This window comes from Watersipora subatra, chromosome 1, assembly GCF_963576615.1.
Source record: "Watersipora subatra chromosome 1, tzWatSuba1.1, whole genome shotgun sequence".
In the NCBI taxonomy this organism is placed as follows: Eukaryota; Metazoa; Bryozoa; class Gymnolaemata; order Cheilostomatida; family Watersiporidae; genus Watersipora; species Watersipora subatra.
The window spans coordinates 44,952,020-45,024,108 of NC_088708.1; the positions used below are offsets into that span (position 1 = coordinate 44,952,020).

Consider the following 72,089-nt stretch of genomic DNA (forward strand, 5'->3'; position numbering starts at 1 on the left):
CAACAATTACTAAGTTATACATAGTTTTAAAATGGCTTCAAGTTCGAGCGACCGCTACTCAGAGTTATCTGAGCAACGTTTAGTAAAAGATTAGAGTAGACAGCCTATGGCCAAAGCTGACAGGCGTCAGCAGCGTTTTGCTGCAGAAGAAGACAGAATGGAGGTAAATTAACTTAGAGTCTTCTATACTTTAGTAAATGTAATATTTTTTATAGTCATAAATACATATACTAATTAATAAAATGATAATTCTTTGCTATCTCCAATCATCGTTTCATAGCTTATCTGCCGTTTTACCTAGCTATAATATTTGTTTCGAATTTTCTTTGGTAAATTAGAGTCATGATTACAAATTATTTTCACACGTAGTAAGTGGGTAAAATCGATTGATCATTGCAAATCTTTAATTTCCAGAACCAAAGCTTCGAATCGTTGGCTTGGCGTACTTGTGCCTTTATTAAATGTTTATTCGTTTTTAAAATTACACTCGCAATCTATTTAACTCCCAATTTGGAAGCTGTCAATAGATACGCTTTAGAATGACATATCTATGAATGACATATTTATTGCATCTACTTTGTTTAAATTTACTTGTTTTACTGATTACAGAATGTTTATGTCGTCCCACCAGCCGAAGAAGCTTTGTCAGTGTGGAAACTGCTATAAAGGAGAAAGCAAGACTTGAATGCGTGCTGGATGATGTTTTGTTTGAGTTTGTTGCAGTAGATGAATTTGTCTTATTGTATCAGCTAATACTATGTGAGTGGCCACGACTTGATGAATATTTTTAATAAAAGCTTTATGCCGAGATGAAAATATTTTTGCTTGTAAAAATTATATAATAAAATAATATTGTTGAAGATAATGCAAAACATGATTTGCAGAATATTGTAGTGAATCGGATATGGTATATGGGTGTCCGCAGAACTGGAGAATGTGAGTTCAAATCCAGTTTGCAGCAGACTTCTCATCCTTAAAACTCTATCCCTGTCTATATTCTTTTCAAAGAGGTGGCTTGCTAGTAGTAAGAAACTAGTACGTAGGCAATAGGTAATAGGCGACATAATGTGGGCGGGGCTTATGGGAGGCTGTATATCGTTTATATGGGTAGCTGCAGAACTGTGCTGATACAAAGACCGCGTTCTACATAAAGTGACTAGACAGAATTACCGTAGACCGGTAGAACTGGTAGTCGGTACCCAAATGTTTACACAACATTTGGAGAAAGTGAGTAGAACAAACTTTCAATTTTCGTTATTTGAGGCCTTTTAAACATTCATAATAATGCATCTGTAGCAGGATTTAAAATTTTATTCTAGCCAACACGAGCAAATACAAAATAAGATATATGCCAATAGAGCCGCGTAAGACTAGACTTTTATCGCAAATAGCCGATGTGAATACGAGAGATAGAGAGAGGTTGACAAACGCGTGACATCATTTTTGGCGAGGCTGGGCACGTTTTTGTGGCCTGAGCGTTTTTACGGTGATCAGATTTTTTCGGTTTTAATCTTCAAATATCTTGGCAATGCGATCGCGTAACACAACAAACAACATATCAACTGATAGAGAAAAAAAAATGCTTTCTTTTAAGATCAACTTAAATTTTGACGCAACTACATCTTTAACACTTACTAAATTTGTACAAAATCTTCGTAAATCATTTTATGATTCCCACCATTAGATCACTTATAGACCCATTTTTGTCAAAGGAGACTACATTAAAAAGCTTTGGCAAAGTCTAATACAACCATATCAGTTGGAATCTTATCAAAATTATTAATATACCTGATGATCCTAAGTAACAGCTGCGACTAACTCCTCTTTTAAGCCCTAAATTCATACTGACAGTCATTAAGCAGTTGCTCTGTGTCAAGGTGCTTGTGAATATCACGCGCAAGCACACACTCAGTGATACTCTGATGTGGTGATGCGACACTAGTCTCCGCAGTAGATTGATTGACATCATGCGTGTTGTGTGTCTGAGAGCATTGCTAGATATGATACCTACATCCCAGCTAAGACAGTACAGTGTGGCGACAGTTCCTACAGTCTGGCTCAAACATATAACTTACATATTACTTACAGCATTGTTCTAGATTATGCAACCGTCCCTTTTTTTAGGATTATATGACATTTTTTTATAGTTTTGACCAGATAAATAATTAGAGTTGAACTCAACCTAGTGTCATCCAAGTCAACAGAGGGTAAACTTTGTAGAAATTTATTTCTGTTGTTAGGTAACAAGATTATACATCATATAGACTAAATACAGAGTTAGATCTCCTAATTTATGTGGTTAATTTACGACACGTGTATGGCTGGTCTGGAAGTGTCGACCAAACTGGATGAGATTGGAACGTTTACTATGACATCTGAGTGACTTGTAGAGGGTCTGATCTAAATGTCAAGACTTGTCGATGAGTGCCTGTATGGTTTGAGCAAAACATTTACAACGGTTCTAATTTCAATGGGGAAGGCTCAGACAGCTTCATTATTTCCAGTTTCTCGCTGGTGTTTTAGCTGCTCAATTCAGGCTGGCTGAAGGCATACCCAAACATTTGTGGCGAGTTTAACAACTCATACAGAGCACCATGTATGATATTCGGTGGACATCTAACTCTTCGATGCGGAGATATTACCCACTTTATGATATTGTATTGTAAGGAGAAGCAGAACACTGTTATATTCACTGGTCAGCAGTTGATCTCGTTCTAAAGCCATTTGAAGGGGTTGCAGGAAATAGAGGTAGATGTGGGTTTAGAGGTGAGAGTTGGCACTAGGTTGAGACACGATATTAAAGGAGAATTGGGAAAATTAGACCACATGATGAAATTAGAAAATAGTAAAGTAAATCATGTGTATTGAAAGAAAAAGCTCTTTTTTCATATTGCTGTTCTAGAATATAAATTGGCAGTGTAGGAATTTTTTAAGGAGGTGAGATTTAATGTATAATCAGACAGATTGGATGTACGATTTGGGTATTTTAGAGATTTGTGTACATCTCTTTTGAGAAACGTAGTGTAATGAGCTGCTTCCACAAAACTAAAATACGTTGTCTGTATAGTAGGACAGTATGGAAACTCAAAATCTATTTGATTCGATCTAAATTATTGACCGCTCATCCGATTCATCTCTGGTTTTATTTATTTCTCATACTACACACATGTCTCTGATTGGACAACGGAATTGTTGCTTTTCAAAATGGAAGGTTTATAGTCTAAATTCAAACATTGTTTCAAAAGCTTCCTGGCATCACCTCCTATTCAGAAGAAAATTTGCAGGAGTTGATGGTCGTTGGATGGAATGAAGTTAAAAAAGAGGCTCGTAAACTGTTTTGTAGATGCTGATGTGAACTACATAGATGCATTGGCACCTTACCAGCCTGTGTACATGAAGGCCATTCATTGTCCCATTGACACAAGGGTGAGCTTTGCACAGGCTAACAAACTCATCAGAGATCTGAAGCTTAAACATCTGGTAGTTCCTGAAGAGTACATTTTCCCTTCAACACTTCAACCTGGTATAGTACACCTTCCCTTCAACACTTCAATCTGGTATATTGCACCTTCCCTCCAACTCTTCAACCTGGTATAGTACACCTTCTCTCCAACACTTCAATCTGGTAAATTACACATTCCCTCCAACACATCAACCTGATATAGTACACCCTCCCTCCAACACTTCAACCTGGTATAGGACACCTTCCCTCCAACACTTCAACCTGGTATAGTACACCTTCCCTCCAACACTTCAATCTAGTATAGTACGCCTTCCCTCCAACTCTTCAACCTGGTATAGTACACCTTCCCTCTAACTCTTCAACCTGGTATGGTACACCTTCCCTCCAACACTGTAATCTGGTAAATTACACCTTCCCTCCAACACTTCAACCTGGTATAGTACACCTTCCCTTCAACACTTCAACCTGGTATAGTACACCTTCCCTCCAACACTTCAACCTGGTATAGTACACCTTCATTTCAACACTTCAACCTGGTATATTACACCTTCCCTCCAACACTTCAGCCTGGTATAGTACACCTTCCCTCCAACACTTCAATCTGGTCTAGTCCGCCTTCCCTCCAACACTTCAACCTGGTATAGTACACCTTCCCTCCAACAATTCAACCTGGTATAGTACACCTTCATTTCAACACTTCAACCTGGTATAGTACACCTTCCCTCCAACACTTCAACCTAGTATATTACACCTTCCCTCCAACACTTCAATCTGGTATATTACACCTTCTCTCTAACACTTCAAACTGACCTAACTAATCCATCTTACCTCTAACTTATCAACCTAATATAGTGCACTGCACTTCCAACCTTCAAGCTCACATGGAAACACTGATTCTCTTCCAATGTATTACATATACAGCAACAGCTTCTACTAGCAAACCAAGCTCAGTTAGCTGTCACTACATATGTTACTGTCACTTTATACCTATGCATATTTTATTATATTATTATAATAATATAATAAAGTATGAGTAGCTTGGGTAAAGGTAGGAAAGAGGAAGTTTTCACTTTGTATATTTACCCAACCTCCCTGAAGAGTGATTGACTCACATACTGCTGCTTATTTTAAAGTCGTGTTAAGTAAACAAGAGGTATTCTATATATTTAAGTCTCATAGTTTTTAGTTGTCGGACATCTGTAAGGATGTTAGTCCGGCTATAGCTATTACAATCTCGGAATTAAAAGCTTGCTGCTTGCTGGATATGAACTCATGGTGATTGCTACCACAAGTTTCCAAACCATGTGCTTAACCTCTGAGCTAGACAGTCCTTAGCATTCCATTGCTGTTATCATATACCATATGCGCATGCATACAGTGCGAAAGTGCATGCTAAATGTGCACTTTTAATTATTAATTATTATCACCTTTTGCATTTGTAATTTTTTGGAAAGTGTTTAAAAAGAACTTTTTTGTTACCGTTACTTACTTTTTATGTAATTGTCAAGTGTGGCGTTTCAGTTTCAAGTGTGCACTTATACATGCATTTCCGGTTTTTCATAAAGTCAAACAGCTAAATCAGTAAATGTTAATATTGTTCGCATGGACATTTGTATTATCTCGAGTAGGAATAGCCTCTACATTCTCTCTTTGTTCGGTCAGTCAAAGTACCAGACAAAGACACTATGATAACTCATTTTTACATTTGCACCAGCATCAAGAGGTACCAGTATCATCATATTCAAAGTTTTGATGGATATCTTATGGTGGAGCAGTAATCTCTTTTATACACACATACTTCTATGCACAAATTGTTATTATTAATTCAACATATTCAAGATTTTTATTTATTTTTTCATAATAATGTTATCATTACCAAGTTAGCTTTTATTGTAATCGTAATCGTATTATTGTAATTTAGCTATTACTTGCTAATTATTTCATATTTACATTTACACACGTTTATAGTTGTTTTACTTGGTTTCCTAATTTATGTGACCTGCACAAACAATTTTATTCATGATTTGAAGTTTGAAAGTTACAGTTGTTTGAAAACCTTCACAGTTTTTTTATTTTGTTCACTTCTTTTAAAATGCACAAAAAACTTTTCTCGTGATAAGAAGTTTGTAAGTTAGAATGGTAGCTGTTGTTATATGTCAAATAAAATAATTGTTATGTGCAAAGACTTATTACCCAGGCAACGCTGGGCAATCCAAAGATAGTTAGTAACTTGAGCAACGTATATCCTCCCATACAAGTCGACCATAGAAAAGCAGCCCTAAAACGATGAATTTTATAGCAAAAGGTTGGCGTATAAACCGTATAAGGCCGTACAAATAGGATTTTATTGTTAGCAGTAATAATGATGTCATAAGCTATAGCAGTAGTGACAACCTGTTTGACTCGGAACTTGCTCGACTTGTTATCCACTCTAGTAGTAGATAGTCTAAAAAGTAACAGTCAACCAGCTCCATGTTCAGCATGGTTCGAGTTGTAGTTGTTGGAATTACGCTAGCATAATGTCATTTCATTTGATTGCGATCTTAGTTATGAGCGTATAAGCTGTTTCCCTTAGTTTGGTAACTTTTTTACATTCTAAACTCGGCTTATTTGTGAGAATCTGCAGTACATTTTGGGGAAGTGTTTTGCATTTTCTCAGCAGCATATTTGAAATCTTTAGTATCACTTCCGAAACACAAAAACAAATAAGTTTTTGCGTTTTTCGTATTAATCCGTAATTTTCTATCATTTGCAATTGTTTTTGATGCTTGAGGTGATCTGAATGCTGGTTAGTTTCAAGATTAAAACCAACAAAACTTGATCGCAGTTAAAACGCACAGATTAAGCGAGAATGTGATTAAGACATGTGTAGTTGCAAAAAGACTGACAGAATAGAGACTCTTCATGCTGCAACTTGAATACAATAGCCAATATTAACTATACTGATGACAGCAACTAGTGATGTCTTCTCGACATGTATTTTTGTTGTGAGCGTTTCAACCGCCATCAAATTTTGTCAATTTCCTCCTTGGAATATCCTAACAATCAGATCACCGCAAACATCAACAACAGTTGATGTTTGCGGTGATCTGATTGATCGCAAATGGTAGAAAAACACGAATGCTTTCTGATAAAATCTAGAGGTGGAACGAGACACGAGACATCTCGAGTATTGACCTGTCTCGTATCGGTCTCGTCTCGACTTAACTATTGCCAAACTTGAGACAGGAAATAGAACTAAAGCGCCTGCGCACGGTTGTTAAAACATGGCTTCTTGCGGTAGCAACAACTCCATATATTGTAATGGATCGCGGGCAACTGCCTTTAAAGTTATACCCAGTCCGTTACTACCTGTTGCTATTGATTATGTTGGCCACTGAGTCTAATCATGTAGTCCGGACAGCGGCCCTGTTAATATATTTTAGTTCGGTTCTGTGTCCTTAAAACAGATACCGGGTCGTATCTAATTACTCTTCAGATAATCCAATTTAATAAATAAGACTTTTGCGGGTAAAATATCTGTATTTTATCGTATCGTTTCTAAACACCAACTGCCCTTCATAAAATTCGGGCCTCTTTACGTATATACTACCAATCGCGGGTAAAACTTGCCCGGACACGGAGAAACGAACGAAAGGCCGTGTCGACCATAGTCCGTGTTCGGTTAACAATGACGTTTTGTTCGCTCAATATAAGAATATACATGTGCATGTATACAGTAATTAATATAATTTCATGAGTACAATTTAAATATAATTCACATACTACAGTTAATACACAAACAAAATTTAACATTAATGAAACGATAAGAATGAAAGTGTTATCGTGTGTTATTTTAGTTGCGGTTATTCTTTGTAGAGCGACGGCTATCGGTTTCATTACACATTAATTTTATATATACCAAATAGCTAGTACTTGTGTAGTGAAATCATCACCAAATGCTCATTATTTTACTGTCTTGTGTCTCGAGTCTCGTCTCGAACTTAAAAAACCTGTCTCGTTCCACCTCTAATAAAATCTACTAAAATTTTGCGTAATCTTATTTTTGTCAGTACAAGTCAGCAGAAGCAGTGCACACTGACCTTAACCTTCCATTACTCATTGCACCTCGACCTGTGATGACTCATCGCACGCCGACCTTGAACTGTAGTGACTCATTGCGCACTGATTTTGAACTGTGATGACTCATTCCTCTCTGATTTTGAACTGTGATGACTCATCGCTCACTGACTTTGAACTGTGATGACTCATCGCACACCGACCTGTGAGGCATTAACTATTCTACACCATTCTGATTAAAAAGCATCGAATATATGATACATTTGGCAAAGCATCCTTGGTTTATATTGATTCATTTATGATCTTGCTAATATATCGCAGCTAGCATCGGAAATGAGACCTTTTGAGATAAAGCCAGGGATTGCTGTCGTCCAGATGGCCACTCAGCTAAAGGACTATAACAACAGCTACTCTATGGAGGTTGGTAGCTCAACTTCTCATTGGCTAATTGTTCATCCACTCGCTTTATCATTGGTTAATTAACTCTTAAAGGCTGACTTGCAACAAAATTCACATTACAGTAATTTGGTATCATAAGATTCACCATGTCTTACTCTGTTGTATTGTAGGTGCAAAATATGTGGAAATGTGATTACAAGCTTTTAAAAGCTAAAAAAGAACAGTTAATTGCAGCCATCACGAAAACGCTGTAGGTTGGAATCTTTTTATTTTGATGACTTACTCAACCATTGTGGTTATTGTTTTGATACGTGATGTTGAAAGGGCAATAAAAGGTTCAATATAAAATGTGTCGTAGCACTAGTTTATGACAAGCACTTCGGGTTTTACCGGAAAGCCCTTTTCAACTATAGATGCTCGCTACTCTACAGTTTCATTTCAGCTTGGTCTAATCACCTAGTCTTCATCTCTGATAGAGTTTTCTATCTTCTTTACTGTAATGTAATGTCAGCTTTGCTCCGAGATCTTGCCTTCTTCAATGACTTAACTTCTTCTTCTAAGCCAGGCTCCATGTCTGCCAAACTTTATTAGTACTGTACTGGATTGGAGCTGATATGTTTAGGTTAGCAACAGTCTTTACACTTGTGACACTGTACTCTGTAAGCAATAAAGCAAGAAGAGTAATAAAAGTTAGTTATAACAATCTATAAATGAAAACATACAAACATTCATGCTAAAACTGGCAATAACTTATCATCTCGATTATCAAAAGAAACTAAACTGTCATGATTACACCACAATCAGGAGAAAAAATAAACTGTTTTACAGTATGTGTTTACTTACAATAAAGTTCCCAATTGCTCTCGCATCGGTATATTAGAAGAGTTGAAGTTTATAAGACAGTCATACTGGTTAAAAGTAAAATATAACGCTGTGCAGCACAACTTGCTTGCTGTATGTCTTACATTCAACTGCCATACCGTAATTAACGGAAAGCTTGCTATGGCTAACACCCAAAAGCTAAAATATTATAAGATATTGCTATATTCTTGGTAACAAGTGAAATAAAGATAAACCCGTAATAGAAATGCCTATTATATACTAATACAATGTGGTTAATTTAGATATGAACAGGAAAGCAATGCGTGTATGGCTGGTCTGGAAGTGTCGACCAAACTGGATGAGATTGGAGTGATTACTATAACATCTGAGTGACCCTTAGAGGGTCTGATCTATATGTCGACTTGTCGATGAGTGCTTGTATGGTTTGAGCAAAACATTTACAACGATTATAATTTCAATGCGGAAGGCTCAGACTGCCTCATAATTTCCAGTTTCTCTTCGGTGTTTTAGCTGCTCAAGTCAGGCTGGCTGAAGGCATACCCAAACATTGGTGGCGAGTTTAACAACTCCTACAGAACACCATGGGTGATATTCGGTGGACATCCAACTCTTTGATGCGGAGATATTACTCATTTTATGATATTGTATTGCAAGGAGAAGCAGAACACTGTTATATTCACTGGTCAGCAGTTGAACTCATTCTAAAGCCATCTGAAGGGGTTGCAGGAAATAGAGGTAGATGTGAGTCTAGAGGTGAAAGTTGGCACCAGAGTGAGACATGATATTAAAGGAGAATTGGGAAAATTAGACCATATGATAAAAATAGAAAATAGCAAAGTAAATTATGTTTATTGAAAATTATTAGAGATAATCTGGGTCTAAATGGCCTACTTGGCATGGTTGAATCATTTTCAGCCAACCATTACTGCAGGTTCTGCATGATGGCAAGGCCTTCATGCCAACACAACATGCTTTGAAGCTAATCAGCAACTCAGAACGTATGACCTCCATAAAGATCATTTAATGATAGCAGACCCTAGTAGGACAGGAGTTGTTTCAGCCGCAAACCTAGATGGCTTGCAGTACTTCAAAGGAATAGAGAGCTTTACGCCTGATATAATGCATGATCTTCTTGAGGGTGTAGCCAAGTCAGGGATTACGTGTTTGTCACAATTTCCATTTCCATAATTCATTTCCATATTATTTCCATTTCCATAACATTTCCATAATTCATTTCCATATTATTTCCATTTCCATAACATTTCCATAATTCATTTCCATATTATTTCCATTTCCATAACATTTCCATAATTTATTTCCATATTATTTCCATTTCCATAATTCATTTCCATAATTCATTTCCATATTATTCCCATTTCCATAATATTTCCATAATTTATTTCCATATTATTTCCATTTCCATAATTCATTTCCATAATTCATTTCCATATTATTTCCATTTCCATATTTTTTCCATTTCCATAACATTTCCATAATTCATTTCCATATTATTTCCATTTCCATAACATTTCCATATTTCTAAAATAAAATTTCCATATCCATTTCCATAAAATTATGGAAATATTTATGTTTATGGAAATGGAAAAGTAAACATTTCCATAATATGTTTAGCGATCCCTGCTTGATAGTCAACGTAATGGGTACGCTATATCAATATAGCTTCTTGATAGTCAACAGAATGGGTACATTATATCAATATAGCTTCTTGATAGTCAACAGAATGGGTGCATTATATCAATATAGCTTCTTGCTAGTCAACAGAATGTGTGCATTATATCAAGTAGATGGGCAATAAGGTTGGTATTTATTTCAAGGCTATCATATTTAATAACAAAGCTTCTCTCCGTAGGAGCAGCAAACACACCCATTTGCTTTCATAAATATATAAATCTAACAAAGTTCTCAATGGCTGGTATGAATCCACCCACATATGTATGAGCACGAGCTAAAACAGGCCACGCTGTCAGCCTTATATGATGACAGATCAGATCGATTCTGATGACATAATGAGTCATAACTTGGCTTACAGCAGCCCCGCCTAGATGTTGATTATATGATTTGTGACAGTGTTGTGTAATGTAAGACCTTTGCTCAAAGCTCTGCAGATTTACCTTTCGGCTAGCTAATCTGCTGTCTGTATTAAAAAAATGTAAAAGTGTAGTTTTGACGCTGCTCTTGCATAAATGCTGACTTTATTACCTCTCACACGACCTGCTCTAATCTGCCGTTCATGCAGTCAGCCTAGTGCGCTCACTTTGCCCACTTGCTTGCAATAAATTGCGCAGTTTTGGTCATAAAGCAACAAATCTCGCGGAATTTTAGCCTGCTAATTGCTTTATTACATAAAAATTGCTGTTAATTTTGTATTATGTTTATGAACTCGTTGATTGCGGTCTAGTGCTGTCGAGAGCTGATGCTGCCAGCTTTAATGAGCTTTAGATGGCGGTGGAATTCAATTCTAGCAAAGTTGTTTAGCTGGTAGCTGAGCATGAGGAGGAATGGTAGCTCATCCGCGTTACTGGGCCGCGCTATCGTTTATTGTGTCACCTGTTGAGTGACTTCAATAGATGATGACTCACACATTGATACCGTCATGTCTGGTCTAAAGTAGTTGTCGATATTATAGTAAGCATGAAAGCTTATTGCATTAGCCACTCTTTTAAGTGACCATTGTTTCTAATAAAATCTTTATACTTTTCATTAAGATGCAATTATTTATCTATATATTAGTTCATTTATGCTTATGCCTACCAAAGATTTCTCAATAATTTTATTTATTAAATAAGTCAAATTTTATGAACATCAAACCTTCAGAGGTATTCAGACGCAACGCTAAATGAATATTTCACAGAGTCTTGGTGCATACAAGGAGCGCTTAGTATCTTTTATTTGGAACAGATAAATTCCCGACAGTATTTCAGCAAGTATTTATAGTAACTTTATTGGGATAAATGTCATTCAGGAATAATTTTTTAAGATAAATACATAACTAAGTAATTACCTAATTACAAATAATAATATATATTTTATTCAGTTGTTGCTTTCAGCCAGTAAAATGCTGAACTCAAACATCTCACAGCATTGTATAGGACTATAGGGGAATGTATAATATATGTATCACTAGGCTAAGAAATGTACAATAGATGTATCATTATGCTGGGAAGTGTTTAATAGATGTATCACTAGGCAAAGGGAGTGTACAATAGATGTATCACTGTGTACATATGTCTGCGCGCTTGCGTGTCACATGAGCGTGTGTGTGTGTGTGTGCAATCGTCAACTCTTCCCGAACATGTGATTAATTTATACATAATATGAATATGATATTTGCTTGCTAATATACTTTATTTAGGGTCCAGGCAACATCAAAGCTGTATGCTACCATTGCCTATAACTAAGCCAGAGACGATTTGAGATAGTTTCTTTCAGACTCCCTTAATAGTTTCTGTAATATCACTGATGTTAGCTGGGTTTGTGTGTTACCATTGTCTTTACATGTAGCCAAGTCCAGAGACAATTTGAGTTAATTTCTTCCAGACCCCTTTAATAGTTTCTGTAATACCACTGATGTTAGCTGGGTTTGTGTGTTACCATTGTCTGTACATGTAGCCAAGTCCAGAGACAATTTGAGTTAATTTCTTCCAGATCCCTTTAATAGTTTCTGTAATACCACTGATCTTAGCTGTTTGTGTATTACCATTGTCTATTCATGTAGCCTAGTCTATGCAATATAACTCCCCTCTGTTTATATCTTGGATTACGTGTATGTTACAATTTCCATAATTCATTTCTATATTATTTCCATTTCCATAATTCATTTCCATAACATTTCCATAGTTTTTTCCATTTCCATAACATTTCCGTAATTCATTTCCATATTATTTCCATTTCCATAACATTTCCATAATTTATTTCCATATTATTTCCATTTCCATAATATTTCCATAAGTCATTTCCATATTATTTCCATTTTCATAACATTTCCATAATTCATTTCCATATTATTTCCATTTCCATAACATTTCCATATTTTTAAAATAAAATTTCCATATCCATTTCCATAAAATTATGGAAATATTTATGTTTATGGAAATGGATATGGAAAAGTAAACATTTCCATAATATGTTTAGCGATCCCTGAGCCAAGTTGGAGTTGGGACTAATTCTAGAGCAAATGATAATTCGCCATAAGTACCTGTCATTATCTGAGCTGAACAACATGATTGATGCATTTTATTATGGGTTAGTTGTTTATAAATTAATAGCAATGCAAACCTGCCAATTAACTTTCTCACCCCACCATCAACCAATTTGTGGTACAGTTTTACTGCTTAGTGTAAACATAGCTGTCAACTACTGTACACATATATCCAAACTTCCATTCTTCCTGAAACTGATAACGACCACTGACAGAGGCCTTGTGTCTCAGATCTAGAATGTAAATAGTTTAAATTTCTGCATACATATAGATCGAAAATATACATGGTCCATTGCTACTCTATAGCTAAATATGTTCAGGATGGACTTGATGGTGTTGCCTCTTCCTGGGACAAGTCTTAAGTATAGCCAGTTAGCCAATCAACCAATCCATCCAAGTCATCAAAACTTTACTAAATCTTTTATCTTTGCATGCTGTTTTTCAGGTATACTGACTCGGCCAACAAACCCAGAGCAATAACAATCAGTAGCAGCAAAGTTGTTATAACACAATCGGCCAGTAGAATGTGGTGCCTCCTCAGAGCTCTACCAGTTATGATAGGTCATCTCATACCTCATGATAGCCAAGAATGGGAGTTGTTCCGACTACTCCGTGAGATAATGAATTATTCATTTCTACCAGCACATAGTCATGGATCGGAATCTTACCTTGAACTAGCCGTAAATGATCACCATGAGCTCTTCATCAAGCTCTTTAAAAATTCTAACGATCTCATCCCAAAGCACCATAATCTTTTTCTTTATGCAGAGGCCATCAGAAGGAATGGTCCTCTAACTCAGTTTAATGCCATGAGTTCTGAGTCGAAACACCAGATGGCAAAGATTACAGCAATTCTAACTTGCAATTTTTCCAATGTCCCGCTGACTGTAGCAAGGCAGTACCAACTGCATAGTTTTGCAAAATGGAAAGAAGGAGATGTCCATCCTTTAACTGATCTTGCTGGAGTTTGTTCTAAGAGAAGAGGAGGCAAGTCAGTCACGATCAGGGGCTCTACTTATAAGGTGGATGCTATCATCAAAGTAAAGCAAGATCGGTGCCAAATTAAAGACTTCGCACTGTTTAATACAGGAGAGGTTCAGATGATTGTATGCAGGCTAAAAACTGAGTGGGCATATGAACAAATGTGCTATGCTGTTGAATCTACTGTGAATGGACTGGTATCAGTATCAATAACGGACATAACTATACCACACCCACTATCCCTTTGGGCAAATGTGAAAGGTGAAAAATTCATTGTAACACGATATGCCACATAAGTAGCCCAACTATAAAAAGATAAACGCAGTACCATGCTGTGGTTACAAATAATTTGCCATTGCGTTTTAAATTATTGGATGTTGTGAGAATAATTAATATTGATTTACTTCAAAACCAATTTTCTTTATAACACAGGTTGTATAACTGGGCTTGTTATGACTTTTCATCTAGTTCAATGAAACTAGTTTTTATTTGGATTTATGTCATTTGTTTAAGGTTTCAGCACACAAGGTTCTAGATACACTATTTTCCTTCAAATTAAATATCACAAGAATTATATAAGCATCAAAATCTGATTCAAGTGGGTAAAGTTTGATCATATATCTCCTAAGCTTGTCTCATCCATAGATATAACATAGTACATCTATGGTCATATCTATGATATATAACAAATAAAGCCTGATAAACTTACATGGATAAAACATTTATTGATGACATGAATAACAGAAAATGTGTTGAACACATCCCATCAATATGCTATCTATGCAGGCCATAATCCAATTATAATATGTTTGCCAATCAGATGGTTATTATAAAGATTAGTCAGTAGAACCAATGAACTAGTTCAGTGATAGGACAGTCATTGCTGAACTTGTAGCAATGTTATTGTACAATATGTCATAGTCGATAATTTATATACCTGGCACCACGAGTATAAGTTATATAAGTTAACAAATTGTTCAAAACACCAAATCTTTTCAGCTCATTGTCATTATTTTGCTAAGGGAACACAACTCTTGCCCTGAGCAAGGCATTGCCGGTTTTATAAGACTAAAAATGAAGCAAATATTGTTTAAACTATGGCAAATTTATTGATTGTGGACTGTTGTTAAAATTTTCTTTTTTAATACAGCTTTGTGGTGATATACAGCAGCTATTGTACCAATTGTCATCATCAGCCGCAAGCCTTTTGAGCAATCATGCTATAACCCAGGGCCATAGGCATCATTAGTACTAAAGTTGCCTGGCCCGACCCAGTTTATTGCGTCTGTTATGACTTCTTATATGTTTCTCAATGTTTGGCCTTACCAAAAATTGGTCTGACCTCATCAACAGCGGGTACCATGCCTACAGCACTGCTATCAACATTTAATTTTGTGGACATGACATTCTGCTTCATAGAATGCATGCAACAACAAAACTAATTGTAAGATTTAATTCGCATTGTGTCCAACAAATTTTCTCATTTTTGTTTGCTCATAAGAGATTTCAGTCCAGTGGCACTTGAAAAGATTCATGACTTGTCCCTCTACATCAACTGAAATCATTTTTGCAAGTGAAGTGCTAAATTTGGGTACTTAGCAATGCTCCAGGTCTCCAAGCAGAATGATTGCCACTCTTGTTTGTCACCATACTATCAGATAGGCCAAAATAAGTTGTCCTCACAATAAAATATCTGTTAATCAGACAATAAGTGAAGGTGTGCTTGAGTGAGTGGAAAATGAAGTGCTGTTATATCAAGTTCGTAACACAAGTTCGTAACTACCGCTCAGCGTATGCCATGGTCAGTCTGATCATAGGTGACATTAGGATTTATTTGCTCACTGATTATTTTTTACTAAGGCAACACAACTCATAATTGACATTGTGTATGACTAACATAAATAAGCCCAATATAAACAAGATATCAACCATTGCATAAATAGTGCAGGTTTCATCAACCTTGTCTGGGTTTTATAGCTGTTGACTATTGATCGTAAGCAAATACCTGGACACTCACCCAGAGCCAGAACGCACTTACTGACTTACTGCAAGTTGTCCAATGCGCTCCTTGCTTGACATTGAACGGATGTTTTGTGCGGCTGTTCACCCTAACTTTAACTTGGCTGAGACTTGGCTATGAGACTATTTGGCATTCAAATCAAAATATTCAGAAGTATAGCTGTGGCTGGGGATCTCTGTGACATGGCCAGGGTCTGGCTCACCCACCCAAAGACCCTGGCTAACTCTGACATGTAACAAAATGAGTACCAACAAGAGGTGGACCAGGGAGTGGTTGATTCATTTATTATTGGGAATAACGTCTCATTGTGTAGTAGCAGTAGTAGTAGTAATAGTAACAGCAATAGTAGTATAGGTAGTGGTAGGGATATGTGTAACCAAATGTAAGTGGGAACAACTATTGGTCTAAACTGCTGTGGATTGTGGAATCAATATTAAATGGCAACTGTCTCAAGTTTGAGTATTTCAACAATGATTTAAAACAGATTCATGAGGAAGTATGTGATTGAATTTTGATTATCACGACTGTCAACAATTAATTAGTGATCATTACCAAATCAATCTTCAGTGTCATATGATTGATTTTTTCATTTTGCTTCACTGATTTAAGAATGATCAGTTGTGATTGAAGTTTGAGTTGTCAGTTGAATGTAGGATAGACTCACTATTTACTCCAGCTCTTGATTAATTTGCCATTAATCATCGTTATCAAATCATTATTCAATCAGTATGGGTATGTGTTATGGGTAACAGTGATTTTTAAATCATTATCAACATATTATTAAATCTTAAGCCTGGGTAAATCAAATTACAATCATTTTTTTCTCTCTCTGTGTAGGTGCAATTTATATGGGAATGTGATTACAAGCTCTTAAAAGCAAAAAAACGCACATTTAATCGCAGCCACACGAGACCGCCGTAGTTAGGATTCGCTTTCCAAAACGGCTCAAATGGGACGTAGCTGTTACAGGATGGTTTCTGTTTACACTTTCATCCAACTTCATTTGTCGAAAAATTTTCACAAATATGCTTCACGCATTCAATAAAACCGTGTTTTTTTTTACGCGTCTATTTCATCATCATTGTAATGCTGTCACTTTTAGCACTGATATCTTATCACTTACCATAAAAAATTGTTAAACTTTTTAACCTAAGCTTGAAGGAGTACCTATCATTGTCCGATAATCATCACGAGCCTGTTGGTCACGTGTGATAATCGAAAAGTGCAGCAGAAATCATTTGCGAAGTATTGAGTGACACGATCAGATTACGACTTGACGATTGAATAATGCCGAAACAAAACTGTAAAGTAGCGAGCATCTATATTTGATACAGGGTCTTCGGGAAAACCCGAAGTGTTTGTCATAAACTAGTGCTACGATAAGTTTTATATTGAACTTTTTATTGGCCTTTCAATTCACGTGAGAACATCACGTGACAAGACGATAACCAAACTGTAATGAATACGTCAGAGAAATAAAGAGATTCCACTATACGACGGCTTGTCGTTTTTGAGCTTTTACGAGCTTGTAATCACTTTTCCACATATTTGGCACCTACAACACCACAGAGTAAGACATGGTGAATCTTTTGATACCAAATAACTGTAATGTGAATTTTGTTGCAAGTCAACCTTTAAGCTCACTTTCACATTGACTAATTACCTGTTTGCTCGCTTTCACTTTAGGCTAGTGTTTATTAACATTTTAAGAATCCAATGATAAACCTTGTTATATAGTTGCTATAGCATTATCCAGCATGGCCATTTGAAAATTAAGGACCCAGTTATTGAACCATTTCTGAATGCTTTTTAGCAAGTTTATTTCAGGTCAGGAATGCGTCACAAAACATAAAAATATTTTCTTTTACTATTAGCTAGGATAATAAAAAGCGATTTTTAGTTTTTCAGAGTTATATTATCCCTGTTCATCAACCTTATGCAAGCAAGTGATTTAAGGAGTATTCTATAAACCTTCAATTGGGTTGGAAGCTTACAAGTTTCCCTTTTGTATATTTCTGAAATTCTAAGTTAGTTGCTAATTATTTCACATTTACATCTAAACCCTTTTATAGTTGGTTTATTTTTTAAATTTATCTGACCTGCACAAAACATTTTCCTCGTGATATGAAGTTTGAAAGTTACAGTTGTTTGACAAAGTTTGAAATCATTTACAGTTGTTTTTATTTTCGCTGAAATTATTTCAATTACACAAAACACTGATTTTCTCATGATATGTAGTTTGAAAGTTTGCATGGCAAATGTTGTTATATGTTAAATACAAATAAATTATTGCCCAGACTTTCTTATTACCCGGGCAATGCCGGGTAGGACAGCCAGTTATTATTATTATTATTTGTTTATTAATATGAGAGGTACTACAGCATTTAGAGTCTAAAAACTTGGATGTATCTTTTACAGCCATTCTTGTCTAGTCAAGTCAGTTTGCAGTGTTTGGTCAATATTTCTGTCATGACTGATTATCACTTGGGATTTATCCCCTCCTTAATGTTTGTTTCTTATTATGAGAGGCACTACAGTGTTTAGGGTCTAAAAACTTTGATGTATCCTTTACAGCCATTTTGGTCTAGTCAAGTCAGTTTGCAGTGTTTGGTCAATATTTCTGTCATGACTGATCAGCACTTGGGATTTATCCCATCCTTAATGTTTGTTTACTATTATGAGAGGCACTACAGTGTTTAGGGTCTAAAAACTTTGATGTATCCTTTACAGCCATTTTGGTCTAGTCAAGTCAGTTTGCAGTGTTTGGTCAATATTTCTGTCATGACTGATCAGCACTTGGGATTTATCCCATCCTTAATGTTTGTTTACTATTATGAGAGGTACTACAGCGTTTAGGGTCTAAAAACTTTGATGTATCTTTTACAGCCATTCTTGTCTAGTCAAGTCAGTTTGCAGTGTTTGGTCAATATTTCTGTCATGACTGATTATCACTTGGGATTTATCCCCTCCTTAATGTTTGTTTCTTATTATGAGAGGCACTACAGTGTTTAGGGTCTAAAAACTTTGATGTATCCTTTACAGCCATTTTGGTCTAGTCAAGTCAGTTTGCAGTGTTTGGTCAATATTTCTGTCATGACTGATCAGCACTTGGGATTTATCCCATCCTTAATGTTTGTTTACTATTATGAGAGGCACTACAGTGTTTAGGGTCTAAAAACTTTGATGTATCCTTTACAGCCATTTTGGTCTAGTCAAGTCAGTTTGCAGTGTTTGGTCAATATTTCTGTCATGACTGATTATCACTTGGGATTTATCCCCTCCTTAATGCTTGTTTCTTATTATGAGAGGCACTACAGTGTTTAGGGTCTAAAAACTTTGATGTATCCTTTACAGCCATTTTGGTCTAGTCAAGTCAGTTTGCAGTGTTTGGTCAATATTTCTGTCATGACTGATCAGCACTTGGGATTTATCCCATCCTTAATGTTTGTTTACTATTATGAGAGGCACTACAGTGTTTAGGGTCTAAAAACTTTGATGTATCCTTTACAGCCATTCTGGTCTAGTCAAGTCAGTTTGCAGTGTTTGGTCAATATTTCTGTCATGACTGATTATCACTTGGGATTTATCCCATCCTTAATGTTTGTTTACTATTATGAGAGGCACTACAGCGTTTAGGGTCTAAAAACTTTCATGCATCCTTTACAGCCATTCTGGTCTAGTCAAGTCAGTTTGCAGTGTTTGGTCAATATTTCTGTCATGACTGATCAGCACTTGGGATTTATCCCCTCCTTAATGTTTGTTTACTATTATGAGAGGCACTACAGTGTTTAGGGTCTAAAAACTTTGATGTATCCTTTACAGCCATTCTGGTCTAGTCAAGTCAGTTTGCAGTGTTTGGTCAATATTTCTGTCATGACTGATTATCACTTGGGATTTATCCCATCCTTAATGTTTGTTTATTAATATGAGAGGCACTACAGCGTTTAGGGTCTAAAAACTTTCATGCAACCTTTACAGCCATTTTGGTCTAGTCAAGTGAGTTTGCAGTGTTTGGACAATATTTCTGTCATGACTGATCAGCACTTGGGATGTATCCCCTCCTTAATGTTTGTTTGTTATTATGAGAGGCACTACAGCGTTTAGAGTCTAAAAACTTTGATGTATCTTTTACAGCCATTCTGGTCTAGTCAAGTGAGTTTGCAGTGTTTGGTCAATATTTCTGTCATGACTGATCAGCCCTTGGGATTTATCCCCTCCTTAATGTTTGTTTGTTATTATGAGAGGTACTACAGCATTTAGGGTCTAAAAACTTTGATGTATCTTTTACAGCCATTCTAGTCTAGTCAAGTCAGTTTGCAGTGTTTGGTCAATATTTCTGTCATGACTGATCAGCACTTGGGATTTATCCCCTCCTTAATGTTTGTTTACTATTATGAGAGGCACTACAGTGTTTAGAGTTTTAACAGTTTCAGTATAAAGGCCTGTAGCTGCATTGTTTGGCTTTCAAACTTGTGCCTAATTCATTGTATAGCAAGCCTGAAATGTGCCTTTGCGGCACCACACCAACATGAGAGCAACTGTACAGTAGTAGTCAGGATATGTATGTATTTGTATATAAAATTTATACAGCGCTGCACATACTCATTCAAAGAAGGCACATAGGTGCTCTGCTCCATTCTCATTTGGCCTCCCATTTTATAGGTACTTTTGCAAATACTTATATAATGAGAAGTACACTTTCGTTCACCTACACTGTACTTCTAGGTCGATATTTATAGGTTTTCGATATTTATAGGTGCTCTGGCAAATACCTTTATAAGGAGAAGTGCACCTAATTTACTTAGTGCTAGGTTGATCCCTTTGTTCTTCGTAGTTTGGTCATACCGGGTCGAGACAAGTCGTCTCAGGGAGCTGGCCTGGACACAGAGCCGGCTGGCTCCCAATACACTAAATATCGAAGCGGCAATGCGCACATAGCCAAACAGCCATTTCTGTTCAGGCTGACATTGCCACAATCTTTACCACCTGTACTTTGCTGAGTAACAGCTGCCTGTGTCAATTCGTACGTGTCCATGATTGCTGATAGTTCCTTTACTGCTCCACAAGAATCAAATTACTTGAGTACAATGGCAAACATATGTTTGATATATCCATCAAATATATATCTTTGCCATTGTACTCAGGTGGCTTGATGTCATACGGCAGAGATCGACTGGCAATCTCTAGTCTGCATTTTCTTGTAAGCATACACATTGAGTTGTAACTACTATTAGTGCTAGGGTAACACTAATCGGGGCTACCCTAGCGGTAGTAAAAGTAAAGCTTCGCGGAAATTGAGTATCACAAAGCGAGACGTCGTCGGACTAGGAAGAACCTAAGCTGCTTTAGGGGCAGCCCGTCTTTATATAGGTATATGTACACTGTATGTATATAATTCTGAAACTTTGTCATCTTTCTTTTGTCCTTTGGTATGTCCAGCTATAGGTATTAAAAGTTAAAACCTTGGAATTTAAATTCCACACTGTCATGGATTTGAACTCAGACATTACAACTGCAAGTTTCAAAACCATATTCTTTACCACTGAGCTGTATACAAGCTTTTTAAAATCATGTCCTTATCATATACCTTATACAATATGCACACGCTAAATGACATATTATATGAATATCGCACCCAGGCGTTAAGATGCCCCTGTTATAAAATAGGAGGTATATGTTATAGGAGCGTCTACTGTTACTATGTATTGGCAATGGGATTTGTCTCCCTTGCCTGCTCTGAGCTGCACTGATGAGGCTTCAATAGCCGAAACAGTTCTGTATGCAGCTTGAGTACTTGCTCCCTTATTTCGGTTTGGTTGAGGGCTCTGTGAGAGGTGCGAAACTATTAGCCTTAGTGCAAAGTTTATCACTTTTGTGATTTGAGCACACTGGTGTTAGCGCATTGACTTTCTTAAAGTATGTTAGGCAACTTGGTTGTCTCATGACAGGAGGTCAATTTTCATTGGCAATGAAATTTTTCTCTTTTGCCTGCTCTGAGCTGCACTGATGAGGCTAAAATAGCTGAAACAGTACTGTCTGTAGCATGAGTATATATATATCCATAGCTATCTTGTTCCCCTGTCCATCACTACTATATCTGGTTATTTTGCTAGGACATGCTTGTCAGTTCGGATGTAGAAGTCCCAGAGGATCTTAGCGCTGTCATTTTCATTGACCTTATTAGGAGCTTCCCACCAGTGTTGTAGTTTATTAAGGCCATCCATACTCATCACATAGACACAACATCATCACCGTACAGAACACTTGCAACATGATTTTGCTGCTCAATGTATGCATTTCTGGCTATCTGCTTGCATCCACTGATGATCTGTCGGATGGTCCCGGGTGCATATTTGCACAGTCTACATCTAGGATCATCTCTCGTGGGATAGATATTTGTTTGGAGTTGCCTAGTTCAACGCACTTGCTCTTGGGCTGCTATGAGTAGCGACTCTGTATTGGTCATTAGGTTCCCTTTGTTCAGCCAGATATATGTCTGGTATAGATCGCCAACCTTAATTCTTATATATATATTTATAATGTATATATTATATATATATATGATAGTGATGTTTTGATAGCAGCCGTCCGCCATCAACGTGCGGCGCGTGATCACTGCGGCCAGAACCACGGCTTTCCTCCGTCATACTTTGCAGTTTGATATTTGCACAGTTTAATATAATGCACACTTTGCACATATGATATTCATACATGAATATTAAACGTTCCATTGCTAATTGCAATGGAACGTTTAATATTATATTCCATGCCGATCACATGAAATTGTTTGTCATGTATAAAAATAAGTATATTTATTACACCCTGTATATTAGGCACTGTTAGAAGACATACTTTCAAGATCTGAAAAAAGTTGAGTAACCTGGGTGCATAAATTGTGTACTACAGATATTTTCAAACTACTGAAACCAGTTGTTACGACATCAATTTAAGCTTATTTTTGGCAGCTGTAGGCATACCTGCCTACATATGTCACTACAACTTCCTAAATTGCAAGCTAAGGACTAACTATTGCAGTTCCATAAAGGTATTTAGATTGAGTAAACAGAGATATCCATAATGTATTTAGAACAGTGAAGATCAGGTGATGAAAAAAAAGATAAACAAGCACAGAACATTCAGAGACAAGACAGTGAAGTCGGCAAGATATCCCTTTGAAGTCGGGGAGAGAAATGGATGAGCGTGTTTCCATTCCTAAAAACAAATACATACGTATAAGTCAAGTCAACTATTTGAGTTGCACAAAAGAAGGATGTTATCGTAACTATATATAAAAGTACAAATGATGACAAATAAATAAATATAAAAAGAGAAGGTATCTATTACAGACATAACTTAACAAAAACAGTGATAGGTGAAGGATAATTTAACGCTGTGAGACTACCAAGCAAAAACATTTTTCATACCAAATAACTTATTTCAACTCTTTTTTTAGAGAAAAACGTTGTTTTTTGATATAAATTAATATTGTTAATTTGCAGAAAACAGCTAGCATCATTTTTCTTGAGAGAATAATTGCTACTAGATAAACCTGTAAAAGGTTTACAGTTGCATATTCTTTGTTGAGAAACCACTTTTCAACACAGGCAACCGACAGCTCATGCTAATATACTACTGAAAAGTTGAAAAAACATGTTGAATATTCTTCTTCAATTTTTACTTTTCTACCATGTTTACTTTGCTGGCATGTTTATTTGTTTAAATAGTTGATTAACTCGGTTTTACTTGTTCTTTCCGTGTGATTTTTTTTGTCAAGTTTACCTTTATATTTTTATTCAGTTTTATTTTTCCAGATGTTTAGACACTTGCAAACTGAATGAGTTATAATTTAAATATGAAGTACATTAGGCAGTTCTATAACAAAAACCTATAATGTAAATTTTACTTAACATAAGAAATCTACACATAGTTATTTTTATGTACTACTTAAAAATTTTAAATAATGTAAATTGTCAAGTCGGTGCAAGTTGTCAAACTTGATTTAAATAACGATAATATTTGAAATAGCCTTGAAAAATCGTTTCTTTTTTTAATTCTTTTCTAATCGTTCTAATTCTAGTTGAAAAAAAAAACAGAAAATAAGTAGATGTAGCTTTGCGATTGTTCACAAATATTTAAAAGTGATCGAGTAGAGCGAGTGTTACAACGTTGTTATACCAATCTGAATGTCACAAGTCGGATTATCTTTGATAGCGATCTTTTATCCTAACACTGATCCTTGGAGACAGATCGACGATGGTAATGTGTACACCACCTTTATTATGTCAAAAAAATGTTTTTGATGTTTTTATTGTGAATGTACAAAATGTTTATTATTTGGTTTTCCTTTGCCGAATAGACCCTCATGCCTTAAAAAATAAACCAATCATTGAAAATGGACATCGGATGTGCTTCCCTTAACTTTATAAAACCATAAAACGACATAAACATAAAGTGGCCATAAAACGAATGGAAGCGATAAGAAAATAAAAAAGTCGTCAATGCAAACCAATAATACGACAGTTAAGATACAAACAACAAGTTAATAAGTTATGTCTAGTTTTTCTTTTTTATACAGCAAAACAAGAGCTTGGAAAATCTTGACACAAACTAAACATGCATTATTATTATGTTATCATTATTATCTTACATGTATTTTACTGTTTGTATAACGTAAAATCCCTAAAAGTTTTTCAGAATATTTTTCATGTTGTAGAAGCGTTTACTGCATTTTGTCCATAAGCTTTACATGTTTGATTTGAGAGTGCTATGACCTAATTATCTATGTTGTTGGTCAGTGATATGACCTAATTATCTGTTGTTGGTCAGTGATATGACCTAATTATCTATATTGTTGGTCAGTGATATGACCTAATTATCTATATTGTTGGTCAGTGATATGACCTAATTATCTGTTGTTGGTCAGTGATATGACCTAATTATATATGTTGTGGCCACTGATATGACCTAGTTATCTATGTTGTTGGCCAGTGATATGACCTAGTTATCTATGTTGTTGGCCAGTGATATGACCTAGTTACTTATGTTGTTGGCCGGTGATATGACCTAGTTATCTATGTTGTTGGCCAGTGATATGACCTACTTATCTATGCTGTTTGCCGGTGATATGACCTAGTTATCTATATTGTTGAATTCTCATGCCATTTATTTGAACTCCCTTCTGAAGTCTGTCGATAGTTGCCTGCCTTTGTATTTTCTCTCCGCTTATTGCGTCTCTCTTCGGTCATGTTAATTCTCTCCCTTGAGCGTTATGAAATTTTATATCTTCTCCATTTATTGATTTATTCTGGCCTTAGTTCTCTGCTATGGCCAATATGTGCAAATATATCCTCTTCGATTATTTGATTTCTCGTTATCGGTTGTTCCATTAATTCTCTGTTTCTGTTACGTTGCGTTTGTCTTTAATCCGCTCCTATGTGTTCGTGTTACCTTCTTTGTATTTATCCAACTGCCTCTCTTTGCTGCATTCTTTATGTATTCACGTTGAGGTCAACCAATTAATAATGTATACTCACAATAATGTAATTTTATTCGCAAGGAATTCGAAGAATTTGCTATGATTATTTTTAATATTTCTTTTCTAGGAAAGCCAAGAATTTGAAGACACTAATTTTCAAAGCCAATTTAAATTTAAATGAAACTACAGAAAGCTTTTTCAGCCATGACCTCATAAATTATTTCTATCTAATAAGCTAAAGAGAATGACTACGACAAACTACCAGAAACTATTATTATGGAACTGATGAGCACCGTGTGCGATCATCATAAGTGCCGACCAACATAGACACTAAGTAACTGAACAGTTATTCCTAAATGTTTGAAAGTGTTTGAATGGTGCTGGTTTACTTAGCTAAATGCTGTGAGTTTGAATTCAGCTTATTGCACTTACTATCTCAACCTGTAAACATGGCTGAAGACCATGACACACAGGTAATCAATGCATACTATTGTATCAATATATAGATAATAATAAGATATGCTTACATTCCACCAGCGTAGCAAACCTAATCCTGTTCTTTCTGTTCAATCATGGAAACCCTTCTTGTTAGGTTTCTTTTTCGACGCGCAGCCCTGCAAAACATGTACAAATAAAATTACATTTATCACAACTTGCAAATCAACGAATACAAAGTTGGTAAGTGAAGTTTATAAGGTTTGAAATAGATACTAAGTCAATAGAACCAATCAGTGTCAAGGTAGAAATTCCTTTGCTAGCTGTTAGATCAGTAAATCAATCTAAACTTTTGGAAAGACGATTAGTAGCTCACGCAATGGCTGTCTTGTGAGTTAAAAAGTCTTTTCAGCAGATTTGTTACAACTTGAAAATAGTCAATCATTTTTAAAAATTTCAATCCACCGATACCAAATATGGTGAGAGTTGGACCAAATGAGTATCCAAAAATAGTGAGGGTTGATTGATGACAATAACTAGACAAGTTTGTGTCTTCTGATCTTTAGCTGAAACTGGTACCTATATGTGTGATGGTTATATATTCACAATGTTCTTGTATAGAAGGGTTATGTTATTTGATTGGCCCACTAATATTATAAGAATGTAAATAAATCTGAATTAAGTTGACTTACAGAGCTTTTTTTCGGTTTCTCTCGTTTTCAATATTTTCTTCTTTGGATAGAAAGTTATCATCTATCTTTTGGGGTGTTTTGTCAATTTCTACAAAAAATAAGGCATAAAGCATCTTTACATAAAAGATAGCATTCAAAAATTGTGCAAAGACCTTATATTAGAAAGAAACCTTTTATCTCCTATGCCTTTTAGCTAGAACACATTCCGATTTTAGTCAATTAGTACAAGAGTTGACAACCCTTTCTAATGAAAAATCGGTTTGAGCCTTCCTTATTAATATATTGTAATGAAAAGCTTGCTGCGTGCCAGATTTGAACTCAGGAGATTGCAATGCCGAGTTTCAAAACACGCCTTTAACCACTGAGCTATACAGTCCTCATCAGGTTTTTATCATATACCGTATGACGTATGCACACGCTAAATGTACACTTTTGATTATTAACTAATAGTATCTTTTGCGTTTGTTAGTTTTGAAATTTGCTTCAAAATAATTTTTTCTACCGCTCCCTAATTTTTAACTTGTAATTTTTAAATGTCATATTTTCATTTCAAATGGGCCGTTACACTTCTATGTCCGGTTTTCGTAAGGTTTTATTGCCAAGTCGATAAAAGCTAATACTTTTCATGCAAACAATTTTAAGATGAACTCATTTTGAAAGCATTAATGAGAATGTGGAAGGCAAATGCTGATCCATAATTATAATACTGTAATTACAGAATATTGGAATATACATAATTACAATGTTTAAAATCTAAAACAAATGCAAGTACATAATATAACACATGCCTAAGGTGCATCCAGGTATATAGTAATTATACCTAAAAGTCTAAGATACTAGTTAAAACATAGTTTAGAAGCCTAAACCTCAGAATTATCAGTTACAATACTGGAAGTTAAATACAGAAGCAGACAAGTTATAGTTGTAAATCCAGTAAAACAGGCCTAATCCAAGTGTTTAGCATGATAAACCTAAAATCATCAGCCATAGTTATTTTGCAGTATAGACACTATACACAGTAACTAACTGTTTAGTGTCAATTGTTATTACTCTTTTGGTAGCTGGTAAAGATAGCTATTCTTATGTTTATTCTAAAAGTTTTGAACTTGGTATACCAACCTTCTTCCGAGCATCTGTCAGTCTGACAGCCAACAGACTGCCGGGCTGTCATGGTTTGACAACCGGCTGCCTTACTCTCATGAGCAGTTTGAGAGCTTGCGCTCGTTTGCTCAATGTCTCTGAAACCCAAACTTTTGTTTAGTTCACTTGAAAAGAAACTTTAATTTGAATCTAGATCAAGATACAGTATATAACTTCAATTTTCTTAAACTTCACTGCTGATTTTAATGCAACTCTCCGACCTAGTCACACAGACATTATATTCCTTAGCATAGAATTCTATAATCTGCCTCCAAAGCCACTCATAACAATCCTGTCATGACAAAGTGTGATTTTTAGGTGATACAAATAAATGGAAATCAGTCTGTGCTAGGCTTGGGCCATATGGTTGTTGTCTGTATAATTCGTTATACAGTTACGTGACGCTGGGCATCATTTTAGTGAGCTATTTTCTGGAGACTTTCTCATTTGTTATTTTTCTCTCTTTTCAATCTGTGATTTTTTAATGTTTTGTTTGCACGAATGTCAGAAGTTTCCTTTCATATGGTTGTTTCTCTTAGTCAGGCTCACCCAAATTTGATCGGTTTTTACCATTCTGTTTAGTAGGTAGTTCTTTTCCTTTCAACAGCTGACAGAACTACACCTCGCAAACCATCTTAGTGAATGTTGGTAAGCTATGTCTTTAGCAACCACTTGTCTGTAAGGAACGAGTTCTGTTTTTAGAACACAATGAGCTTACTTTTTTTACCCTAATGTTTTATACACTAATCTGTACACGGTACCACAATCGACTCCTATGTTCTCTAGTATGTCATCGATTTTCACTCTTCTGTCAGCCAAGATGAGTTGTTTAATAGTGTTTATGTTGTCAGGAGTTGAAATATCTGCTAGTTTACTGCTCTGATTTTCATATTGACTATCAATCCTGTCTTCGTCGAAAGCTGTGGATCATTTCTAGCATGGTGGTTGAAGCAGACACTCACAGCCATATAGTGCCTTCAGCCTACACCGTACTTCGGTAGCTCAGACGCCCTCTGTGTGCAAAAGTTTTAATACTGCAATCTGCTCGAGGCTTGAGTACTTTTCCAGTTTTGGAGTCATTTTTAATTGTCAATAATACAATATATTTAATACTATGATGGTGCAATTTAGTGCATGAGATTTAAACTACTCATAAAATGTACCAAGTAATTTATGAAAAGATTAAAAAATGAAAATATAACACATAAAAATATAATTTAAAGGAATTATGAGTCTCTCATTGAAAATGTAGTAAAAATCGTACTTCAGTAGCTCTGACATGGGAGCATAAATACCCTTCAGACAATATTATTCATGAACCTAAATTTTCTGAAAGTTGTCTTTTCATTAATTTTTTTAAGACAATTTTATTTGCGCAAGAACACATACATGAACAAATTAATCTGTGAATCCAGCTAGTATTAGCGTACGAAACTTCCACATTCATATCACACATGTTTAACTATATGTATGACTTTATGTAATCGTATTCGCAAATCAAATCATATAAATACCATTACGTTTCAGTCAAAATCATTGTTGTCTATTTCATCAAGTTCAGGGTTAAAAGCTTTTAACAGCAATTTACAGTGAAAAACTGCAAGAGCGATTTTTGCGACGACTTGCTGTATTATGAAGAAATTGTGACAACCTTGAATAAGTTAGTGAAGAATTGCAAGGCATTAGCAATGGGCACAATTCTAACTCCTGACGATGATTACAAAATGTTTGAAACATAATTATGTTTACTGACTATGCCTTTCAACTAACCTTAAATTTTATGCAGTAGTTATTTTTTTCTTTTTTTAAGAAATTTACCAACAATCCTGATTATTCACAGATTTTAACCATTCACAGAATTGTCTTCCAGCGAATTCGCAAATTCTTAAATTCATCAATTAACGTCATCCTACAGGGTAAAAATTCCTAACTACGCTACATTTGTGAGCGCTTTGAAAGGTTACATTTTAGACTATATATTGTCCAACTACCCTAATATAAGAAGGTATTTAATCTAAAACTTACTTCTGGATTCCGTGATCTATCGTGTTTTTTCTTTGGTAGGCATACGCGATCCCGATTACTATAGCTGCAGTAGCACTAAACAACATTTTCCCAATCATTTTTTTCGAAGTCCTATAAAAAACAATAATAATATTTTAAAAATAATCAGCATCTTTATGCAAACTATCAAAGACTGTATATTAGCTAATAACATCTTAATAATATTCTAATTAGACATCTACTAATCTCATTACAGCATTTTAAAGTTTATTAGTTTAGCGTAGTAGTACAGTTGAAGTTACCTTTTTTACAACTTTAGTTAATAAGATCTAGTGAATCAGTTGTTTAAGTTTTACAGCCTTACGAATAAGGTTAAAAAGCCTTAAAAAGATTTTCATCTACCAGAAAAAATCATTTCATCAACTTTCTCATTATAAGAGAGGATAATTCCAGCTTACCTGTTACAAAGATAAACATGAACTAATGATGTCATGAAATATTGTAAAGAATGCTGTGTAATATTAATTTTGTGTCGAGCAATTGAAGTTACCTTTTTTACAACTTTAGTTAATAAGATCTAGTGAATCAGTTGTTTATGTTTTACAGCCTTACGAATAAGGTTAAAAAGCCTTAAAAAGATTTTCATCTACCAGAAAAAATCATTTCATCAACTTTCTCATTATAAGAGAGGATAATTCCAGCTTACCTGTTACAAAGATAAACATGAACTAATGATGTCATGAAATATTGTGAAGAATGTTGTGTAGTATTAATTTTGTGTCGAGCAATTGAAGGTACTATTTAATACTGTTTCTCTGATCACTATAATTCTAGATCAGAAGTCAAATAAAATAGCATTTTGCCACTTCATCTGTTATTTATTTAATATTTCTTTAAAGTTTCATCTCTTGATGCTGATGAGTCTTTCCCAGTAAATATTAGTGAAGGGTAAATATTTCTAGGTTATGAGTGGTTAAACTATCAAAAGCCGCAGTCACCATGAGAACTCCATCAAGTCGATATTGACTACTCTATTGGTTATGCTCTACAAGTCATAACTCTATAGACTGGCCAATCTCAGTTTTTAGCCAATGGTCCAGACGTATGTCACCTTCTTTGTGTTTCTATTCATGACATTCTTAAACAGGAGGTAAAGAGGCTTCTGGTTCTTAGATCCTTCTGAGTAGAGCTGTGAGTGGACTAGCTGTAGAAGTAACCTATTCAATTTCATCTTATCATCTTATATACATGACTTGTCCATCCCGGGTTTCTCTTGTTGATTACATATCTACCATTGATGAGAGACCTGTTCGTCTTTATATCACATTGTACACGACTATTATTTCATGGTATTTATAGCATTCCTTTTAAACACCTCATAATATATACACACAGCATCTCAACGTTATTCATATAGATAGTTAATGTTTCAGCTCTTCATAAGAGTACCGACATAACAACAGCGGAGACAACATTGTCTTTGACTCTTAATGACATCATATAAATTTCCAACAGTCTCTCCCACAGTTTAGCATAGCCTGCATTAGTTTTTCCCATTTGAATGACTATCTTACTGTCCTGTCTGACATTGTCAGAAAGGACAGTTATAAACTACTTGAAGTATTTGACCTTTCTTAAGACAGTCATGCGTATTAAATTTGAGTCTACGTATTATGGTACAACTTTTATGTACCTGAGTGAGTACCTTTTTGCCCCGAGTGCGGTGAGAGTCTCCAGGTGCGGCGCTCCGGATGAATGAGTTGGTGAGTGCGAGGCGATTGGTTGCGAAGCGATTGAGTCCTAAGCGATTGATTGCGAGGTGATTGATTGCGAGTGCGAGGCAATTGACTGCGAGGCAATTGATTGCGAGGCAATTGATTGTGAGGCAATTGATTGCGAGGCAATTGATTGCAAAACGATGGAGTGCGAGGCGATTGATTGCGAGTGCGAGGCGATTGACTGCAAGGCGATTGATTGCGAGGCGATTGATTGTGAGGCAATTGATTGTGAGGCGATTGATTGCAAGAAAATTGAGTGCGAGACGAGTGCGAAGCAATCGAATGCGAGGCGATTGATTGCGAGGCGATTGATTGCGAGGCGATTGATTGCGAGACGAGTGCAAAGCAATTGATTGCGAGGCAAGTGCGAGCCGATTGAATGCCAGGCGATTGATTGCTAGTGCGAGGCGATTGATAGCGAGGCGAGTGTAAGAGCATGATTGTCAACTGCTCGGCAAGTAAAGACTGGTCGGCTGAGTGCGCGATCGTCAACCGCAAATATAGACGAGTAAGAACGGATGCATAAATCTAGATGCACGAATCTAGAATATTTACTAGATTATACACGTATCTAGCTGTAAAACACATTGCAGATTTTTATTGTTTTTCCCAACATTATTGACATGTACTGTATATGCTTGATCAGGTCAACAATTTCAGTAGACTGTATGTTAGGAGTCGTTTTACAGTATGAAAAACAACTCTCATTAAACCTTATGCTGTACATGAATCTGTTCCCGTAGGCGGGTGATGCAGCTAGTTGATTATATATCCACAATTGATGAGAGACCTATTCTTCTTTATATCTCTTTGTATATGACTATCATTTATTGGTGTTTATAACATTCTTTTGAAACACCTCATAATGTATACACACAGCATCTCAACTTTATTCATATAGATAGTTTATGTTTCAGTTCCTCATAAGAGTACAGACATAACAGCGGCACAGGACAGCTTTGTCTTTGACTTAATCACATCAAATAAATTTAAAGTATTTGACCTTTCTTAAGACTGTCGTGCGTATTAAATGTGAGTCTACGTACTAAAGATTCTCCTGTCATACAGCCCACGACCAAAGTGATATTGGGAAAAAAGGGTACTTACTGATGGTTGAGAAATGCAATATTAGCAGTTAGATGGCACTGCAGTGTAATAGGATAACTGCAATGGTACCTGCAATGGTAGCTGTAATGTACTAGGTGTAATTATGTACATAAAACAGCAATAATGAAAAAAAAAAGATTATATGTTTATATCTCGCTCCTGCAATAGGAGAAATGCAATATTGGAAGCAAAATGCACTGATATCATTAGAATAATCAATATTAATATAGTGATACAGTAATAATATAACACCAATGCACAATTTTGTTTACATTTCAAAACATCATAGCTAACAATATCAAGAAGTTGTGATAATTATATAGATTTTTAGAAAATCTATTTAACAAAGCTATTTAGAAATAATAACAGTAACATATTGCCCAACATCGGTCACTATATACTTCGATCTTGTAAACTTGAATGCTTATTCTTATAATTAAATCCTATAAAATCAAATAATTATTCTTATAATTAAATCTTATAAAATTGAATAATTATTCTTATAAGTAAAATTGGTAATAATCTCATAAGAATCGTTAAAAAATATCATCAGTCACTTCCTTTACTTTCACTGCTTTGGACATCGGTTGAAATACCAAAGTATACTACTCGTAAGTGTCCAAAATGTCAGTTACTTTGAAATCGGCAAAAAAGAAAGATTGCTTTTCAGTGCTTCTACGTTAATTACAGAAACCTTCAGCAATTGAACAATGCCATAGACTGGTGAAATGTGCACGTTTTTTTTCGTGAAATGCGCACGACTTCATGGTTCTATTCTCTGTCGCTCGGTATTTCATTTGCTGGTCTTATTTTTGATAAAAATAAGGCTTGTCAAGTTTTAATAGCGATTTCAGGCCAAAATAACCTGTCTATTTATGTATAATCCGATCAGATGGGTAAGGTTTAGGAAATTTTATACAAATAATGAAGACTTGGTAACATATCTAAATAGGTTTATATGTGTTTTGTATCGTTATTATACTTAAACGACTCGTTTGAAAAATAGTTAAATTTGTTGATGAGATTTCGGTATAAGGAATTGCGACGGCCGTAGATAAATAATTTTTGTGAGGTGTGTGCACAAATGCATTTATCATAAATCTTCCAAACCATCGCTTCACTCGTGTTTGGTCGTGGGATTATGGTACAAGTTTTATATACTGGCTCTTTCTCAAATAATTTATGGGTTATCTAATTTATTATAAACTAGCATATGAGAAATACAAATTTAGCTAAAATATCATAATCATGATAAGCTTCTGCTGTGATACACTTTAGACTAGGTATGAACAGACAACTTTTAATTATCTGAATGTCGCCATAGTTATAACCAACAGATTACAACAAAATTGCTATTTAATGCAAAGATTTGTGTTGACAAAATATTCCAACTTGTTATGAAATATTATTCTATTTTGTCCTCCAATCATCTAAAAATTCGATGAATTTGTCACTTTTTAGTAATACAATCTTGTACCTTAAATTTCTAATAGTCCTGGTGTTTAAAATACTATTTATAATATGTTAGTATTACTAAACAGTTTAAAGCATTTGTATTGTATACTTGATAAATTTATTATTACACTAATATTCATCAATTATTCAAGTTATTAGGTAGAATCCACAACGACTCATGACATTATTGGAATACCTGGATATACGTGTACATGGGGTACAGGTACAATCATTTTTATACATACAATCTTCACCTTACATTTTACATCTATAATTCTGCACAGACTATGAAACCTTATAAGCTGTTTTCCTAAACACCTTTCAAATTGCTTGCTTTATAACTCTTTCGAGTTTGAATAGTTAGAGACTGTAGTTACTGATTGGAACTAATTCTATTGCGCAGTGATGAGCACCAGAGGGTTTATAAAATGTGTGAATGAGGCAAATAAATTCTAGCTTTTTTTACTGTGTAACTTTATAAAAGGTTTTAAGGCTTGTCATACAAACAGGGAGCTAACAGATACAAGTACATACTGCTTAGCATTATCGACAATTTTGTCTCTTTACGGAAGAAATTTTAGAACAAAATAGGAATTGACAACTATTCGTTATACACCTAAAACAATATACACTGACTTTATTTTGGTCAAACTACTTTGTAATTTTAATGAAGAAATATTTATGTGAACTGGTTCTAGCAAACATATGTTTCGAGATCAGTCACCGATTTGCATTCCAACTTCTTTTGTTTATGAGAGTTTTTTCATGTAAATTCATAAAACTTTGAATTACTGTAATTGATACCATCCAGCAGAAAAAGATATTGTCACGCCAGCCAACTGATATCTTGGCCAGACAAACACTCGAGAGCCCAGTTGGCTCCTGCGCTACCCGACTAACAAGAATATGACTTGGCCTTGCTGGGCGACGCAGAGATGGTTTGGCCATGCTGGGCCAAGAGGAGAAATGACCAGCCCGGCTAGACAACGACTGGTTGAGCACTGGCTAGCATCAAAGAAATTGGCCATGTTTCGAAAAGAAAAAACCGATTTTACCGGTAAAGCGGGATTTGTCAGGACCCAACTGAGCTGAGCATAAAAAAGTCTCAATGCAGACCGTTGGGTTTACTTGTTGCATGCCATATACTCCACTCATATATCTGCTCAATTGTTTTTATTGAATTTTGAATGCACTGATGCTGGTGTAATGTTTTGGGCAACTGCCTTGAAAGCTGCTCCTAGCTCATTACCCCTGTTAACCTTGGTTATGGTAACTGCCGAGTCCACTGATGTCGTCCAGATTGATACCCTGCTAATCTAACATAAGTCTGGGTTTTTGTCCTTGAAACAAATACCGGGGGTGTCGGGGTAACCTGCAAGTAATTTGGATAAAAAAACAAGGGTGTTTGTTGTTGGTAAAACGTGTGTATTTATGATATGAAGGTCTAATCATAACCTTTTACCTAATTACAACCAATTTTTCAACCACCTTTTATACAATTTGGGCTCCTTATATATAAATTTCTATTCCAGCTAAAATTTGGGTAAAAACTCACCTTGACATGGATAACACTAACAAGGGACTGTGTCGACCTTGATCCGTGCTCCAGGTATTCATACAACGATACAATATAGTTAATGCAATATACAAATAATATATTCAATATAATCTCACGAGTACAATTATAAGCTAATACAGTCAATATACTATCGTTATTACAAAAATAAAATATAACACAAATGAAAACCTAAAAAGAAAGCTATTTTATCGTTCATTTATTGGTTGTGGTGCTCTTTTCTGAGTCAGCGGCTGTCGAATTCCATCACACTGGTACAAAGGTAAACACGAAGTGCTGAAGATAAATACATCAATGAAATACATCACATATATAATGTATATATATATATTTCTCAAAGTATGTCGATATGTGTGTCATTCCAGCTATAGATACAGTGCACACTGATTATTTTACCAATACGGTAACATGGACCATTATATTGTCTGCGTGGGAAGAGCCTTGACATTATCTCCTCGTCCGGTCAGACAAAAACAGTACAATATCTCATTTTTACATTTTACCGGTATTGAAAGGTACCAGTATTACAAGTACAGTACAGTATTACAGTCTTACCAGTATTACAGTACAAAGTTTTGATAGATAGCTTCTGGTGGAACATTAATCTTTTTTATACACAAACACTTCTATGCAAGATTTGTTATTATAAATTCTGCGTATTCAGGATTTTTATTTATTTTTTCAGTTCGTATTAATTGTATCATTGCCGAATCATCTTTTATTGAAATTGTCTTAAAGTAATATCATAAGTAATATCATATTAATATTAATATAATATATTTGTTTATATATATGCTGTATAATAAATATACTATTAATATTATATCAATATCATAGTAAAACTTTAATCGTAATAAAGTCTTTGAACAGCAAATTGGTTTGTATTTAACATATAAGAACATTTACCATTCTAACTTTCAAACTACATACCACAAAAGAGGTGTTTTGTGTAGTTGAAATAAATTAAGAGAGAAAACAAAAACAACTGTAAAGGTTTTCAAACTTTGGCAAACAACTGTAACTTTTAAAATTCATATTATGAGAAAAATGGTTTGTGCAGGACAACTAAATTAAAAATAAATCAAACAACTAAAGGTTTTCAAACAACTGTAAATTTAAAATTCGATAACTTGAAAGAAGTGTTTCGTTAAAATAAATTTGAAGGGAAAATTAAAACCTAAAGGCGTTTAATTGTAAATTTGAAATCATTAGCAAGTAATGGCTAAATATAGTCTATTTTGCTAAGATTACAATCAAAAACTATTTGGTATACAATTATATGATTTCAGTTCGTTTCAGTGTTGGCATACCAAATTTGGCACGTAGGATAATATCATAGGCTATAGACATACATCGAGTGGTATAGAAACCCATAGCCATTGTCTAATGCAATCATCTTCTGGTAAACATCATCATTAAAAATAGTACCAAAATACTATGTTAACGTTAGTAACCAAAGGCACCTACAATGACTTTGGTGCATTTTGTGGTTATGATTTGCAAGTGAAACATTACAATGTATTACGTGGAGAGCTCTTACCTTCAAGACAGACGTGCAACCTAAACGCTGAATTTAACTTATAATGAATTTAATTTACTAAACACATACTTGAAAAAAAGGTTTAGTATGTATTTTAGTAAACTTCAAGCTCTTAAAATAAATCTCATCATTTACGTTAGCAAATCGTGTTTATTATAACGGATACCAGATATACCGGATAACGAATACGGATAACTTGCCATGGTGACTTCAGTGCTGTGTATCGTTATTGCGTATCAACTAGGATACAAGCAGATTAAAAAGTTGTCAAAACAGACAGCAGCTCAGATATGATTGATGGAAAAGGAACTTTTTAGAGAGAGTTGGCCCAATGCCATTTACATTAATTCATGTGCTCATCCAGTAGTATTTGATGGTGTCAAGGTCACCATTTCAGTATGTATGTTATCTTCTAGCGCTCTCTGCTACACACTGCGCTACTGTAACTGCGAGTTTCAAGGCAGTTGTTACGCATACGCTGCATTTAGTTTAATATTTTCACAATGATCACATGAAATTATATATCACAGGTAATATCATACTCTGTGTTCCTTTTCAGCCTGTGCCGAATAGACTCCTTCATGCTACCTTAGCTTGTGGTTTGCTTTACAAAGCCCCAAAAACTACTTATTATCGGAGTTATGTTTACTCCATCTGCTTCAAGCCATGGTTGAAGGTTGAGATAAAATACCGCCTCCAACGGGATTTGAACTCATGATTATCAGCTCAGGGAAATTTTATCGCTATAACTGAGCAGAAGAATGACAAAGACTGGGATATCTATACAGTAGATTACTGCCACACAAAAAGTAAGTGACTTCGATTAAGAAAATACGATTAAGAGACTCCGACTAAGAGACAACAACTGAGAAACTTCGACTAAATTGACTACAACTAAGAAACTACGACTAAACGACTGAAAGACTACGACTAACAGGTTACGACTAAGGAACTATGATAACAGGATACAACTAAGAGACTACGACTTAGAAACTATGACTAACAGACTACGGACTAAGAGACTACGACTAGGAGACTATGACTAAAAACCACGACTAAGAGACTACGGCTAAGAAACTACGACTAAAAGGCCTCCTCGTTATGCATTGTTAAGCATGTTATGATCATCATCATTTATTTGCAGGTATTGAAAGACATTAAAGAACGGCTAGCTCCTGGTTGGAATGCAACATACACAATCACGAACTATAAGTATTTTTCAACAACTCACATTAAGAATGCATATGTAATTACAAAAACATTTAAATGGTAGTATGTTTCATGATGTAAGATACGTTTATTTTAATCCATATTAAATTTGTCACAAAAATTGAATGCTTACTTCAAAATGTTTCGAACAGATTTCCAAATATTAAAGTGAAAACATTAACTTTGTGAAACATTTATTTGCTTCAGCATCACTATTATTTACCTAGACAATTTGTGATTGTCACATATATTCTAGTAATGCTAACGATAACAAAGATTATTCTCATCGTGATGCCAATGAATATGAACAGAACAATATGTTTTTACTGATCTAACTGATGTTTTTGCAATGATCCTCAGTTAGATTTACTAAGGAAGTCAAGAACATTGTATTTGAATAGATTTAAGTGTGTGCAAAGACCTTTTGATCAGGTGTTAACTATTAACGCTTCTGGAAGCCACGGATGTTTCAGGAAGCATGTACCACTATCTAATTTACCAAAGTCACAGAAAAGAAAAGTAGATTATGTTCAGGTGAAAGGAATACGTCTGTCACAATAATTAGTCTCAACTGGCACGGAAGTAAGACATGGAATATGGTCAGTGGTTGACAAGTTGATGAGAGTATTGTATTATTCCATAATATATACATAAAGATATCAATATAAATACAGTTGAATTTGTCACTCAGCATCAACAGAATACAATGGTCATGTCTGATGATAAGGGGTGGTAAAATAGCCACTCAATTATTAACAGCAACAAATAAGGTTAATATGAAAATGATGAAGGATCATGATAGCATCTTCACAACAGCGATAATTCAGTTTGTGTCTATTATTAATGTGCAATTTCTGTTGCCCAGCAATTGCACCATATGACCCTGGAAGGAACGCTGATGATCATAGTGTTACAGTGTTCAGGACTCGAAACCCACAAATACTACACAAGAGTGAGTGTAGCTTAAGCCAACAGTTTGGCATGAACACAGGGCGAGACAGGGTGTTAACAATTTAACATATCTTAGACATGGTTACACAATTATTGCTAGAATCCCTATTGCTTCTTGTGGTCTGAATATGTCAAAAGAGCAATTTCATCAAACGTTTGTTGTCGCGGTCTCTATGGTGATTATCTTCTCTACCTTTCTGTTTCTGAATGGGCTTTAGGAGACTGGTAGAACAAGGCTAATCACTCCACAGCTTTTTCAAGGCTGCCCATGCTATAAGGGTTACTTTCACTTCATCGGTATAGAGGTAACTGTCAGTGACATGAGAATTAATGACCTGCGATTTGAAAAAACATGATAATTACGTTATTGAAGAGAGAATGAGCCGCAGGCTAGTCATTTGACAATAATGTAAAAACTCTTAACATGTTGCAAACGCATTTGTTGTAAAACAAATCGAAAAATATCATTATAATGAGCATTCCAAACATCAACGATTAGTAAAGATCTCAGGCTACATTATAATAATATGTTATAAAGCCCTCTGCATTTTGGTCAATAAGATATTTCTGGCCTTCTGTCCCACCAATCCCTTAACCATTTTATCCAAATAGAGTATAAACATCATATATGTACTCTTTACTTACACTCCCCTATAGTCTTTCATAAGGTTTGATTGCTAAATCAGTAAAGACTAATAATTTTCACACGGACAATTGTATCATCTTGAGTAGGAATAGTCTCAATATTCTCTCTCCATTCGGTCAGAGAAATTACCAGACAAAGACAGTTCAATATCTCATTTTTACATTTGTACCAGTATCGAGAGTTTCCAGTATTGTTGTATTCAAAGTGTTGATGGATCGCTTCTGCTAGAACAGGAACCTTTTACACGAACACACTTCCATGCACAAATTGTCATTATTAATTCAAAATATTTAGGATTTTCATTTTGTTTTCTCAGTACCGATCAATTGTATCATCACCAATTCATCTTTTACTGTAATCGAAACAGAACAGACTTAATTAATCTATTACTTGCTAATTATTTCACATCAAATACTTTTATAGTTGTTTTATTTTGCTTCTTAACTTATTTGACCAACACAAAACATTTTCATCATGATATGAAGCTTAAAAGTTAAAGTAGGTTGACAAAGTTTGAAAACTTTTAAAGCTGTTTTATTTTTTCCCCTGATTTATTTAAACTGCGCAAAACACTCATTCTTATGATATGAAATTAGAATGACTACTAAATTCCAAAATCGTCAAGGTTTCGAAAGATTTGCAGACAAAATAGTATATTTTGTAGTAAGTCTGAGTATGTTGTCTCTATGGCAACTTACAGTAAGTAGTCATTTTCGCTCTAAACTGTTGACCTCAACCGTGATGACATTCTGATAATTAGAAGTTGTCTGTTCATAGTTTAAAGTGTATCCCAACAGCGGCTTGTCATGATTATGGTATTTCAGCTAATATTGTAGTTTATATATGTTAGTTTGTATTATATTAACTCAGCCATAATTTATTCTCTTGGCAGCTAAAAGAATGTTTCAAGCTTATTAATCTTGTTTTAAATCTGTTAAACTTAAATAGTTGATTCATCAGAATTTTTTATTTAAAATTGTGAGAAAAGTAAATTTAACTCTAATACTACGTTGAATTGGTAAACTAAAATATTGTATTGAGATTAGTAAATGTCTAATTGGAGTATGAGAAAGATATTATCATCTGCTATACATTCCTTGATAACTTGCAGAAAAATGCTGATTATTTTAAAATGCGAAATATTGTTATTGCATTTTCTAGGACTTTATCAAAGATGATTGGCCAAATTTTAATTGGCAGCGCTGCAGCTACTGCAGTTGGAATAATTTATTCATACCGAAAGAAAGAAAAAATGGATTACGAGATCCAGATTTAAGTTCTGGTTTAAAAATTTTTTTATAGTGTGTAGTTAAATATTGTATAGTCTAGAAATGTAACCTTTCAAAGCACTCACCCTGTAGTGCAGTTAGGAAGTTCTACTTCACAGGATGTTATTATTCAGTGGATTTAAGTTTTATTTGTTGCCACTGCAGCTACGGTAATTGGGACAGCGTACATTTACAGTTGGCAGACAGTTATGTGAATGGTTAAAATCTGAGAATAATTAAAGTTTTCTTGCAAATGAACTCAACCCCAGTTTGGGTTTTAGAGACATTGAGCAAATGAGCGCAAGCTCTCAAATCGCTATTACGAGGGAATTGTGTGCTTGCCAAGCAGAGACAGCTCGGACATTCTGTTGGCTGTCAAACGGACAATGCCTACGATGAAGGTTAGTATACCTAGTTCAAAACTTTCAGAGTAAACATAAGAATAGCTGTTTTTACCAGCTACCAAAAGAGTAATAACAATTGACACTAAACAGGTAGTTGCTGTGTATAGTGTCTATACTACAAAATAACTATGGCTGTTGCTTGTAAGTTTATCATGCTAAACACTTGGATTAGGCCTGTTTTACTGGATTTACAACTATAACTTTCCTACTTCTGTATTTAACTTCCAGTATTGTAACTGATAATTCTGAGGTTTTGGCGTCACAACTATGTTTCAACTAGTATCTTAGACTTTTAGGTATAATTACTATATACTTGGATGCACTTTAGGCATGTATTATATTATGTACTTGTGTTTGTTTTAGAGTTTAAACATTGTAATCATGTATATTCCAACATTCTGTAATTGCAGCATTATAATTTTGGATCAGAATTTGCCTTCCACATTCTCATTAATGCTTTCAAAATGAGTTCATCTTGCAACTGTTTGCATGAAAAGTATTAGCTTTTATCGACTTGGCAATAAAACCTTACGAAAACCGGACATAGAAGTGTAACGGCCCATTTGAAATGGAAAAATGACATTTAAAAATTACAAATTAAAAAATAGGGAGCAGTAGAAAAAATTAATTTTGAAGCAAATTTCAAAACTAACAAATGCAAAAGGTACTAGTAGTTAATAATCAAAAGAGCACTTTTAGCGTGTGCATACGTCATACGGTATATGATAAAAACCTGATAAGGACTGTATATAGTTCAGTGGTTAAACGCGTAGTTTGAAACTCGCCATTACAATCTCCTGAGTTCAAATCTCACAGGCAGCAAGCTTTTCATTACAAGATATTAATAAGGAAGGCTCAAACCGATTTTTCATTAGAAAGAGTTGCCAACTCTTGTACTAACTGACTAAAATCGGTAATGTGTTCTAGTTACAAGGCATAGGAGATAAGAGGTATCTTTCTAATATAAGGTATTTGCACAATTTTTGAATGCTAATTTTTATGTAAACATGCTTTATTCCTTATTTTTTGTAGAAATTGACAAAACACCTCAAAAGGCAGACGATAACTCTCCGTCCAAGAAAGAAAATGTTGAAGAGAGAAACAGAAAAAAGCTCTGTAAGTCAACTTAATACAGATTCACAAACATTCTTTTAATATTAGTGGGCCAATCAAATAACATGACCCTTCTATACAAGAACATAGTGAATATATAACCTTCGCACATATAGGTACCAGTTTCAGCTAAAGATCAGAAGACACAAACTTGTCTAGTTATTGTCATCAATCAACCCTCACTATTTTTGGATACTCATTTGGTCCAACTCTCACCATATTAAATATCGGTGGATTGAAATTCTTAAAAATGATTGAATATTTGCAACAAAATTGCAAAACAAATATTTTGCAAATTTGCACAAAATAAGTTGCAACAAAATAATTGTAAAAGATCTGCTGAACAGACTTTTTAACTCACATGACAGCCTGTTTATCATACTAAACCTCTTAGTTAGACCTGTTTTACTGGATGTACAACTATAACTTGTCTACTTCTGTATTTAACTTCCAGTATTGTACCTGATAATTCTGAAGTTCAGGTGTCACAACAATGTTTCAGCTAGTATCTTAGATTTTAGGTATAATTACTATATACCTGGATGCACCTTAGGTATGTATTATATTATGTACTTGCATTTGTTTTAAACTTTAAACATTGTAATCATGTATATTCCAACATTCTATAATCGCAGCATTATAATTATGGATCAGCATTTGCCTTTGAAACTCTCATTAATGTTTTTAATCTGTGTTCATCTTAGCTCTTACTACTGCTTACCTGTGGCTATCATAAACATTTGATATTATTGCTATGGACCTGTGGATATCATAAACATTTGATATTATTGCTATGGACCTGTGGCTATCATAAACATTTGATATTATTGCTATAAACCTGTGTCTATCATAAACATTTGATATTATTGCTATAAACCTGTGGCTATCATAAACATTTGATATTATTGCTATAAACCTGTGTCTATCATAAACATTTGATATTATTGCTATGAACCTGTGGCTATCATAGTCATTTGATATTATTGCTATAAACCTGTGGCTATCATAAACATTTGATATTATTGCTATAAACCTGTGTCTATCATAAACATTTGATATTAATGCTATGAACCTGTGGCTATCACAGACATTTGATATTATTGCTATGGAACTGTGGCTATCATAGACATTTGATATTATTGCTATAAACCTGTGTCTACCATAAACATTTGATATTAATGCTATGAACCTGTGGCTATCACAGACATTTGATATTATTGCTATGGACCTGTGGCTATCATAGACATTTGATATTGTTGCTATAAACCTGTGTCTACCATAAACATTTGATATTTCCACTAATTACCTGTGTATTATAGTCAATGCTATTCCCTCTGTTTACCTATGTCTAGCATAGATGGAAATGATTGGTAGGTGTAGCAGTGAGAGTTCAGAGGCACTAGAGCAGCTATCAACTGCTGGTGCGCTTGCATAATCTTTTTGCTTCTCATTTATAATTAGCATGCTATGATCAATCAGTTTACATGCATATGTCCTTTGTCTTTTTCTAATCCTTTGTAAGCATAGGGATTAGCGGTTTGCAAAAGCAAACAGCTATTCCTTGTGCTTGATATTTTAAAATAGTATGTAATTTATGACAAATTAGATAGAGGTCATTCAATAGTAGATGGAGCTACAAGTAAATTATAGAGCTCAGCCTAAAGTTAGTGGCGAACCAGCTCAACATTATTGTATTCACATTGGACAGTTTGCTACTTGGACATTCTACTACGCATTCAGCGAATGCCTGAAAACAGGTACTGCAACATTTTTGTACTATTATGTAAAAGTTCAAATTTTGAAACAGTGTCTTGTATGGGTTGCTGTTGACAATTTTGGATACATTTAAATGTTGTTGACAATGCTGCTGTAGTGAATTGTTTGTATTGTAGTTTTACAGTTACCAATGTTATCAAGAATAAACCAGTTAAATCACAACATTAAAGCACTGACTGCTACACTAGGACTTTGATGACTTCAGGACTTTGAGGGATTGAGGATATAAATATATAAATATTTGCTGGTAGATAATTCTGAATGGCTAAAATTTGCAAATAATTAAAGTTTTCTTGCCAATGAGCTGAACACAAATTTGGATTTTCGCTGACTTTGAGCAGAACGCAAGCTGTCAAACAGCTAATGGAACAAATACTGAAGTTTGTCAAACATTCACAACTCGGAGTCTGTGCAAATGCATTTAAAAACCAACTTAGAGCTGATTGGACAACTTTTACTTAGTGGCGCGGCAGCTGATGTAGTTAGAGATGATTGGCAGAGCTTTAATTGGCGTGGCTGCAGCTGTTGTAGTTAGCCTAATTTACTCCTACCTACAAAAGGAGACTGGATCGTGAGATCCAGATGTAAGTTTTGGTTTAAATACCTTCTTATATTAGGGCATTTGAGTAATATTGTGTTGGATCCTGCGACCAACACGTAGAGGCGACTAGGTCGGCTTACTCTACCGGTCTGCATTCACTCTTCACAGGGGCTGTGTAAGGGTTGCCCGTGACCAACACGCGGAGGCGACTAGGTCGACTTACACCACCGGTCCACATCAACCACCTTACAACAGGAATTGCTCCCTGAGTGGTACTATACTGGTTCGACAAGGTCGACCTGAGGTCGACGGGGTCGACAGTGTTTCTGTGGCTTTACTCCCAAAGTACAGTCCATAGACTGAGTCTTGGAGTAAAGTAAGTGCTCAGTGTGGTTCTGTTATTGCGCAAAGTAACAGAAGAGTGTGGGTTCAAATGCAAGGCATGTATTGAACAACGTAAATGAGCCGAGGCTCTGCCTTAAATACAGCTGAATATGTAAATAAGGCAGCAAAGGCCAGCCTCCTTTAGGGGCGTGGTTATATAAATGAAAAAGAGAATACAACTCCAAATGATATACAGAAAGGGAGATGGCAACATACGTTTCCATCACAATATATAATTTAAAATTTAACATTTCAAAGCACGCACACCTGTAGTGCAGTTAGGATTTTCTATTTAAACCCTTTTTGTGAAATAATGAACATTTCAAAATTTAAGAACAGCAGCTGTAACAGCGCCTGTTTGCATGCAGAATTCTGTAGTCTGTCAAAACACTGTTGTGCTGGCTTACTTAGATTAACAGTGATATGCACCAGTTGTCGGTAGGTTAGATAAGTTGACTTTAAAAAGACCATATTTATAAATTTACATGATGCTATCATAAATAACCAATATTACCAGAAAATCAACAAGACCAATTGATAAATATACTAGATTTTCAAAGTAAGACGCCAATTTTTACTAACTGATATATCTACATATAATTATGTACACGCGAAATTTTCGGTTTTACTCATAAAATAAATAGATGTAATTGCGAAGATTAAATTTCATGCAATAAATTAAATCATAATTGTGAGATTTTTATAGATAACAACGGGAATATCAAAGAGGACAAAACGCGATGCGTGCCAAAGTTACCACTTGTGTGCTTATTCCTGCACTTATTAATGCGCAGTTTTTGATGCTGCAGACACACCAGAGGCTGGAGAGAACGCTGACTCTCCAGAAGTCGCCATGTTTTGGACTCAAGGCCCGCAACTACCACACCAGAGTGAGAATAGCATAAGTCAACCATTTCACAAGGCCAGAGGGTGAGAGTGTTTAACGGTTTACAAGGCGGAGAAGAATCGGCAGACAGTCAAAATTTCCTCTCCTTATGCCTTTACCTTGATGAGATTAACTTACTCTCTATTGTTTTTGGCTAGTTGACATTTGAGCCTTTTAATTGGATGCCAAACAATAGCGGGTACCATTGACCTATTCATAATGCATCTTAGAGGTCATGCTGTAATTATTGTATCCAGAATTCCAGTTTTTGGATATACAGGCAGTCACCATCTTGGATATCTAAACATAGCATGGTTCTGTCTCGCTAGTTATTGTACAAACCAGAATAACCAAATACCGCAACTTATAACATGACTTCAAATGTCACGTTAAAAAATAAGGAATAACAATAACCATTACAAAAACTTCAAAAAAATGTAACATATACAATTATTTCTCGCATCTCTGTGCTTCTTGTCGTCTGACAAATGCAGATCACAAATAATTTATTTGAATTTTCACTGATGCGGTCTCCATGAGGATCACCGTTTCTTTTCTTGTGTATAAAAGTCTATTTCTATAAAACGTCCATAAATATCCGAAAACCATGTTTGAAGAATCTCCAGTCATACTTTCGTTGGCTAAAATATACAGATGTAGATTCACCCCTGCACGTGATATTTTCGAAAAAAAATTTGAAATAGCACGCTTGCCATAATTTAGGGTCTAGTTTCATGATATGACATAAGTTTTCCTTTGGAACTTTGGGAGAATAATTACACATTTTTTTATTAAAAATGGGTTGACAGCTTGACAACACAATTATTTGAAAATTATTTCTCGCATCCCTGTGCTTCTTGTCGTCTGACAAATGCAGATCACAAATAATTTATTTGAATGTTCACTGATGCGGTCTCCGTGAGGATCACCGTTTCTTTTCTTGTGTGTATAAAAGTCTCTTTCTATAAAACGTCCATAAATATCCGAAAACCATGTTTGAAGAATTTCCAGTCATACTTTCGTTGGCTAAAATATACAGATGTAGATTCACCCCTGCACGTGATATTTTCGAAAAAAAATTTGAAATAGCACGCTTGCCATAATTTAGGGTCTAGTTTCATGATATGACATAAGTTTTCCTTTGGAACTTTGGGAGAATAATTACACATTTTTTTTATTAAAAATGGGTTGACAGCTTGACAACACAATTATTTGAAAACCATCGATAACAATGCTATGCTTTCCTTGCAGCCGAGGATAAAATTTCAACATCACTCTACATGGTGTTCCACCAGCAGCACATATGCTCTAACATTCTATAATTACCCATGCCAGCACAACTCTCTAATCCAATACTAGATCAAAAGAGTTCAGCATGATCTTCTCTTATGTTCATAAGACAAGACCATTGTATTAAAACTGTATACTTTGGCTTAGAGTCACTCCACATAGTTTAGCCTCCGAGTTATGTTTCATAAAATGGTAACACACCTTTCATTCTGGTAGTGGCAGTAACTGGATGCACAAAGCTTTTACTCTTCTACAGGTTTTTATTTAATTTCAAGTGAGTAACCTACTATGAATGAAAATAAACAAAACTAGAAACTGAGCATCAAGTGTTTAACCCAGATTGGACAAATAAGTAGGCCTACTTCTTTATGGTTTCCAAAGATAAAATAGTGTGCCTTGTATGCCACAAAACAGTATCTGTTAAAAAAAAACTCAAGACAACACTTGGAAAGTAAGCCTTCAGTTTTTGCTAAGCTCGGTCTAGAGAAAAAGAAAATTACAGCGAGCAATTTAGTTTGAGAAAAATTTGAGCGAAGAACAGCTAACTTTTAAAATTAAAAGCAAAGAAAGTGAGATAGCTACTAAGTTAAACTTTACAATTTCAACGACAATAGCTGCTGGCAGATACTTTACAGATGTAGAGTTTATCAGGAGCAACGTTACCCTTGCTGTCTTGATTTTATGTCCTGAAAAAACAGGCGTGTTTCAGAATGTATGCCTTCACGAACGACTATACAGAGACAAGTGGCTGATAACTTGAGTAATCAGCTAAAACAGAGAACTAACGAATTCTGCTATTATTCTCTAGCTATAGTTGAGAGCACAGATTGTAAAGAAACAGCCCACAGCCCAGCTCATTTTCTTCATTCGATGTGTTGACAAAAGCTTCAATATTACTGAAGAACTTCCTGGTAAACAGTCGACGAGTTGAGCAACCGGAAAGGACATCGCTAGTGAAGTTATCAAATGTGTGACTAAGGATTTGACATATGGATTTTCAATTTTAGTGTTTTTGTGCACTGATGGTTGAACGTCGAGGTGTGGAAAAATATTAGAGTAGTTTTTCTTTTACAAGAATATATTGAGAGGTGACTTATCATACATCATTGTATACATGCATTATACAACAGCAGGTATTATGAGCAAAGATACTAAAATTTGAACACTACTTTGATACAGGTGATACTACTAATATCGCTAGTAGTTGTGTTTATGATTTACCTGCGGCCCAGACCTCTAAAACAGACCATATTGAGCATTTTTTGAATGAGTAAGTGCTGAGTATTGTGACTTAGTATACCACACAGAAGTGCGTTGACTGAGCCGGAGAACAGTTTTACAGAGTTTCATTGCTTTGAAAGATGAATTGTAGAGATTTCTAGAGAAAGAGTCAATAACATTTGAAGAGCTCGACAGTGAATATTGAAATCATGATCTGCTCTTCCTAAGTGATATTACAACTCACCTAAGTAGCCTCAATATTACACTGCAAGTGTCAGTTTGTATTCCAACTGATAGCAGCCATGCAAGCTTTCCAAACGATGTTAAAGCTCTTTAAGAGTCAGCTGTCAAAAGGCCAAATGCTTCACTTTCATACCTGTGCTAAAAATGACGCTTTAAACAAACATGTTGATTTAGGTGAAAATATGCAGAGGGTGTTGACCGATTGATTAAAGAATTTGATCAAAGGTTCACAGTGTCTGAAGAACAATGCAATCAGATAGAGCTGATCGATGATCCATTTTGTGTGGCTCCAGCAAAACTCTTGTATCACTGAAATTGGAAGTTATTGAACTTCAAGCTTTCACCATTTAGAAAACGAAGCATAGAGAAACTTTTGTGTTTGTAATAATTTTATACATCTAGGATTGCTGTAGCCAACTATGTCTTACGGTCGTCTTGGTCCTATTTTGCTCTACTTTATCACGTAAAACAAACTTTCAGGTTTTGTTGTTAGGCCTATGCAATCACCCAATATGTCTTTAATGCAATGTCATACATTTTGTGTAAAGTTGAGTTAGTGTGATTTTATGTCTCAAATGTACCAATCTTTCAGGACAGAATTTAATTAAAATGACAAATAAAATATGAGAGATGTAGCCCAAAACATCCAAAGTCAAAGGTATTTCGAGGTATGTCAGCCCAGTATTATAACACATTAAATTTTAATGGAGCATTATAATAACTAGCCTTAAATAAAAAAACATTGGTTACAGTCTTATTAAGTATACTGCAGGTTGGAAAAACTAACCTTTTACTTGTGGGTTAATTGTACAAATGAAGGGTGCTACTCTGAAAATCTAATACTCTAAATCTTAGCTATGACACAAATAGTTATATCTAAAGTTTTATAGCTTACTTTGGATGCAATACCAAACAACATTTTGTGAGTGGACATCTGAATTTATGGCGAACATCATCTTACATTTGACATTGGTCTTTAGCTAGATTTACTAAAGGTTTCCTATGGTTTACCTAAAAGTTATAGTAACAAAAATGGAGCTGAGAAAACTGGTAACAATGTTAAGTTCAATAACACTTGTATCAGCCAACAGTGTGAGTAAAAGAGTAAATGCATTTGCCGCAGAGAAAAAAGAAACAGAAGAACAGTATTATAGAATGTTTAGCCTACTGGAGTGGCTTTGGGCAAGTAATAACAACCAATGGTGGAACCCAGAAGACTGGAGTGTTAATGATTTAGAAATCAGAACTAACAATAATTTAAAAGGGTGGCACAAGAAACTAAAAGCGCTGCTACCAGATTCATATGTAATATAGCGAACATGATAGAAAATGAGCAGCTGAGAAGCACACACAAAACTGAAAAAAATTAACAAAATTTGTAGGGTAGAATTTTACTTGTTGAAAGAGGCAGCAAAGAGTCAAACACTAACTTTGACAGATTTTGAGAGTATCACAATTACTATATTAAATCTTATTTTCTAACATTTCATAATGTATAATGGCAATATAGTTGTTATTGTTGTTACTGACTAGAGCCTAGACTAGTCTCTATGACATTATAGTCAACTATCACTTAGGCGGGTGGGTATAACCATAGAGTTATCTCCCCCTAGAGTGATAACTACACGAGCGTTTCCGGTGCCAACAAGGAGCGTTTAGGCCACGCCTCTTTTTTGTGCTAGTCAGTCGTAGTGATTGACTAGATCAATAACATCAGCCATGAGAAGGATCATGAATTCCATTTGAGATAGTAATTAATGCTCATATTAAAGAAATGATGATTATAGTTTATTACTCTAATATATGCTTATTATTTAAAGCAATTCAATACTTACCAAGGATTGCTAAACATATTATAGAAATGTTTACTTTTTCATTTCCATAAACATAAATATTTCCATAATTTTAGGGAAATGGATATGGAAATTTTATTTTACAAGTCTGGAAATGGTATGAAAATGGAAACGAATTATGGAAATGCTATGGAAATGGAAATGAATTATGGAAATGGAATTAATATGGAAATGAATTATGGAACTTTTATGGAAATGGAAATAATATGGAAATGAAGTAGGGAAATGGAATTAATATGGAAATGAATTATGGAAATAGAAATAATATGGAAATGGAAATAATATGGAAATGAGTTATGGAAATGGGATCAATATGGAAATGAATTATGGAAATGGAAATAATATGGAAATGGAAATAATATGGAAATGAATTATGGAAATGGAATCAATATGGAAATGAATTATGGAAATGGAAATAACATGGAAATGGAAATAATATGGAAATGAATTATGGAAATGGAATTAATATGGAAATAAATTATGGAACTTTTATGGAAATGGAAATAATATGGAAATGAATTATGGAAATGGAAATAATATGGAAATGGAAATACTATGGAAATGAAGTAGGGAAATGGAATTAATATGGAAATGAATTATGGAAATAGAAATAATATGGAAATGGAAATAATATGGAAATGAGTTATGGAAATGGAATTAATATGGAAATGAATTATGGAAATGGAAATAATATGGAAATGGAAATAATATGGAAATGAATTATGGAAATGGAATTAATATGGAAATGAATTATGGAACTTTTATGGAAATGGAAATAATATGAAAATGAGTTATAGAAATGTTATGGAGATAATATGGAAATGAAGTAGGGAAATGTTATGGAAATAGAAATAATATAGAAATGAATTATGGAAATGTTGTGGAAATGGAAACAATATGGAAATTTGTTATGAAAATGGAAATTGTGACATACACGTAATCCCTGATACCTACATGACTTGCCAAGGTACTGAATAGATAGTGAGTGAAAGTGAAAGTAATGCAAGCAGTTACTCATAGATAACATACATAGTCATACTGGGGTTGTATTACATTGGTGTGATGGGAAGCTAATCAACTGCCATCAACTATGAGCTGTACTACCCGGTGTTGCCCGAGTAATAAAAAAGTATTTGGACAGAAAATTTATTTTTATATAACATTTACTATTCTAATTTTTAAACTTCATATCATGAGAAAATATTTTTAAGCAGTTTAAATGAATTAAGAGGAAAAAGAAAACAACTCTAAAGGTTTGCAAGCATTTTCAAACAGCTACAACTTTTAAATTTCATATCATGAAAGAAGTGTTATGTTGAAATAAATTAGGAAAAAAAATAAAACTGTAAATGTGTTTAAATGTAAAACAATTAGCAAGTAATGGCTAAATATAATCTGTTTAGCTATGCTTACAATGAAAAATTATTTAATAAATAAGGTAATAAAAAAGTCTATTTTATTTTTATATAATTATAGTTAGTAGAATTAAGTATAATTTATTTTTATTTAACATATAACAACATTTACCACTTTAACTTTCAAACTACATATTATGAAAAGTGTTTTGTGTAATTGAAATAAATGAAGAGAAGAGAGAAAATAAAAACAACTGTAAATGTTTTCAAGCTTTTTCAAACAACTACCACTTTTAAACTTCATATCATGAAAGAAGTTTTTGTTAAAATGAATTAAGAAGAAAAATGAAACTGCAAATGTGTTTAAATGTAAAATAATTAGCAAGTAATGCTAAATATAATCTGTTTAGCTATGATTACAATAAAAAATTATTGTAATCATAGCTAATTTTTATTACTTTATTTAATAAATAAAGTAATAAAAAGTCTATTTTATTTTTAAATAATTATAATTTAGTATAATTAAGTATAATTTATTTTTATCTAACATATAACAACATTTGCCACTCTAGCTTTCAAACTTTTTACTTGCTTACATCGAGTAAGGATGTCCACTAACTAGTGGACATCTTTGCTTCAAGCTAGTGTATGTATTTGATTGATATGTATTGAAATCTAAGATTACATACAAGGGCTGTTTGTGAACTGAGGTGACAATGAATCACTCTATCACCATACAATGTCAATACTTTCAGTTGATGGCAGTCGATTAGCTTCCCATCAAACCAATGTAATACAACCCCAGCATGACTATCTATCTTATCTATGAATAACCAATGATATACAGCCCCTCATGTGTGGGGGCTGTATATCATTGGAGTAACTGATTGCATTAACTCACTTACTTAACACCATCTATTCAGTGCCTTTGCAATGCATGTAGGTATTGAATTGCTTTAAATAATAAGCATATATTAGAGTAATAAACTATAATCATCATTTCTTTAATATGAGCAATAATTACTATCTTAACTGGAAATTCATGATCATTCTCATGGCCGGCGTTATTGTTCTGTCGATCACTACGATTGACTAGCACAAAAAAGGGGCGGGGCCTAAACGCTCCTTGTTGGCACCGGAAACGCTCGTGTTGTTGAATGCGCAGTTATCACTCTAGGGGGAGATAACTCTATGGGTATAACTAAGGAAATGGCATTCAATAGTCAACTGCTTCATCGGCAAAAACACCCATGATCCTTGGTGTCACCGGCAATAGTACCGCTAGAAATTCCACTGTCATACAGCCCACGACCAAAGAGATATTGGAAAAAAAGAAAGCGTACTGATGGTTGAGAAATGCAATAATAGCACTCAAATGGCACTGCAGTGCAATAGGATAACTGCAATGGTAGCTGTAATGTACTGGGTGTGGGTGTTATTATATACAACAAATAGCAATAACGGAAGGAAAAGATTATATGTTTATATCTCTCCCCCTGCAATAGGAGAAATGCAATATTGGCCAATATTAGAAGTAAAATGCACTGATATTATTAGAATAACCGTTATTATTAATATAGTAATAATATAAAACCAATGCACAATTTTGTTTACATTTCAAAACATCATAGCTAGCAAAATCAAGAATTTGTGATATTTATATAGATTTTTAGAAAATCTGTACTACGTAGTCATTGTTCTGTAGTCATCCAAACTTATAATTAAATATTGTAATAATCTCATAAGAATCGTTAGAAAAAAATATCATCATTTCCTTTACTTACACTGCGTTGGACATCAGCTAGAATACCAAAGTACTCAAAAGTGTCTAAAATGTCAGTTACTTTGAAATCAGCAAAAATGAAATGATTTCGTTACTCCTACATTAATTACAGAAACCTTCAGCAATTCGACAATGCTATAGACTGGTGAAATGTGCACGTTATTTTTTCGTGAAATGCGCATGACTTAATCGTTCTATTCTCTGTTGCTCGGCGTTTCAATTTCCGGTTTTAACTTTGATAAAAGTAAGGTGTAGCAAATTTTAATAACGATTTTCGGCCAAATAAATCAGTCTATTTGTGTATAATCTGTTCAGATCGGTAAGTTTTAAGATACTGTCGACACTTTTCGAAGACTTTTTAATATATTTGAATAGGTTTATATGTGTTTTGTATCGCTAATATACTTAAACGACTCTACAAAATGATGGTTAACTTTGTTGAGATTTCGAAACAAGGGTTTGCGACAGTTGTGTGCACATGCATTTATCATAAAAACTCTCAAACTTCGCTCCGCTCATTTGGTCGTGGGATTATTAAATAAGGAAATAGGACAGTTCTAGTAAAAATTCAGGGCACAAAAAACATGTCACTGTCGTATTGCCCGGCTCGCCAATACAATAAAACTGCTACTGGTATCTGAGAAAAGCAATGCCAAAAGGCTCTGCCAGAAATCATGATTACCGTACAAAAAATGAATTGACGATAGTTGTAAAGATTGAGTATTATTACGCTCATTTTTCAGACTTCACTGTTGTAGTTACTTTTCCCTTGTTCATTATTTGCATCCTTATTTCTCACGTAGCGTGGTCATGAGTCAGGTGGAAAACACATGCATCAGTTTACAGTTAGCTATAGTCCTTCGGTGTTGTTATCGCAGGATGTGCGAGTGGGCCATACCTGTTAGTCAGCGATATGTGATTTCTGGGCTGGTCATTGACCTATGAACGGTGTCCTTGTTTCTGTACACAACAGCTCTAAACCCTCTGAACCTTCAACACCTCTGAACCTTTAAATTCATCCACCGCAAGCACTAAGGTTGTAGAAAAATCAAAAAAACAAAAGAAAAACTTGAATGCTAGAAAGTAGTAAAAGATGACCACAACTACAACCAAGGACATGTAAAGAGAAATGGATTGACTTCTAAACAAAAGGTTGGAGACCAATGTACAGTAACTACAAAAGGGCCAAGTGTAATACTGTCACACAATGAAAAGCTATATTTGATGTCTCTTGGAGTGACAAATCATCTAAACATGTTCGGCAAGGTTACATCATAGCACATGGTGAACACGTATCTAAAAGGTCAGTAATAGCACTCTAGTGATGTTGTAACTCTTGCTTGTATTTCTAGCACTTGTCTGTAGTTTCACTTAGTTGTTTATGTTATATGCCATTTGCTGTTTATTGCTGACTCATCCTTTAGAACGATAAAATGCCTGCCCATACATACTACTAGTTCAGAATATTGTGATTGGAGAGGAGTTATTGTCATCTCACAGAGGCGGGCAGTTGCTTCTTGCTTGACCAGCTGTTGCTGGGCTCTTGCTTTATTCTATCTTCCGGATAGTGAAAAAATCTAGTGATAAAAAAGTTGCCGCGGCAGAAGAAATTGGACAGCCTCTAAAGTCTATAAACCACTGAGAATTTGGAGAAAAGCACAATCTCGAAAACATGAATCCATGCTATATAAGTCCTAAAGGTATCAGAGCAAACGAAAAGAAGAAATTGGTGTCCATGATTAGCAAGATCACCAACAAAACCATAACCAACTTGTACTATACTAATCTACCAACTTCTGAAGCAAGTTGCAGCTAAATAAAAACATTGTAACTAGCATTGAACTACTGACAGTTGCTACATGTATGTATGGTAATTGGTTCCGAATAATCTGATATTTTATAATCTTATGTAGATTTTGTTATTAATATTTGTAAATACATGCATGTCATATTATCTCTGTTAAAATCTATGAGGTAAACTATTTGGTATTTGTGTATTTCCAAATCGCAAATGTAATCTACTATATAATCCGGTTAAGTCTTAAATATGCTAAGTTAACTTCAAACATGTTGAGCGCAGAGTTGTTGTAACTTTCATGTACTTGTACAAAAATATATGGAAATTTTTCATTGAGCATTGCCACAACGTAGTTTGACTCTAATGAAAATACATAAAGGTCTGGCTAACACTTCTAGTGCAGCTAGTAGGGTCAAGAGTTCATCTAAACAGCGGAGGAAAAAGTAAAGGTGGAATAGTTATAACTAGCAACACATTACACTCATGAATTTAGACTTGATATCATGCATGGATCATTGCAAACTTAAACTTTCCTAATGAACTATTCAGATTTAGCATTAAGTTTTATTGTATTACATTTAGAGTGATAGCTATGTTTATGTTGTTATTATTCTTGTGCAAAAACAGATCCAAATATGGGCAATCTATGTTTAGAAAATTTTGTTATCAGCTTTTTGCTAATAGGAGCAAAAAAAACACGAAGAAAGTGTGCAATATTTGGAGTCACAAATGAATGTTACTATGTTAGACAAACTACTTAGTTGATGAGGCAGTTAGCATTGACAAAGGGTGCAGCAGTGTCTGCCAAGTCAAAATACTCACTGAACATATACTCGCGGATAAATGTACAGAATAAAACAAAATAATTACTTGCTGATGTACGTGTAATTATTTGGAAAGAGGCTAAAAGTTTTTGTCAAAGCGGTGAATTAAATTTAATGATGGCGGGGTCATGCAAAGTTTGTGCCTGATATATTTTTAAAATATTCAAAAGAAGATCCCGGAAAGAAGTTGTTGAGCCACTGGATGAAATGGAAAAAATGTATGGAAAGCCCCTCTACTCTTAATTAGGTAGTCCTTGTTGCCTCGCATGATAGAAAAGTCCTTGTGCCTACAACTGGAGCACATGCCAGCAAACCTATTACAGAAAAAATTCCAACAATCAAGATAACACATCAGTTTGCATTTGATAGGAAACCACCAGAAAATGCAACAATTAGACAGTTCCGACATTCAAACCTCGGTGCTACTCAACCCTTAAGCATAAAGGCTATTAGAACTGTCTGACCAGCTGTTGCCACTTGGATTGCCAGTTGATCGGCGGCATTACTTGTACAAAAATAAATGGAAACTTCTCAACAAGCATGTCCATGACTTAGTTTGTTCCTAATGAAAATACCTAGAAGCCTCGCTAACACTTCTGATGCAGTTAGTAACGTCAAAAGTTCATCTAAACAGCAGAAAAAAAGTAAAGGTGGAACAGTTATAACTACATGTAGCATGACATTTCACTCATTAATTTTGTTATAAGCTCTTTGCTGATATGTTTTGTGATCATATAAGAATTAGAACTTTTTAATTTAAAAATTAGGAATCAGCATAAAAGTCTTTTTTAAAACCTATAAATTTGAAGGAATAGGGATCAATTTAGTAAAAAGGTGATCCTAACTGTAAACAAATAACTATGTCACTCAAAACTTGCAGCGCAACATTCTCAGGTTCATGTTGCATCTGATTTGAAAAAGTATTTGTAGACTTTAGATTATGAAATCAGTTCTAAGCAGCATAAAAACAAATCTTTTTACAGTAAATTTGTACAACTCCATCTGTTTAGCTGAGCAATTATCTAAATTTTAATACATCCAACATGACCCAATTTTCTGAAATGACACCAATCATGTGGCGAAACATAAGGCCATCCACTTGACAAGGTTTGCAAATAAATAAAAAGAATCTGGAAAACTCACTTTTGGTAGAAGAATATGTACAAAGCTGTTCGACTTATGAAAGGAGTATGTGAACAGAGATGTATCTACTACTAAATAGTTAAAAATCATCTAGATTGATTATTCAATGATTACTGCTGTTAATTAGTATTTTGCAATAGCTTGAGACCACTCGGTAAACTTGAAGAATTTTCCTATAAATGGATTGTACTAGCTTCTGACCTCAGTTATGCTCGTCGGTTGGTCTTATAAACTAGTCAGTGGCTCCTTAAGTCTGTTATTTCATGATTATCAAGCATGATTATTGTTCATGCTCAAACTTCGGATCAGCTTAGTGGCAAATATTAGTTTGAACAACAAGGTAAAAATGGGTAAAAAACAGGCATTGGCACTGACTAATAAAGCCCAGGTCCTGGTTTTAAAACGAGAAATGTATAATCAAAGAGAATTGTCACACAATTTGGGTGTAGAAAAATGATAGGACACCAAGAAATCACCATGTTGACTAAGAGAGGCTTCAACAATGACTGGAAAAGGTGATGTCAACTAAAGACAACCACAAGTCAACATGAAGCCATAATCAGACAAGTGGCTGTTCTATTACCAAGTTCAATTAAGAGATTGAGAGCAACACTGCTGCCGGCAAAAGTTGTTTTATCAGGAAAAACAATCTCTTAAAGAATAAGTGAGAGATTTTGACTTAAAGCTAGAAAAGCTGCCTGAAAACCACATCTTATGCCTGCTATTAAAATTACGAGACTAGCTTTTGCCAAAGGTATAGCCCCTCGGTGGATTAAAGACTGGTCAAATGTGTTATTCATTGATGAGTCCATTATGGTGCAGTTCAAGTCACATAAGAGACTCATTCCTAAACCTGTAAAAACTCGCTTTGATGATAATTATGCTGTCATAACAATGAAACATCCACCCAGTCAGATGGTAAGAGGCGATGTCCATCAAAGGGACTGTAGGCTTCCTTTTTTTGTTTAAAAAAATGGCACTAAGAATGGTGAAAAGTACAACAAAATTTTAGAAGACAACCTAGTTTTACATATGGGAATACATTAATGTGCTGTTTTTATGCAGGATGGAATCCCTTGCCACAGACAAAAAGCAAGAAAGGTATAATCAAAGAGAATTGTCACACAATTTTGGTGTAAAAAATGACAGGACACCAAGAAATCACTATGTTGACTGAGAGAGGCTTCAACAATGACTGGAAAAGTTGAGGTCGACTAAAGACAACCACGAGTCAAGATGAAGCCATAATCAGACAAACAAATGTTTTGTTGCCAAGTTCAATTAAGAGCAACAGTGCTGCCATCAAAAGTTCTTTTATCAAGAAAAAATCTCTATAAGAATAGGCAAAGAATTTTGTCTTGATGCTAGAAAACCTGCCTCCAAACCACATCTTATGCCTGCTATTAAAATTACGAGAGTAGCTTTAGCCAAAAGGTACAGCCCCTCGGTGGATTAAAGACTAGTCAAATGTGTTATTAATTGATGAGACCATTATGGTGCAGGTTAAGTCACGTAAGAGACTCATTCCTAAACCTGTAGGAACTCGCTTTGATGATAATTATGCTGTCATAACAATGAACCATCCACCCAGTCAGATGGTAAGAGGTGATGTCAATCAAAGGGACTGCAGGCTTCCTTTTTTTGTTTAAAAAAATGGCACTAAGAATGGTGAAAAGTACAACAAACTTTTAGAAGACAACCTAGTTTTACATATGGGAATACATTAATACGCTGTTTTTATGCAAGATGGAGCGCCCCTCATAGTTTATTCAGTAGAATATTTTTCTCGATTTTTAGTTTTGCTACAACATTGTGGCGTATGGGATATTACCGGTATGATAATATCGTGTTATTTTTATAACACAAATGCAAATTATACAAAAGCAGCAAATGTGAGTTATATTCGCAATGCTTTAAGTAGTTATCTGAACAACAAGTTTTGCCAGATCATTTTGAGCCAAGATTAGTCCAGTTAGTTCACACAATCTTAAAACACTCAAAATGCACACTATATGCAGATGACACCTTAGTCTGTGCTTATCCAAGTAACATTAAGCTTCAACAATTTCATGCATATATCAATTCTTGAAAACTGGTCACAAATACGGTGCGTGCCTCTCAATGCAGATAAATGTACTCAAATGACAGTTGGTAAAATAACTCATTCATGTAAACTTCACATAAATGAGCAAATCATGTGAAATATCTTGGTTTACCAATTGCTTCAAATAAAAAATAATAAAAAAGCCAATAAAGGGCTAGCAATATTCAGGTGTCTAAAAAGAATGCCAGAAAAACTCAAACTAATCTCGCTTAATACTGTGGTCTGACCCAAATTAGAATATGCGTCACTTGTTTGGTCATTTCACAACTTAAATCAAAGAGATAGAACAAATACAGCGTAAAACATTTCGGTGGGCTTCCAAAATTCGTCACTCTGTCAGACACTGTGATGGAAAAAAACACTGCCAACTAAAACAGTGTAAACATGATACAGATATGTCGTTTCTAGGGAAAATTGAACTTGGTCTGTAAAATATTCAAATTTGAAACTATATCAACGAAAAAATACATTAGAGTAGCAAAAAAATAGAGTAGTACAAAATAAATTAAACAAAAATCAACTCAAATATACATGTAGTTACTACAGCAAGATTAATGGCGATATCGAAATATGCTTTGCATACAGGGCATAAAAATCATATTCAAATTAATTTCAACTCCTATTATTTGTTAAATGATTGATTGAGCGAGTGCAACATTGGTTATACTAAAAGTCAAAAGAAAAGGCTTAACCCGAGCATACTCCTAAGCAGCTTGTATGGCATCTTCCAACTCTTTCGGCTTGACTGCAAGTAGGTGCTGCCTGAAAGCGGGGTCAGCTATAACATGATCAAAATGTTCAAAAGTCAGCTGCTTCTCTTCTCCAGGACCAAAACCGCCATATGTCAACTGGTTTAACTGATCAATACGATCACTAAAAACGCGATAGTTTGCGCTGGTTCAGTATGACACTTACAAGATTTATTCAAAATAACAATCAGATAGGCTATGAGAAGTGTGGTCAGGTGGAAAAGTGTTTACTAAAATGCAAAAGCCAGAACTTGCGACTAACATCAACGATTTAGATGATAGATTCATGGACTAAAATAAAAAAAAATGCCGGAAGTTGGCCTTCGATTATGCTACCATAAATTTGATATTATTGGTATTTTTGTGGCTATCATAGATATTTGATAGTATTGCTATGGAAATGTGGCTATCATCGACATTTGATATTATTGCTAAAGACCTGTGGCTATCCTTCTTGATTTATGATTTACATTTGATATTATTGCTTATTTACATGATATATTATTATTTGATATTTCCATTTATTACCTGTCTATAGTAGCCAACTATATTCCCTCTATTTACCCCTGTCTAGCATAGATAGAAATGATTGGTGGGATTTTGATTGGCGCCGCTGCAGCTATTGCAGTAGTATTAGTTTGGTCATACAAAAAGGAGCCAATAGATAATGGGATCCAGATGTAAGTTCTGGTTTAAAAACTTTCTTATATTAGGGTAGTTGAATAATATATAGTCTAAAATGTAACCTTTTACAGCTCCCCTACTTGTAGAGCAGTTAAGAAATTCTGTTGATATTCGATGGATTTAAAAATTCGCGCACTCGCTGGCAGAAAATTCTGAAACATAGTGTCTTGCATGGGTTGCTGCTGACAGTTTTGGATACATTTAAATGTTGATGGAAATACTACTGCAGTGAACTGTTTGTATTGTAGTTTTACGGTTACCAATGTTATCAAGAATAAACCAGTTAAATCACAACATCAGTTCACTGACTGCTACACTAGGACTTTGATGAAGGCCACTGCAGCTATTGCAGTAGGATTAGTTTGACCGTACAAAAAAGAGCGAATGGATCACAGGATCCAGATGTAAGTTGTAAAACCTTTTTATATTAGGGTAGTTGGGTGATATATAGTCTAAAATGTAACCTTTTAAAGCACTCACACCTGTAGTGCAGTTGAGAACATCTACCCTACAATATAATAATATTAGATGGATTTAAAAATTCGTAAATTTGCTTGCAGAAAATACTGTGAATAGTTAATACCTGTGATTAATTAAAGTTTTATTTTAAGTGGACTCAACAAAAGTTTGGGTTTTCAGTGACATTGAGCAAAGGAGCGCAAGCTCCCAAACAGCTTTTGAGATGAAGGCAGCTGTTGTCAAACCGAGACAGCCTGGCAGTCTGTCGGCTGTCAAACCAGCAAAGAAGGTTGGTATACCAGTTCCAAATTTTCAGTGTAAACATAAGAATTGCTGCCTTTACCAGCTACCAAAAGAGTAATAGCAATTGACAGTGAAGAGTTAGTTGCTGTGTATAATTTCTATACTACAAAAACCAAAATGAGAAGGGCTTTTGGTTTTAGGTTTATCATGCTAAACACTTTTATTAGGCCTGTTTTACTGGATTTACAACTATAGCTTGACTATAGAATTCTATGCTAAGGAAATTAATGACTGTGTGACTAGGTCGCAGAGATGTATTAAAATCAGCAGTGAATTTTTAGAAAATTGAAAAGGTATACATGTATATGTCTTTATCTAGATTTAAATTGAAGTTTTCTTTCAAGCGAACTAAACAAAAAATTGGGTTTTCAGTGAGATTGAGCAAATGAGCGCAAGCTCTCAAACTGCTTTTGAGATGGAGGCAATCAGTTGTCAAAATGAGACAGCCCGACAGTCTGTTGGCTGTCAGACTGACAGATGCTTCGAAGAAGGTTGGTATACTAAATTTAAAACTTAGAGTAAACATAAGAATAGCTGTTTTTACCAGCTACCAAAAGAGTAATAACAATTGACACTAAACAGTTAGTTGCTGTGTATAGTGTCTATACTACAAAATAACTATGGCTGATGATTTTAGGTTTATCATGCTAAACACTTGGATTAGGCCTGTTTTACTGGATGTACAACTATAACTTGTCTGCTTCTGTATTTAACTTCCAGTATTGTAACTGATAATTCTGAGGTTTAGGCGTCACAACTATGTTTTAACTAGTATCTTAGACTTTTAGGTATAATTACTATATACCTGGATGCACCTTAGGCATGTGTTATATTGACTATTAGCTGTCAAGCACCTAATGAGGTAAAGACAGAAGTTTGTCAAACAGAGACAGCCAGAGAGTCTGTGCAAACACATTTAAAAAACAATTTAAAAAGGATTGGAAAAATTTTACTTAGTGCCTCTGCAGCTATTGCAGTTGGTATCATTTATTCATACCGAAAAAAGAAGACCATGGATGGCGAGATCCTGATGTAAGTTTTGGTTTAAATACCATCTTATAATAGGGTAGTTGAGTAATATATAGTCTAAAAATGTAACCTTTTAAAGCACTCACACCTGTAGAGCAGTTGAGATTTTCTATTTAAACCCTTTTGTGAAAAAATGAACATTTTATAATTTGAAATTGAGAAAAGCAGCTGTAACAGCGACTGTTTGCTTGCAGAATTTTGTTGTTTGCCAAAACACTGTTGTGTTGGCTTACTTAGATTAACAGTGAGATGCACCAGTTGTCAGTAGGTTAGATAGGTTGATTTTAGAAAGACCATATTTACAAAGTCGCATGATGCTATCGTAAATAACCAATGTTTCCAGAAAATCAACACGTGTAATTGATAAATATACTAGATTTTCAAAGGGAGACTCCAAATTCTACTAACCAATACATTGATATGTACATGTGATATTTTCTGTTTTGCTCTTGAAATAAATAGACTCATTTGCAGAGTTTAAATTTCATGCAATAAATTAAATCATTATAATTGCAAAAGTTTTATAGATAATTAATGCGAATATCAATAGGGGCAAGTCTAAATATAAATAATGCGCGATGGGTGTCAAAGTTACCACTTGTGCATTTTTTCCTGCACTCATTAACGTGTAGTTTTGATGCGCTGCAAACCCACCAGTCGACGCTGAAAAAAATGCTGATTCTCAAGGGATCACCATGTTTTGGACTCGACCCTCACAACTACCACACCAGAGTGAGAATAGCATAAGTCAACCATTTCACAAAGTCAGAGGGTGAGAGTGGTCACAAGGCAGAGCGCAATCGGCTGACAGTCAAACTCTCCTCATTTTATGTTTTTACTTGATAGGATCAACTTGCTGTCTATTGTTTTCAGCTAGTTGACATACTATCATTTCAATTAGATGACTACCGATAGCAGGTGCCATTGACATGATCATAATGTATCTGAGGAGCTATGCTATGATCATTGTATCCAGATTTCCAATTTTCAAAAATACAGTCAGTCGCCATCTTTGGTATTTAAACATAGCATGGTTCTGTCTCGCTAGTTATTGTACAAACCAGAATAACCAAATACTGCAAATTATTACAGAACCTCTAATCAGGGTGGGAAAAAACCACGGTTTTTATGAAAAAAAAACTAGGTTTTTTTGGTTTAAACCGGTTTTTATGGTTTAAACCGGTTTTTATGGTTTTTATAATTTTACCAAAGTTTTTACAATTTTAAGTCTAATTAACATCACTTACTACAGCTGCATGATTGAGTATTGAACATACATATGTGGGATCATCTGTTAAAGATGGTACTGTGGGAATTGTTATGGGAAAAAAAGAGAGAAAACACATGGAAATTTCAGAATGGGTCTTAAGTCAAACATGATCGATGAAATACAGAGCAGAAATCTTATCACATAAAGTGAATATTTTACATACAGCTATATGATAAGTAGAAACTTTAATCCCAGTGATTAGAGCAGAGCATAATTCAGATGCATCGCTAGTGTTTGAAGCTGTGGCATATGACTCAACTTCTATCACTTGAATATTAGCATCACTGTCTAAATTGGAGTTTTCAGCTTGACAATTTGCTACGTGAGCTTTAAGCCTATCTGCGTGACCTCGTGTTACAACAGCACACCTATTACATTTTGCCTTAAAACCTTTGCATTTCAAAACTTTGCAAAACACAACAAACTTGATAAACCGAATTATAACAATCCAACTACTTTGGCTTGTGCCCAACAAATAAAATATTTGTTTACAAACTTGAAGCTTTCGCCCAAAAGGATTTTATTGTTTTAATTTCTAATTATAAGTAATCCTTTCTCACTGGCCAGACTTGAGAAAGTATTTATTCATTATAAGAGATACTGATTGGATTAGTATATTTCACATGGTTTTTATATTTCATAAGTAAACAGATCATCATATCACTTGATGAAACCAATTGAGAATGAAAATCACCAATTTATTGTTGTGCTAGGATTTCATGTAGTTTCAACTTGAACTCTGCCATCAATTTACTGCTGTGTCCTAAATAAACTTCCACAGCTGATAATTACCTATAATTGCATTTCTACTGCACATGAGCCACGAGGAGCTTAAAATATTATGTTTTTACAAAGAATGATGAAACAACCATAGAACCGTTTGTTTCGGGCTGGTTTAAACCATTGGTTTAATTGGAACCAACCCTGCCTCTCATGTCAAATTAAAAAATAAAGAATAACAATAACTATCACAAAAACTTCAAAATAATGTAGCTTATAACATTATTTCTGACATCCCTGTGCTTTTTGTTGTACGGTAAATACAGATAACAAAAATAATTTATTTGAATGTTTATTGTTGCGGTATCAGCGGCGAGCACCTTTTCCTTTTTTCCATGTAAATAAGTTTTCTGCTAAAAAAAGTAAGCCTCCGGTTCTTGCTAAGTGATAAAGAAATGAACAACTGAGAAGCAGACACAAAACTGAAAAAGAAAAATTACAAAATTTATGGGACAGACTGCAGAAATCAATTTCAAAGTTTGTTAAGGCAGCAAAAAGTCAAACACTAACTTTCGACATATTTTGAATGCACTACATTTACTATATTAAGTTTTATTTTCTAAAATTTCATAATGTGTAATAACAATATAGTTGTTATTGTTGTTACTGACTAGAGCCTAGACTAGTCGCTATGGCAGCCTAGTCAACTATTACTTAGGTGGTGGGGTGTAGCTAAGGAAATAGCATTCAATAGTGAACTGCATCATCAGCAAAAAAAAACAATGTTCCTTGGGGTCACCGGCAATAGTACCAGTAACAAAAAAGGAAACAAGACAGCTCTGGTAAAAACAGCAGGGCACAAAAAAAAACATTTCATTGTCATATTGGCTCGCCTCGCCAATACATTAAAACTGCTACCTATGAAAATATCTGAAAAAAAGAATTTGCCAGGAATCATGATTAACATACAAAAAATGAATGGACGATAGTTGTAAAGATAAGGTGTTACGCTCATTTTCAGACAACACTATAGAAAGAGTTACTTTTCCCTTGTTCATCATTTACATCCTTATTTCTAACATACAGTGATCTTGAGTCAGGTTGCATAACACATGCATCAGTTTACAGTTTGCTAAGTTTTCGGTGGTGCTATCGCATGATTGGCTAACAGAGCATACTTGTTAGCCAGAGATATGTGATTTCGAGGCTGGTTATGGACTTATAAACGCTGTCATTGTTTCTGTACACAGCACCTCTGAACCTTTAAATTCATCTACCACAAGCACTAAGGTTGTAAAAACATCACGAAAAAGAAAAAAAAAGTTGAATGCTAGAAAAGAGTTAAAGATAACCACAACTGCAACAGAGGACATGTAAAAAAGAAATGGATTGACATCTAAACGAATGGTTGGAGACCAATGCAACTACAAAAGGACCAAGTGTAAAACCATCATGCAAAGAAAAGGTATATTTGATGTTTCTTGGAGTGACGAATCATCTAAACATGTTCGGCAAGGTTACATCATAGCACATGGTGAACAAGTAACTAAAAAGGTCTGTAATAGCACTCTAGTGATTTTGTAACTCTTGCCTGTATTTCTAGCTCTTGTCTGTAGTTTCACTTAGTTGTTTATGTTATATGCCACCTGCTGCTTATTGCTGACTCATCCTTTAAAACGATAAAATGTGTTCACATACACAACACTAGTTCAGGATATTGTGGTCAGAGGGGAGTTCTTGTCAGGTCACAGAGGTGGGCAGTTGCTGCTTACTTGACCAGCTGTTGCTGGGATCTTGCTTTCTCCATTCTTCCGGTTTGCCCAGTTTTTCATTGGTGCTCAACGTGGGACCATCTTTTGGTGGTGCCCCTGGAAGTGCAACAGCCCCTGTGTCCCATTTTGCTGCCAACAAAACTTTCAGTCTGCTCAATCAGTTAGCAATTTAGAATGCATCAGACCTGATGGATTTTTTTTAAAATTTATGCTTTATTATTTCATTGTAACATGTATGCTACGCAAAGTTAAAGTTTAACCATTTAATTAAACCTGAATGCTAAGGAGGCAAAACTTATGTCACATTTTTGTATATTATATACTTTATGCTTTACTGTTGTTTTATTTACTCTGTAATTGCTGTTATGTAATGGTCACAATTGCATTTATGTCTCGTTTACACATGCTGTTTTCATTTGCTAATATAGCTCGTGTGAGAATCTTCCTTAGCGCTACTTGTTCTGTTGCAGACTTCGCGGTGTGTTTTGACCATTATGTTATGGAGAATAATAATAATAAAGAGTATTATAAAATAACACTGCCTTAATTGAGCCATTTCACGTCAATGAATTTATGCCAAACTAAAAATTTAGTCAACTGAATTGCTAAAAGCACCTGTCATCTACGAGGTGGTAGTATAAAATATTTCATGAATGTAAAAAACAGAATCAGTGTCACAGTGTGTGCCAGAATTTTTTCTACACACTCTGTGTATCAGCAACAAGATGGTGTGCTATAATTTGGAAGCATACCAGCAATGGTATAAAAATGCTACCAAATAAGATATCGCACACAAAACTTCTAAAAGTGTACACGAAGGAGTTTGCCAGCATACTATGAGCTTTGAGAGAGTAGAAAGTCACTGCTGCCCATCTTAGACTAAACATAAATACCACGAGTCTTCATTAACAATAAAAAACACGTTTGAGCTATACAAAGAACAAGAACCCGAAAACACCGTCGGTGAGTTTTACTATCGCAAAATATTTAATGAAAATTTCAACCTGGATTCCACAAACTATCCAAAGATATCTGTGACGTATGTGATATATATGCCAAGCTGAAAGCAGTGACCGGTAACTGCCATCACCTTCATTATCAGAAAGGATGTAAAAACCTAGTGATAAAAAAAGTTTCCACGGCAGATGAACTTGGACAGCCTCTAATGTCTATAAACCATCGACAAATTGGAAAAATGCACAATCTCGAAAACATGCATCCATGCTATGTAAGTCCTCCTGGTATCAGAGCAAACGAAAAAAAAAATTTTGGTGCCCATGATTAGCAACATGACCAACAAAACCATAACCAACTTGTACTATACTAATCTACCAACTTCTGAAGCAAATTACAGCTAAATAAAAACATTGTAACTAACATTGAACTACTGACAGTTGCTACATATTTGTATGGTAATTAGCTCAGAATAATCTGATATTTTATAATCTTATGTAGACTTTGTTATTAATATTTGTAAATGCATGCATGTCACATTATCTGTGTTAAAATCTATGAGGTAAATTATTTGGTATTTGTGTATTTCCAAATCGCAAATGTAATCTACTATATAATCCGGTTAAGTCTTACATATGCTAAGTTAACTTTAAACATGTTGGGCGCAAAATTGTTGTAACTCCAATTTACTTGTACAAAAATATATGGAAATTATTCATTGAGCATGGCCACGACTTAGTTTGACTCTAATGAAAATACATCAAAGGTCTGGCTAACACTTCTGATGCATTTAGTAAGGTCAAGAGTTCATCTAAACAGCGGAGGAAAAAGTAAAGGTGGAATAGTTATAACTAGCAACACATTACACTCATGAATTTAGACTTGATATCATGCATGGATCATTGCAAACTTAAACTTTCCTAATGAACTATTCAGATTTAGCATTAAGTTTTATTGTATTACATTTAGAGAGATAGTTATGTCTACGTTATTGCTAATCTTGTGCAAAAACAGATCCAAATATGGGCAATCCGTGTTTAGAAAAACTTATTATCAGCTTTTTGCTGATAAGAGTATAAACAACACGAAGAAAGTGGGCAATATTTCGAGCCACAGATGAATCTTACTATGTTAGACAAACACGAAGAAAGTGTGCAATATTTGGAGTCACAGATGAATCTTACTACGTTAGACAAACTACCTAGTTGATGAGGAAGTTAGCATTGACAAAGAGTGCAGCAATGTTATATCATATCTGCACCACTACTGGGCGATAAACAAGTCGGCCAAGTCAAATGACTCACCCAAAATATACACGCCGTTAAATGTACAGAAAAAAAATAAAAATAATTACTTGCTAGTGTGATTATTTGGAGAGAGGCTAAAAGTTTTCGTCAAAGAGGTGAATTAAATTTAATGATAGCGGGACATGAAAAGTTTATGCCTGATATTTTTTTTAAATATTCAAAAGAATATCCCGGAAAGACGTTGTTGAGCCACTGGATCAAATGGAAAAAAATGTATGGAAAGCCCCTCTACTCTTAATTAGGGAGTCCTTGCTGCCTCACATGATTGAAAATTCCTTGTGCCTACAACTGGAGCTCATGCCGGCGAGACTAGCTTTTGCCAAAAGGTATAGCCCCTCGGTGGATTAAATGTGTTATTCATTGATGAATCCATTATGGTGCAGGTTAAGTCACGTAAGAGACTTATTCCTAAACCTGTAAGAACTCGCTTTGATGATAGTTATTTTGGTAAGACAATGATACTTTCACCTAGTCAGATGGTAAGAGGCGATGTCCATCAAAGAGACTGCAAGCTACCTTTTTTGTTCAAAAGAATGGCACTAATAACGGTGAGAAGTACCAAAAAACTTTTAGAAGACAACCTAGTTTTACATATGGGAATACATTAATGCGCTGTTTTTATGCAAGATGGAGCCCCTTGTCACAGACAAAAAAGTGACAGATTATTTAAAATAGATGAAAGTCGAGGTCTTTGCTTGACCAGATAATAGCCAAAATCCATAAAAAATTACATATACATGGATCACTATTCCTTTCATTCCCACACACTTTCCTTTACTGCCGTTAATCTATGAGACCGGCTTGACATCATGGGTACTCATGCCATCCAGATAGGGTAACTCTGGAGTTTTTCTCCACAACCCTTTTCAGGGTCACCATTTCTCTCATAGTTTACTTAGTAGAATATCTTTTTCAATTTTTAGTTTTGCTACAACATTGTGGCATATGGGATATTACCGGTATGGTAATATTGTGTTATTTCATAATACAAATGCAAATTATGCAAAAGCAGCAAATGTGATATATATTCGCAATGCTTTAAGTAGTTATCTGAAAAACAAGTTTTGCCAGATCATTTTGAGCCAAGAATGGTCCAGTTAGTTCACAATAATCTTAGAATATTCAAAATGCAGACTCTAAGCAGATGACACTTTTATTGGTGCTTATCCAAGTAACACTAAGGTTCAACAATTTCAAGCATATATCAATTCTTGAAAACTGGTCACAAACATGGTGCGTGCCTCTCGATGCACATAGATGTACTCAGATGAATGTAGCTAAAGAAACTCATTCATGTAAACTTCACATAAATGGGCAAATCTTTCCATCAAATAATAATATGAAATATTTTGATTTAACATTGCTTCAAATAAAAAATGGGTAAAACGTACCAATAAAATGATAAGAAACCAATACAACGCTTGCAATATTAAGGTGTCTAAAAGGAGTCCCAGAAAACTCAAATTAGTCTAACTTAATACTGTAGTCAGACCAAATTTAGAATATCTGTCACTTGTTTGTTCACTTCACGACTTAAACCAAAAATATAGAACAAATACAGCGTCAAACATTTCGCTGGGCTTCCAAAATTCGTAGTCTTCCCAAATTAGTAGCTTCTTCTCTTCTCTAGGATCAAGACCACCATATGTCAACTGGTTTAACTGCTCATTACGACCACTAAAATGCGATAGCTTTCGCTGGGTGAGTCACAAAATTTATTCAAAATGACAATCAGATAAGCTATGAGAAGTGTGGTCAGGTGCGAAAAGTATTTACTAAAATGCAAAAGCCAGAACTTGCAACTAACATCAACGAGTTAGATGATAGATTCATGAACTAAAATCCAGAAAAATACAAGGAACTAACCTTCGATTATACTACCACTAATAATGTAAAGATCTCTACTGGTGGGACAACAAATCTCAGAGCAGGTTGGTTTCTCATGTTAACAAATTAGAAGCAAAACTAAAACACAATTATTGTGAAATTTTAATAAGGCCAAATGGCTCTGGATGACATTATACGACAGCAAACTTGAGCTTGTGTTGTTGACCGACAAGCTAGCCAGTAAAATTGTATACTCAGCGCTCAAATTTATGAATAATGTTAGGAGTAGGTCTTCTAGTTAGGACTTAAGTTTTACCTAAAATAAAATATTCCTATTTAATTTTGTTCATAAGGAAATATTGGACTAATCATTTTTTTTGAAGAACTATAGACTGACAGCTCGCGGGCCATAGCCCAAATCGCTGACTTAACAGGCTGGCTGTAACCGTCCAGTGGTGGAGGCATTCTTTTTCAAACTGTCAAATGCATTAGAGAGGTGAGTTACTAACCTATTGCCCCTAGCTCTAACAGATTTTGTTGAAAAGTAAGAAATTGCATTAATAAGATCTTGTATTTCATTTTTATACCTCTTCATTACAGTTTAAATTCTTGTGAATGTCAAAATATGGATTTTGTTTTAGGTACAAGTTTGAACCTCAGCATCTCTACAATCTAGATGAGACTGGCGTAACAACCATTCAAGCCCTTGTGAAAGAAGTAAGCACTCGAGGTAAAAAGCAAGTTGGTACTAGTGCATCACAAGAACCTAAATAATTGACAACATTGTATTGTGCTATTAATGCTGGAGGCACCTAAATACCTCTAGTGTACATATTTCCGTGTGTATTTATGAAGGTAGTGTTCATGGATGGTACTTCACCTGGTGCGAAAGAGGTTGCTTCAAAATCAGGATACATGGCCAACAACATATTTGCAACAGAGTACGTTCCCTTCTTTATTGTTCTTTCACACTGCACACCCGAAAAACCAGTGTAGCTGATTCTTGATAATCATAATCCACACGCCTCTATAGAAAC

At 34.8% G+C, this 72,089-nt stretch overlaps 1 long non-coding RNA gene across 2 annotated transcripts; it reads left to right on the forward strand.

The window, feature by feature from the left end:
* Window positions 1-3,337: 3,337 nt before the first annotated feature.
* On the forward strand, window positions 3,338-35,772 carry LOC137410479 (uncharacterized). Of its 2 annotated transcripts, none has more exons than XR_010981213.1 (3): window positions 3,338-3,426; window positions 7,844-7,942; window positions 35,603-35,772. It is a non-coding gene; the product is annotated as an uncharacterized lncRNA (long non-coding RNA). The 2 variants fall into 2 exon arrangements; XR_010981214.1 differs by lacking the exon at window positions 3,338-3,426 and adding an exon at window positions 3,543-3,625.
* Window positions 35,773-72,089: the final 36,317 nt, after the last annotated feature.